The 72,089-nt window shown below is 33.5% G+C and overlaps 5 protein-coding genes across 6 annotated transcripts; all 5 read left to right on the top strand.

Moving 5' to 3' along the window:
* Positions 1–14,960: 14,960 nt before the first annotated feature.
* LOC128173130 (lysophosphatidic acid phosphatase type 6-like) lies at positions 14,961–24,416 on the top strand. The gene is made up of 11 exons (XM_052838850.1): positions 14,961–15,223; positions 16,487–16,621; positions 17,106–17,239; positions 18,270–18,370; positions 18,721–18,882; positions 19,132–19,202; positions 20,406–20,506; positions 20,808–20,897; positions 21,553–21,724; positions 22,707–22,869; positions 23,330–24,416. Exons 1-11 carry the CDS (start codon positions 14,993–14,995, stop codon positions 23,407–23,409), a joined length of 1,440 nt encoding a protein of 479 aa, XP_052694810.1. The 5' UTR covers positions 14,961–14,992; the 3' UTR covers positions 23,410–24,416.
* Positions 24,417–27,761: 3,345 nt separating this feature from the next.
* Positions 27,762–29,691, top strand: LOC128172878 (uncharacterized). The gene is made up of 4 exons (XM_052838590.1): positions 27,762–28,007; positions 28,225–28,794; positions 29,025–29,111; positions 29,502–29,691. Exons 1-4 carry the CDS (start codon positions 27,959–27,961, stop codon positions 29,660–29,662), a joined length of 867 nt encoding a protein of 288 aa, XP_052694550.1. The 5' UTR covers positions 27,762–27,958; the 3' UTR covers positions 29,663–29,691.
* Positions 29,692–34,910: 5,219 nt separating this feature from the next.
* On the top strand, positions 34,911–46,451 carry LOC128173476 (potassium voltage-gated channel protein Shaw-like). 2 transcript variants are annotated; one of them, XM_052839178.1, is made up of 5 exons: positions 34,911–35,071; positions 38,263–38,654; positions 41,269–41,349; positions 41,584–41,805; positions 44,218–46,451. In XM_052839178.1, the coding sequence occupies exons 2-5, from the start codon at positions 38,310–38,312 to the stop codon at positions 45,187–45,189; spliced, it is 1,620 nt and encodes a 539-aa protein (XP_052695138.1). In that variant the 5' UTR covers positions 34,911–35,071; positions 38,263–38,309; the 3' UTR covers positions 45,190–46,451. The 2 variants fall into 2 exon arrangements, with proteins under 2 accessions (XP_052695138.1, XP_052695139.1); XM_052839179.1 differs by lacking the exon at positions 34,911–35,071 and adding an exon at positions 35,779–35,917.
* Positions 46,452–51,370: 4,919 nt separating this feature from the next.
* LOC128172027 (uncharacterized) lies at positions 51,371–59,382 on the top strand. The gene is made up of 7 exons (XM_052837793.1): positions 51,371–51,564; positions 54,163–54,228; positions 54,603–54,864; positions 55,258–55,356; positions 57,260–57,301; positions 57,745–58,089; positions 58,467–59,382. The coding sequence occupies exons 1-7, from the start codon at positions 51,531–51,533 to the stop codon at positions 58,555–58,557; spliced, it is 939 nt and encodes a 312-aa protein (XP_052693753.1). The 5' UTR covers positions 51,371–51,530; the 3' UTR covers positions 58,558–59,382.
* Positions 59,383–60,470: 1,088 nt separating this feature from the next.
* Positions 60,471–69,153, top strand: LOC128173257 (uncharacterized). Its single transcript, XM_052838971.1, has 8 exons — positions 60,471–60,571; positions 65,699–65,908; positions 66,207–66,375; positions 66,986–67,033; positions 67,252–67,824; positions 68,265–68,306; positions 68,593–68,637; positions 68,780–69,153. The coding sequence occupies exons 1-8, from the start codon at positions 60,565–60,567 to the stop codon at positions 68,802–68,804; spliced, it is 1,119 nt and encodes a 372-aa protein (XP_052694931.1). The 5' UTR covers positions 60,471–60,564; the 3' UTR covers positions 68,805–69,153.
* The last annotated feature ends 2,936 nt before the right edge of the window (positions 69,154–72,089 follow it).

The raw sequence follows: 72,089 nt of genomic DNA, 5'->3' as shown, positions 1-72,089 counted from the left end.
TGATCAAAGTTTTGAACTTCTTGCCCCTTGAAACCCCTAATTACGTAACATATGACTTAAGTTTGATACTGTATAGATAAACAGCTGTACAATGAACATTTTTGCTTATATAATTAATAACAAATTATTGTTCAGTAAAGAGTTATTGTAAGAAGACTTTAGAGCCCCCTTGGCCCCTAATTTGAGGGGTCAGCCCCTTTTTCTTGATATCAAAGAAAAGCTCGTGGAAATTGAAACAACTTTTGCATTACATGTTTTAACAAATTATGTACACATCGAAAGGTATTACAGAAAATGTGCAAAAATTTCGTGGAAAAATTTGGTGCTAATTTTCAGGTTCAGGCGAGCTTCGAGGCCTTGAGTAATTTTCATAATTGGAAGCATGGGGGTACATCTACAGACATTCATCTACAACCCCTGAAAATTTTAAGCTTCTATCTTGATTAGTTTCGGAGGAGATGCGTGGACAAAATGACCCTTAAAAATTTACAAAATCGTCTATATCTGAAACCGGAAGTGACGTCATCATGCAAAAATTTTATAACATGTAGCGACGATGATGTTCTATCACTCTTAAAAAATTTTTGCAAATCGGTTGGGTAGTTTTTGAGAAATAACGCTCCAAAAAAGTCAGAAAAAGAAAAAAAAGAATAATAAGAACTAGAGCAAAGCTCGTTGCAAAGCAACGAGTGGGTCTTCCGTTAATGTCGGAAGTAAAGCTGGAAGTTCCTGTAAGAAGCAGAGCTCTTAAACCAATAACAAGAGTAACTAAAATAAAAAGATGGAAAAAATCGAATTATTCCTGGTACGACTTATTAAAATCCGAATGACTTTAAGTACGAATTAACAAAAACCTTTCTGATTTCAAGAACGACTTAACAAAAAAAATCCGAATGTGTTCAAGTACGACTTTACAATTATTTTTGGTACGAGTTAATTTTGCTTTTAACATTACGCTATTTTTTAAACAAAGGACGCGGAATCAAAATTTCCGGAAAAATCAATTTTTAAACCCCGATATCTCTGTAATGCATCGTCCGATTTAAAAACGGATTTCAGTTTTGAACTCAGCATGAAAAGTTCTGTAAGATACGTACGTAAAAGTTTTAAAATTGAAAAACATGAAAATTTAAAAAAAAATGTTTTGCTTCCGGTTTCGACCGGAAGTGTCCGAATTGAGTTTCCAGCCTTATGTCATAAGTAAAACGGTAGCTCTACCTACTCTGTAAATCTCATAGCTTTATCTAAAATCAAAAATGAGAAAAGCTCCGGACAAAATCACTTTTTAAAACGTGAAAAACGTCAATATCTGACGAATGTGATGACGTCATCAAATAATTTTTTCATATCATAGAGATCGTTTAATTACACATTAAACCTGTAAATTTAAAAACAATCGATGCAAGCGTTTTTGAAATATTTGAGTTGGAAAAAAAATAAAAAGAATAATAATAATAAGAATAAGAAAAAAAAGAAACCGTAGAAAAACAAAAGGGTCTTCCGTTGGAAACGGAAGACCCTAATGAAGAAAAAGAAACCGTAGAATAACAAGAAGACCCTAAAAAGAATCCGAAGAAAAACAATAGGGTCTTCCGTTTGCAACGGAAGACCCTAACAATAGGGTCTTCCATTGAAAACGGAAGACCCTAATAAAGAAAAAGAAACCGTAGAATAACAAGAGGGTCTTCCGTTGGAAACGGAAGACCCTAAAAAGAAACAAAGCAATAACAATAAGGTCTTCCGTTGGAAACGGAAGACCTTAATAAGAAAAGTGAAAAAGAAACAATAGAATAATAGAAGGGTCTTCCGCTGAAGACGGAAGACCCTAATGATAAGAATTTGGACTTTTGGCCCCTAAAAACCCCTAATTACTTAACACATGATAAACTCATTGCCTTTCTTCGATACATAACTTTAAGAGTAACATATTTGCTTCTATAACGTATCACAAAATATCCCTCAGTAAAGGGCTATAGATAAAAGAATTTAGAGCCCTCTGGTCCCCTAATTTAAGGGGCCAGCCCCTTCTTCTTGATATCAAATAAAAGGGCTTTTAATTCTGAACACATTTAGTCCAACAAGTGTTTAGAAATTCGTTACCGTTTTTGAGATATATGAGAATGAAGGTTTTAGGGGCCGATCCCTTATCCCTTTATAGGGGCCGTTTAACGAAATTTTGAAGGTTGCATATTGTTAAGAAAATTATTTTGAACAATTTTTCTTCTGTACTGCATTTCAAAATATTTTTCCATTCTGAGATATGGGTGATCAAAATTCTGGACTTTTGGCCCCTAAAAACCCTTAATTACGTAACACATGATAAAAGCATTGCATTGCTCAGATACATAACTGTGAGATAAACATATTTGCTTCTATAACATTTCACAAAATATCCCTCAGTAAAGGGATACAGATTAAAGACTTTAGAGCCCCTTGGTCCCCTAATTTTAGGGGCCAGCCCCTTTTTCTTGGTTTCAAATGAAAGGTCTTGTAAATATAAACTTTTTTTGCAATACATGTTTTAACAAAATATTTTTCAGAAAAGAGATAAACACAGAAAACCTAGAAAAATTTCGATGTTTTTTTAAACTTAATTTTCAGGTCCAGGCGAGCTTCGACGCCTTTTTAGTCAGACAAATTTGATTGACATCATACACATCTACAATCTTTTGTCTACAATCCCTGAAAATTTGAATTCAATATCTTTTATAGTTTATGAGTAGTTGCATGGACAAACTAAGCCTCCAAAAATCGCTATCACGTTAAAATATCGGAAACGGAAATGACGTCATCAATATAAAAAATTTCCAATAAGGTTCAGATCAATATCTATCAGATCTGAAAGTTTCACGAAAATCGGCTGAGCCATTTCCGAGAACTCGCGCGGACAAAATTTGTAAGAAAAAAAAGAAAAATAACTAGACACGATCTCGTTGCGAGCAACGAGGAGGTCTTCCGTCCGATTTTTAGAATAAGGAATGACCTTACTCTTGATCTTCGTCAACGAAACTTATCCGGAAAAGGAGGCGGAATCTATGAGTGTAATGGGTGAAAGACTATCTCTCCCTTTAGTGTCCCTTATTTGAGGGATCAGCTCCTTTTCATTCATTTTAGTTAAAAGGTATTTTTGTGTACCGCTAACAAGTGTTTCGAAATTGGTTACCGTTTTTGAGATATCTGGGAAAAATCGTTTTGATATCCGGTCCTATAACTCCTTTTATGGTCCAGATAACAAACAATATATGGTTGTACATTGTTAGGCACATTATTTTGAGCATCTTTTGTTAAATACTGCTTTCCAGAATTTTCCTCTATTTCGAGATATTGAAGATCAAAGTGTTGGACTTCTGGCCACTTCAAATCCCTAATTACATAACATAGGAGGAAATGATTACCATATATAGGTAAATAACCTTAGAATGAACTTAATTGTCTCTATAACGTATCACAAAATATTTCACAGTAAAAAGTTATCATTAAAAGACTTTACAGCCCCCTCAGCCCCTTATTTGAAGGGCCAGCCCTTTTTTCTTAATTTCATAAGAATGTTCTTGTCAATTCAAACGAATTTTGTTCAACAAGTGTTTACAAATTTTGTACCGTTCTCTAGATGTCTTGAGAGGGTCATTTTAGGGGCCAACCCTGTAACTCCTTTTGGGAACCGCATAACAAAGAAATTATGGTTGCAGATTCTAAGGCTCAATATTTTGAGCATCTTTTGTTCAATATTGCATTTCAAAATTTTGCTCTATTTTGAGATATTGAGCATCAAAGTTTTCGACTTCTGGCCCCTTAAATCCCCTAATTATTTAACATAAAAGTAAATGATTGCCATGTGTAGGTGAATGACGTTAGAATGAACATAATTGCTTCTATAACGTATCACAAAAGATTTAACGGTAAAAAGTTATCATTAAAAGACTTTAGAGCCCCCTCAGCCCCTTATTTCAAGGGCCAGCCCCTTTTTAATGATTTCAAATGAAAGCTCTAAGTATTTCAAACATTTTTTGTTCAACAAGTGTTTACAAATTTTGTGCCGTTCTCGAGATATCTTGAGAGGGTCGTTTTAGGGGCCGACCCTGTAACTCCTTTTAGGGACAGCATAACAAAGAAATTATGGTTGCAGACTGTTAAGCTTAATATTTTGATCATCTTTTGTTCAATATTGCATTTCAACATTTTGCTCTATTTTGAGATATCGAGCATCAAAGTTTTCAACTTCTGACCCCTTAAAACCCCTAATTACGTAACATAGGAGTAAATGTTTGCTATGTGTAGGTCGATAACGTTAGAATGAACATAATTGCTTCTATAACATATCACAAAATATTTCACAGTTAAAAGTTATCATTAAAAGACTTTAGAGCCCCCTCAGCCCCTTATTTCAAGGGCCAGCCCCTTTTTCTTGATGTCACATAAAAGCTCTAAGTATTTCAAACACTTTTTGTTCAACAAGTGTTTACAAATTTTGTACCGTTCTCGAGATATCTTGAGAGGGTCGTTTTAGGGGCCGACCCTGTAACTCCTTTTAGGGACCGCATAACAAAGAAATTATGGTTGCAGATTGTTAAGCTCAATATTTTGAGCATCTTTTGTTCAATATTGCTTTTCAAAACTTTCCTCCATTTTGAGATATTGAGCATCAAAGTTTTCGACTTCTGGCCCCTTAAAACCCCTAATTACGTAACATAGGAGTAAATGATTGCCATGTGTAGGTCGATAACGTTAGAATGAACATAATTGCTTCTATAACATATCACAAAATATTTCACAGTGAAAAGTTATCATTAAAAGAGTTTAGAGCCCCCTGAGCCCCTTATTTTAAGGGCCAGCCCCTTTTTCTTGATGTCACATAAAAGCTCTTGACTTTATAAAGATTTTTTGTTCTACATGTTATAACAAAATAAAATCGAGGAAAAAGATATTGAAAGAAAACCACGAAAAATCACGACGCTTTTTTAACTGTAATTTTCGAGCTCGGGCGAGCTTCGGCGCTTTTGGTCACAGGAAAATATATATACCACATGTCAGATCTACAACCTTTTGTCTACAACCCCTGAAATTTTGAACTCAATATCTTTATTCATTTAGGAGTTTACCCCTGGACAAGCCGACCCTCTGAAAATCGTTAAATTGTAAATAACTCAAAACCGGAAGTGACGTCATCATTAAAAAAAATTTCCAATAAGGTTCAGATCATTTTCTATCAGACCTGAAAGTCTCATGTAAATCGGTGGAGTAGTTTTAGAGAAATCGCGTACACAAAATTGGTTGGAAAAAAAACGAAAAAAAACTAGAGCAAAGCTCGTTGCAAAGCAACGAGTGGGTCTTCCGTTAATGTTGGAAGTAAAGCTGTAAGTTCCTGTAAGAAGCAGAGCTCTTATACCAATAGCAAGAAAAACTAAAATAAAAAGATGAAAAAAATCGAATTAGTCCTGGTACGACTTAACAGGATACGAATTATTTTAAGTACGACTTAACAAAAACCTTTCCGATTTCAAGAACGACTTAACAAAAAAAATCCGATTGTGTTTAAGTACGAATTAACAATTTCCGAATTATTTTAGGTACGAGTTAATTTATCTTTGAACACAACACTATTTCCTTAACCAAGAACGTGGAATCAATATTTCCGGAAAACTCAATTCCCAATATCCCAATATCCTAAATCCCAATATCTCTGTAATGCATCGTCCGATTTTAAAACGGATATCAGTTTAAATTAAGCTTTATGAAAGCCCCTTTGTTGCTTTATGATTTATATCAAATTATTGATCAGAAAAGAGTTATTATAAAAAGACTTAGTAGCCCTTCAGGCCCTTAATTTGAAGGGTCAGCCCCTTTTTCTTGATATCAAAAAAGGTCTTGCTAATATAAACATATTTTGTTCTAGAAGTGTTCATGAATTGTCAACCGTTCTCGAGATATCTAAACAACTGTATTTTAGGGGCCGACCCTTTAACCCCTTGCCGGGGCCACTAACAACAAAATGTTTGGTATCATATTGTTAAAAACATTATTTCTAACCACTTTTGTACTACATTGCTTTTCAAAATATTTCTCCTTTTTCAGATATTAATGATCAAAATATTGAATTATGGCCCCTTGAAACCCCTAATTACATAATTTAAAACTTAGGTATGGTACTGTATAGATGAAAAGATGTACAAACAACATTTTTGCTTCTATATTTAATAACAAATTATTGTTCAGTAAAGAGTTATTGTAAGAAGACATTAGAGCCCTCTTGGCCCCTAATTTGAGGGACCAGCCCCTTTTTCTTGATATCAAATGAAATGTCTTGCAAATACAAACATATTTTGTTCTACAAGTGTTCAAGAAATGTTAACCGTTCTTGAGATATATGTACAAATGTGTTTTAGGGGCCGACCCTTTAACTCCTAAATGGGGTCATAAACAAAAACATTTAAGGTAGCATACTGTACAAAACATTATTTTGAGCAACTTTTGTTCTACATTGTTTTTAAAAATATTTCTCCTTTTTCAGATATTAATGCTCAAATTTTTGAATTTCTGGCCCCTTGAAACCCCTAATTACGTAACATATGACTTAAGAATGGTACTGTATAGATAAACAGCCCAACAATGAACATTTTTGCTTCTATAATTAATAACAAATTATTATTCAGTAAAGAGTTATTGTAAGAAGACTTTACAGCCCTCTTGGCCCCTAATTTGAGGGGCAAGCCCCTTTTTCTTGATATTAAACGAAAGCCCGTGTAATTTGAAACAACTTTTGCATTACATGTTTTAACAAAATATTTATACATCAAAAGATATCACAGAAAATGTGCAAAAATTTCGTGAAAAAATTTGGTGCTAATTTTCAGGTTCAGGCGAGCTTTGAGGCCTTGAGCAATTTTCATCATTGGAAGCATGGGGGTACATCTACATACATTCATCTACAATCCCTGAAAATTTCAAGCTTCTATCTTGATTAGTTTCGGAGGAGATGCGTGGACAAAATGACCCTTAAAAATTTACAAAATCGTCAATATCTGAAACCGGAAGTGACGTCATCATTTAAAAATTTTATAATATGTAGTGCCGATCATGCTTTATCCGTCCTGAAAATTTTGTGCGAATCGGTTGGATAGTTTTTGAGAAATAGCACTCCAAAAAAGTCAGAAAAAGAAAAAAAAGAACTAGAGCAAAGCTCGTTGCAAAGCAACGAGTGGGTCTTCCGTTAATGTCAGAAGTAAAGCTGGAAGTTCCTGTAAGAAGCAGAGCTCTTAAACCAATAACAAGAGTAAAAAAAACTAGAGCAAAGCTCGTTGCAAAGCAACGAGTGGGTCTTCCGGTGGTGTCGAGAGTAAAGATAGAAGCTCCTGTAAGAAGCAGAGTTCTAAAACCAACTACAAAGAAAATAAAAAAAATTTTGTTAAAAAAAATTGAATAATTCTTAGTACGACTTAACAATGTCTGAATGATTTCAAGAACGAATTAACAAAAACCTTTACAATTTCTAGAACGACTTAATAAAAAAAGTCCCGAATGTCTTCAAGTACGAATTAACAATTTCCGAATTATTTTAGGTATGAGTTAATTTAACTTTTAAAATAACACTATTTTCTTAACCAAGAACGTGGAAACAAAATTTCCGGAAAACTCAATTTTTAAATCCCAATATTTTTGTAATGCATCGTCCGATTTTAAAACGGATTTCAGTTTTAAATTAAGCTTAATAAAAGCTCCTTTGTTGCTTTATGACTTTTATCAAATTGTTGGTCAGAAAAGAGTTATTATAAAAAGACTTAATAGCCCTTCTGGTCCCTAATTTGAGGGGTCAGCCCTTTTTTTATATCAAATAAAAGGTCTTGCTAATATAAACATATTTTGTTCTACAAATGTTAACGAATGGTTAACCGTTACCGAGATATCTAAACAACTGTATTTTAGGGGCCGACCCTTTAGCTCTTTACCGGGGCCACTAATAACAACATTTATGGTATCATATTGTTCAGAACATTATTTTGTTCTACATTGCTTTTAAAAAATATTTCTGCTTTTTCAGATATTTTAAAATGATCAAAGTTTTGAACTTCTGGCCCCTTGAAACCCCTAATTACGTAATATATGACTAAGGTATGATACTGTATAGATAAACAATTGTACAATGAACATTTTTGCTTCTATAATTAATTACAAATTATTGTTCAGTAAACAGTTCTTGTAAGAAGATTTAAGACCCCTCTTGACCCCTAATTGGAGGGGCCAGCCCCTTTTTCTTGATATCAAATGAAAGGTCTTGCAAATATAAACATATTTTGTTCAACAAGTGTTCACGAAATGTTAACCCTTCTTAGGATATCTTTACAAATGTGTTTTAGGGGCCGGCCCTTTATCTCCTAAATGGGGTCATGAACAAAAAAATTTAAGGTAGCATATTGTACAGAACATTATTTTAAGCAACGTTTGTTCTACAATGCTTTTCAAAATATTTCTCCTTTTTTCAGATATTAATGATCGAAATTTTGAAATTCTGGCCCCTTTAAACCCCTTATTACGTAACATATGACTTAGGTATGGTACTGTATAGATAAACAGCCGAACAATGAACATTTTTGCTTCTATAATTAATAACAAATTATTATTCAGTAAAGAGTTATTGTAAGAAGACTTTACAGCCCTCTTGGCCCCTAATTTGAGGGGCCAGTCCCTATTTCTTGATATCAAACGAAAGCCCGTGTAATTTGAAACAACTTTTGCATTACATCTTATAACAAAATATTTATACATCAAAAGATATCACAGAAAATGTGCAAAAATTTCGTGAAAAAATTTGGTGCCAATTTTCAGGTTCAGGCGAGCTTGGAGGCCTTTAGCAATTTTCATCATTGGAAGCATGGGGGTACATCTACATACATTCATCTACAATCCCTGAAAATTTCAAGCTTCTATCTTGATTAGTTTCGGAGGAGATGCGTGGACAAAATGACCCTAAAAAATTTACAAAATCGTCAATATCTGAAACCGGAAGTGACGTCATCATTTAAAATTTTTATTAAATGTAGCGCCGATCATGCTTTATTTTTCCTGAAAATTTTGTGCGAATCGGTTGGATAGTTTTTGAGAAATAGCGCTCCAAAAAAGTCAGAAAAAGAAAAAAAAGAATAATAAAGAAAAAGAAACCGTAGAATAACAAGAGGGTCTTCCGTTGGAAACGGAAGACCCTAATAATAAAGAAAAAGAAACCGTAGAATAACAAGAGGGTCTTCCGTTGAAAACGGAAGACCCTAATAATAACTAGAGCAAAGCTCGTTGCAAAGCAACGAGTGGGTCTTCCGTTAATGTCGGAAGTAAAGCTGGAAGTTCCTGTTAGAAGCAGTGCTCTTAAACCAATAACAAGAGTACCTTAAATAAAAAGATGAAAAAATCGAATTATTCCTGGTACGACTTAACAAAAACCGAATAATTTTACGTACGACTTAACAAAAACCTTTCCAATTTCAAGAACGACTTAACAAAAAAATCCGAATGTGTTACAGTACGACTTAACAATTAATTTTTAGGTACAAGTTAATTTAACCAAGAACTTGATACTAATTTCTTAACCAAAAACGCGGAATCAAAATTTCCGGAAAAATCATTTTTTTGAACTCGTATATCTCTGTAATGCATCGTCCGATTTTCAAACAGCTTTCAGTGTTAGATTCAGCTTAATAAGCTCTATAAAACACATATTCATTTTTGATTTGATCAGAAAATTCATTTTTTCGAAAAATTTGATACCCTTCCGGTTTCGACCGGAAGTGACAGATTTTCATTTCCAGCCTTATTACAGAGGTAAATCGATTAAATCATAACCATTGAAAATTTCAAGCCTCTATCTTGAAGCATTTTTGAGAAACGCCGCGGACAAAATGACTTTTTGAAAATTTTAAAAATGACGTAACGTAAAAACGGAAGTGACGTTTTCAAAGAAACTTCACAAACTTTGAGGTATTATAGTTGCACACAACCTCTGAAAATTTCATTAAAATCGGTTGTAAACTTTTTGAGTTATAAAGCCGAAAAGGAGTCAGAAAAAAAATAAAAAGAACTAGAGCAAAGCTCGTTGCAAAGCAACGAGTGGGTCTTCCGTTAATACCGGAAGTAAAGCTGGAAACTCCAGTAAGAAGCAGAGCTCTTAAACCAATAACAAGAGTAACTAAAATAAAAAGATGAAAAAAAATCGAATTATTCCTGGTACGACTTAACAAAATCCGAATGATTTTAAGTACGAATTAACAAAAACCTTTTTGATTTTAAGAACGACTTAACAAAAAAAAAATCCAAATGTGTTTAAGTACGACTTAACAATTATTTTTGGTACGAGTTAACTTTACTATTAACGTTATGCTATTTTTTAAACCAAGGACGCGGAATCAAAATTTCCGGAAAAATCGATTTTTAAATCCCAATATCTCTGTAATGCATCGTCCGATTTTAAAACGGCTTTCAGTGTTAGATTCAGTTTAATAAGCTCTACAAATCACATATTCGTTTTTGATTTGATCAGAAAATTCATTTTTTCGAAAAATTTGTTTCACTTCCGGTTTCGAGCGGAAGTGACAGATTTTCATTTCGAGCCTTATTACAAAGGTAAATCGATTAAATCATAACCATTGAAAATTTCAAGCCTCTATCTCAAAACGTTTTTGAGAAACGCCGCGGACAAAATGACTTTTTGAAAATTTTAAAAATGACGTTACGTCAAAACGGAATTGACGTTGTCAAGAAAACTTTTACATCTTTGAGGGATAATAGTTTCACATTATCACTGAAAGTTTCATTAAAATCGGTTGGAAACTTTTTGAGTTATAAAGCCGAGAAGGAGTCAGAAAAAAAAAGAAAAAGTATAATAATAACTAGAGCAAAGCTCGTTGCAAAGCAACGAGTGGGTCTTCCTTTAATGTCCGAAGTAAAGCTGAAAGTTCCTGTAAGAAGCAGAGCTCTTAAACCAATGACAAGAGTAACTAAAATAAAAAGATGAAAAAAAATCGAATTATTCCTGGTACGACTTAACAAATACGAATGATTCTAAGTACGACTTAACAAAAACCTTCCTGATTTCAAGAACGACTTAACAAAAAAAATCCGAATGTGTTCAAGTACGACTTAACAATTATTTTTTGGTACGAGTTAATTTTACTTTGAACATTACGCTATTTTTTAAACCAAGGACGCGGAATCAAAATTTCCGGAAAAATCAATTTTTAAACCCCGATATCTGTGTAATGCATCGTCCGATTTTAAAACGGCTTTCAGTGTTAGATTCAACTTGATGAGCTCTACAAAACACATATTCATTTTTGATTTGATCAGAAAATTCATTTTTTCGAAAAATTTGTTTCATTTCCGGTTTCGACCGGAAGTGACAGATTTTCATTTCGAGCCTTATTACAGAGGTAAATCGACCAAATCATAACCATTAAAAATTTTAAGCCTCTATCTTAAAGCGTGTTTGAGAAACGCCGCGGACAAAATGACTTTTTGAAAATTTTAAAAATGACGTAACGTAAAAACGGAAGTGACGTTTTCAAAAAAAGTTCAGAAACTTTGAGGTATTATAGTTGCACATAATCTCTGAAAGTTTCATTAAAATCGGTAAAAAACTTTTTGAGTTATAAAGCCGAAAAGGAGTCAGAAAAAAAAAGAAAAAGAATAATAATAATAATAGAAAGAAACCGAAGAATAACAAGAGGGTCTTCCGTTGAAAACGGAAGACCCTAATAATAGGGAAAAAGAAACCGAACGAAAACAATAAGGTCTTCCGTTGGAAAACGGAAGACCTTAATAATAGGGAAAAAGAAACAAAGCAAAAACAATAAGGTCTTCCGTTGGAAACGGAAGACCTTAATAAGAATAGGGAAAAAGAAACCGAAGAATAACAAGAAGGTCTTCCGTTGGAAACGGAAGACCTTAATGATAAATATATATGACAAATGCGAAAGACTACGTAAATATACCTTTCTCCTCCAATATGTTTTTTTGGAAACCATTTTAAGACGGGGTCAAGTGACCCCGTCTATTAGCTACTGTCAGCTGAAGTCTCAACCGGGATATCGCGCATGGAATCTACGCAAAAGAAAAAAAGTGCAGAAAGTTATCATATACTTCAGTAATTATAACATAAACATATACATGTATAAAGAATACGCAAATTAAATCTTCTTAGGTCATCTGTGTATAATTCAAATTCTATTTTAGAAAATATAAACAAATTGTTTTAATTGGTCAAAATATCCTTGCTCGGGTTAATGGGGGGGGGGGGGGGGGGTGGCGATTTGTGTACTGAGTTATGTGTCTGAAAGGACATAAATCTTGACCATTCAGTTGTCCGGACGAATTTATCGGTCGTTAGAGGGGTTAAAGGGTGATTCATAAATCTTGTCAACAACAATAAAGTTCACAAAGCATTCTGGTTTTCTTTTAATACATGTAAATTTTATTTCACCATGCGCGAACTTTGCATTTGAACGGGGTACACACAGCTGTCGAACACATTGAACAATTTCTTCATTTCTTTTCTCGAAATCTTGTAGTCTAATTGCAGTAGATAAGAAAACTGTTCATCTATATGAAGATAACGGTATTGTCCTTCCACAAATTCATTTAAAAATTAAATTTGTTATTTAATTTTTAAATGAATTTGTGGAAGGACAGTATTATGAAGATAATAGAAATTTTAAATATCAATTCGTCTGAATTTACCTTCTCGTTCATTCACTCTTTTGTTATTAAACTGATTCTAAATAGTTCAACAATAAATTTAAGCAAAGTTAGTATAGACCACGTTTGGGTTGATCAATACATCACACCATACACAATCATACAGATTGAAGAACCACGTTATATGTTAATGTTCATGTATTATAATATATATATAATGTTGGATAATATGAATGTGTAACTGTTTTAGATGTTATGACATGTCTGTATTTTATAAAAGAACTAGTCCTATAGATCTATAATTAATTTTAAAATAATTCCGTTATCAGTGTTATGTGATTCAGTAAAGTTTTCAGAAAAAAAATATCAGGCAAAATGCCAAACCTTAATAGAGAAGAAAATACTCAATTCAAACTTGAAGTTTTAGGGCATATCCGAAGAATTGTTGATAATAACTAATTCAAACTTTCAAAACTCCGTCTTTCAGTACTTTCGGTACTTTGAATATATTTTCACGTTGATTGGTATGCAATAAAATTATTCAGGATTCGGCATTGATTATCCAAAATCGGAACACACGCAGTGTAAGAAAACAGATGTGGGAAGGTAACATGCAGATTAGACGGAATCCAAGTGACATTACAATTGCCAAGAAATATATATTATAAAGACTCATTTCCAGGAAACAATATAATTTATAACAAGGTGTGGTTCGAGGCTGAGTTGCTCGTTCATAATCGGTTCTTTCTTGGAATTCGAAATGTCTGCTGAGAATATAATTAGATTTTGACATGTCAACATGCTTCTTCTGAAGGCGTGTGTCGTGTCTGCTCTTTAATTAGGTTACATGTACTTGTTAACAGCTAGCTAGTGGTGTCTGCATGATGTGCATACGTGTACAGATCGATGTATCCCATGCGCGGATCCAGGATTTTTTTTCCAGGGGGTCCGATCCAAAGGTTATTTGAGTTTGCCAAGGGGGGTTTGAGGCATATTTTTATAATAATGTAATTTAAAGAAATCGGAATTTTGCAGGGGGGGGGGGTCTACATTTTCAAAGTGCGCTCACATCTTTCGCTTTCCATTTCCAAATTTTGTTTAACTAATATAGAACCATTTTAACAAGACCTTGGATTTTCCTATTTTTCTTTTTTTTTTCTTGTATCAAAACAAGTTTAAAATGACGCTGGCTTCGAGTGAACTTATTGCTGATTTCAAAGAGCCATGGATGTGTGGCCAACAATGAAATACATGTAATGTAAATAAGGCGTACATCGCAATGCTGTTTGACACAACTATCCATAGTCTAAGTATCTGTTAAAGGGGCATGGTCACGATTTTGGTCAAAAATTATTTTTTCGATATCCTGATTATAATGCTTCAGAGAGGCATTTTTAATAGGCGTTTTTTTTTAATATAGAGTGTATATCTAAAAAAAGTAATAATTTTAGCATGCAGTTATAGGCCTTTATTGAAAACAGGGGCATGATTTTCATTTATACATGTAATTGTAGTAAATCTGTAAATTTTTAAAAAAAAATCAGCTCTCAATCTGTGTACAATTTATGTATATTTTATACGTTTATTTTAGATTAAGAATAGAAATGAAAATACACGTCATCTCAGACTGCGGGGATGATGATCATTAACACTGTCTACGTGTCCCTGTATGTAATTTGACGCATATATAGGTTTTATGGTATACACACCCTTTTACCAATTAAATTCATGAAAAGGACAACATTACTTAATTTCTGAATAAATATTTCATAACCGACCCGTCTGAGTTTGAAATTTGCGGTAAAAATTCTGTAATAATGTTCTTTGTATACAAGGATATACCGCGTTATAAAAATAGAAATAAACCTAGCTGCATATCTGACTGCATGCAGGGATGATTATATTTTTTTCATTTAATGCTCCCCTTTCTACGTGTACCTGTACATGCACTGATGTATGTCATTTGACGCACATATAGTGGCTTGTATTTCTTTCTCAAGCTTAGTAAGGTATTTACTTGGTCTTGAGCCCGAAATAAATATATCATTGTCGACCCGTTTGAGTTAGAAATTTCCGGTAAAATTCTGGGCCAGTCAGGCTGTTAAAAGGCAGTTTCATAAAGTAATGCAATTTTATGTAGTTGAGACTGTTATCAAATGTGAATGTCATCGTGGTGCTTTACCCTTCGGCACGAATTCAAAATGTGAAATTATTCTCGGAACTTATAATATGGTGGAAACACAAGTTATCCTTCCTTCTTAAAGCATCGGGCTCGGCGTACTGTGATTTATAAACTTGTTCGAAATAACTCTGTCTCATGTCTTCCTCAAGGAAGAAAGTATTGTATTTGACTGTGGGCGGTTTGTCCTTTGCAGGTGCATTGGGGGCATGGACTTATTTCAAAAGAAACGCCTACGACGATGACGACGTCAAGCCTGAAAAGGTGGCAACAAAAGTGAAGAAATCGGACCTGAGGCTGAAACAGGTGCAGATTATATTCCGCCATGGAGCCCGAACGCCCATACATCTCATCCCCAATGTCGAGGAGGTCTGTTTTTCTTGCATATGCTATGCTATATTGTTAATTATGTTTGTTTTTTTTTCTGGTATATCATTTTTACATCAAGTTTTTCGAGCTGCAGTCTCAATTAAAAAAAAGGTAAACCCGAGAGAAGTTGAAACCGGTTCTGTTCGGAATCTACTTAATTTCACTGGCAAAAAAAATATATTAAATAATATACTGTGTGTCAATATTTTGTTACATCTTTGTATTTAATAAACGTCATTTATACACATGTGATTTTTTTTTTCAAAATGTATAGATAGTGCCATTAGTCATGTTAGTGGCTTATCAATTTTCAGTCGTTGTTATGTGTAATAATAAAATCAAGTTGAAGTTAAATCTATATTTACTTAGAAATAATATAAAAATATTTGCAATTTTATCATTAGCTGTCAGACAGTCAGTTTTGAAATATTAAGTTAAAGTTAAACATATGTAACACACACCAAAAAAAAAAAAAAAAAAAACAAAAGAAAAAATTGCAACGTTCATTTTAATGAGCCTTGTTTACAGAATTGAAAGTTGTAACTGAATGGGGGAAAATAATAACAGATCAGATTGGGTATTGAGCACATGCCCCCGAATCTTTAGTCAGGTGCACTGCCAAATTAGTTCTCTGGTGCTGGCAATCAATCATGATAGTGTGACAGTCATATTCCTCCCACACAAATGAACTTTCACCCTCACAAATCAACACATGTCAGTCCCAGAGGCTGCAGGTCAAGGTACTATATAAATCTATTTATAGGTGGGAGAACTAATGGCAGTCAGGTGTTTCATGAACTGAGTTACCTTAAGTAGGGTAGCTATAATACAATCAAACCTCGTTATCTCGAACTACATGGGACTGGTTATTAAAAACTTTGAGATATCCAAGTATTCGAGATTTCAGGGGTAAAATACTTAAAGTTTAAAAGTTTGGGACTCACAAATCACTTCAACATATCCATTGTATTCGATACCAAAGTTCAACTGTAACTGAATACAGACATTTACTGTAGATTCCTAATTAAACACTAGGAATTGATATTTGATAAAATCGCGAGAACCACCTCTCGCAAATTTCAAAATCTCGCTTTAATATTTCGGACTGGTGTTAATTGAATAAAACTATGATAAAATTTCTGTGTTTGCAATTTTATATTCTCACGAATTGATGGAAAATGGTTAATAAATCACGATATTAAGTACTTGTGTGAAATAATGAATTTACAGTACTTATTGATAAATTGACCTTTTCTCTTATAGGCAACATATGACAGCAAGAAATGGAAGGCCATTTATCCCAACACTTTGTATGACTACGAGGTCTTAAATGTAGATGGGGGTCCACAACCGGAGTCTAAGTATCAGGCTCACTACGAGAAGTTAGGCTTACTGAAGGTAAATGGAATCAATGTGGTTCCTTAATGAAAGTCACTCTATTCCAAGAACATGATTGTCAGGGACAAATCTGGACATAACATTGTATTAATGGGTTTTTTTGTCTGCTAGCCCTCTCTCTCTCTCTCTCTCTCTCACATAACTCTTAGTTTTTTCTCCCCTCTCTCTTGCAATCTCTTTCTCTTCTCTTCTATCATGATTTCTCTCGCACACACTCCTGTTCTCTCTCTTTCTTCTCTCAAAATATTGCCATGTAGGCTCTGTATTAACCAAAGACCAAGAGAAATGTTATCTATTTACTGATAAGTGAGAATGAGAACCAAGGAATTATCTTTGATGGCCTAAGCTTTAGGATTTGAGTATTTTCCTATATTTTCATATACAGCTCTTTTTTTAAAGGAGATCGATTTAGTCTAAAAATGGTCATGACCATTGAGCCCTCTTAATATATAACAACTATACCTGCACATGTCTGTGATCACAGGGAGGCTGTCAGTATGGAATGTTGACCTATTTAGGACAGGAACAGACCCTTAACCTGGGGAAGCAACTAAGAAAGGCTTATATAGGCAAGAGTCCAGGGAAACTGATGTATGACTATGACCCTAACTTAGTATAGTAAGTATTTTACTGTACATACATATAAAGATTATAACTGCCAAGTTATTTTCAATTTTTATTTTGCCTCTATTCCACTACATGCTCAGTGGGAGGCTCTTTCAAATCCATGTACTATAGATTCCTTTTTTACGTGAGTACTTAATTCCGCGTTTCAATGATTTTCCAACAAATCGCGAGAACATGAAAATGCAAATGCCGGAATTTTTTCACAGTTTCATGTATTTTACATATGGCCTAAAATAAAAAGTGAGATTTTGAAATTCTCGAGATAGGCTTCTCGCGATTTTACCAAGATAACAATTTCTCGCATATAATTAGGAATTTACAGTAGTAGCTACACACAGTATAATGTAGAATATCTCTACAGTTTATGTATTTATATCAGATTTTACAAAGCAGCAATCCTTAATTTCCAATAGCCATTGGGGCAAATTAACCTCAAATAGTATGTCAGTATGTGAGTTGGTTGAACCTACAAAATCCATGAAAAATTTAACTGACCATGACTTTTTTATGATTCCACTGTGCATGGAGAGGAAAAAATAGAGCTAAAGAAGCTGGGTGAATGGTCATCCAAAAATCACTAGATCTGCCTTAAACTTTGACAAAGATTAATTTGGCTAACATGTAAGGTGTATTGTTTTGCTACTAGCTGCAATAATGTAATTATATCTGATGTTTACTGGAAATCGAGAGAGGGCTACATTATTGCAGCTAGTTTGCTACCTCCAGAACTGGTACAGGATTTTCTCCAGCGTCTACTTGCTATTTGGAAAGTAGACAGTGGAGATCTACCGGAGATCTCCATACTGCAAAGGAGCAAATTAGGATTACTCTTGCAGCTCTCCAATCGTCCGAATGAATACACCCTTATATAAATAAAAAATTCCAATATTTTAGCTTTTAAAATTTGATCATTTTCCTGTATCTTAATGCGGAGCTGTCACTCATTAGGAGGTAAATAAGGCCAAAAAATGACCATCCAGACCCCACCCCCCTTAACTGTATTTTTTTTTTTTTTTTACAGTTGTAGGACAACCAATATGAACAGAACCAAGGACTCACTACGTTGCGTTCTGGCCGGGGTGTTTGGGGCGGAGAAACTCAAAGAGTATACGACCAAAACAGGTACAGAATTATTTTAAATGTTTGAAGACCCTTTATACAGGGTAATAAAAGATGTTTTTTTTTCATCTTTTTCATCTCATAAAACGGTGAAATAACTTTTTAATTTTTTTATAATTAGTTTGAAAGTAGCTACTAGCTAGCATTGTATAAATCACTAACAAAGCACCCTAATGCATTATAGTTTCAACTAGCTTTTTTCAACTCAGTGTCCACCTAGGCAAAATTCTAGTTCATGCATTGATTTTACAGGACGTGCATTGATTTTATATGTCATGCATTAATTATGTAGGTCATGCACTGATTTTACAGGTCATTCACTGAGTTTGATATGTCATGCACAAATTTTATAGGTCAGAAGATCAAGTTCTACACTGCTACTCAGAGTGACGAGCACCTGTTTCCTAACCCACACACATGTCCGATGCTCCGACAGGTTAACAGGGCAGCCATTGTGGACGGGGTCAACATACCGGAACTGAAAGAGGACCGATTGGAGATAGAGAAAGCACTAGGTGTGCACTGACATCTCTTCTTTCTTTCTCTTATTTCTTTTCTTTCATTTGATCTTTCTTTCATTTATTTGTTATTTCTTTTTTGTTTAATTTTTTTTGTTGTCTTTTTCCTTTTCAATTATATTTGATTTTTTTTTCATTTGTGCTTCCTTATTTTGAAAGGACAAGGGCATACAAGGCGTTACATATCCCCCAATTAAAACAATGAAAGGGAATTAATGGCCTTTCTTTGATTTGTATATAATGCAGGTTTGTCAGGTTCAGAATGGAAAACCAAAATTCACTTCATCTCCGCCAGGGACGACATCATTGCTAGGAAGGTAAGCAGAACATTGCCCTACATATATTATGAAACACTGCACAGTTGCCTGTGCTTTGCTGATTACATGTACTGTAAACAAACTTTTATTAGTCGTGTAAACTGTATTGTTGCCTGTAAATGTAGATTATCTGAAAAATGATATACAATACTGGTTTGCAACAAGAAAAAGTTGGTTGACAGTATTATATTTTTGTTCTTAATGACAGACTGAAATACTAATTCTTTTTTTCAAAAAAAGATAGGAAAAAGAGTTTTTTTTGCATATACATGTACTGATGTACTGACTTGTTTGAAGTAAACTTAGATTATCTGGATAACAAGTATTCCTTTTAAAGGAATGATATCAAATCATATCATTGGTCATCTTCATGTTAATGTAATGCAAAAGCATTAATACAGGCAATAAACATGATAAATTGGATATCTTGCGCTGTTTTGTTAATTTCTGAAATAGCAAAGAATAAATAAACTTTACTTTACTCTTATGCATACATGTAAAGAAAAACGTGATTTGAATCATTGTGCAACTGTATAATTAATATTTTCATCTAATGGTAAACACCTTTAAGAATAACGTTTTTTCAGTAATCTATATGTCATATAAGATTTACACGATGCTACCACTGCATAAGTAAACAAAGTAGAGCAAGGCGCAATGCATGTGCAAATAGTAAAATTTTCAGGATGCCTCTTACCAAAACAATGTGAATTGCAAAAGCGGAATACAAAAAAAGGTTTAATGTTAGAGTTTTAAGATAATGAACGGTAAGTTTACAATGTTAAGATTGCTCCTAATTATATGAAATTGTTACTAGCTTGCTCCCTAAGGATAAAAAAAAGATGACATTTCAGAACCATTTTAACAAGAGCTCGGACATGAGTAGTTGTGTCAAACAAAATGAGACGTAGCCTGTCTATTGCTTTGTGGAAACTCAAACTTGAATCTTTGAAATCAACAAGATTTGTCTTACTTTTGAGCTACGACTACACAATCGATGAATATTTCGCTTGAAACCACATCATTTTTTTACTTGTTTTGACACAAGAAATAGATAACTATGTCCTTCTGAAAGTCCAAGGTCTCGTTAAAATGGTTCTATTTCGTTCATGGCATTGATTTTATAAGCTTAATTATTATATCTCTTTGTTTTTTTTTAAGGCTCATAAGCTTAATTATTACATCTCTTTGTTTTTTTTTAAGGCTCATGGACTTGAGATTCCAAAGATACTCGTACCCTATAAAGACAAAATCAGCCGCAATGCTGTGAAGATGTTTACTTATTCTTTTACAGGACAACATGAGTAAGATTTAGAATAAAATACAGAGCGATTTATTTTGTCTTTTGAGCAATGATATTGATCTAAAAGAGGGCTTGATGGCCGTGGCCATTTTTAAGACTGTATTGACCTCCTTTAAAAGAAGATCTAGAGCTCTTTAATATAGATATAGGAAAATACCTTTAATAGAGTTAATGAATGTGACATGACGCAGTGTGCCTTAATAATGTTTTTTTATTAAAACTTCTAACAATATTTTCATTTTGCTTATAAATATATTAAATGTTGTGGGTACTTTATCTGTAAAATTATTTTTTTTTTTTAGGCTACAAAATGACATTTGTCTCAAGTTATCAACTGGCAGGACGATAGCACATTTTAGGAATGCTATTCAAGACTTCCTCTCTAATAAAAGGTTAGGTGTATATATATATACTGTGAAATCATCATTATTCACCAATGTTCATGGGTATAACCCTTGCACACAAATTTACATCTTCATGAATGTATATACAAACATTTGATTAATTTAGTAAATATTTACCAATAAGAACTTGCTTCTGACAAAATAACGTCACCACAAGGAAAATTTTGACTACACATGAACATGGACCCTCGACGAAATTACTACAGAATCCCCACAAATCAAGAAAAGTTTGATTACCCACGAACTTTGACCCCCTTGAATAAAAATGATTCTTCAGTAATATGTGTTCATAATGATTTTAGCGATGGAAGAGTTATTGTTCTTGCTCTAGAGGTATTGTAAGAAGACTTTACACACTGTTTGCCAATCTTTATTCTGCTATTTGAATTCCAGCAGAGACACTCGCAAATCTTACAGTGTCAATTTAATTGGATTTTTTTTTTATTTGATTGTATCATGTGTATACATATTATGTTATAAAACTCAATTAGAATATGCATGTATCTTTGTAAATTATACATTAGTTGATAGATATGTACCCAGCATTCTCATTTCATTCTTTGAATGCTTTGACTTGTTTTGGAGTTGTACTTTCTATCTGTACTTTCTGTTTGTATTTTCACTTTCTCTTTATTTATTGCAGACCGGTGCGCCTGCACTTATATTCTGCCCATGATTCCTCCCTCATGGCTCTTCTACTTGCCTTTAAGCTGGATTCTAGAAAATGGCCGCCATTTGCCTCCAATCTTGTTATAGAATTATACGAGTGTAATGTAACTAAAAAGTATTACGTAATCGTCAGATATAATGGGCAGGTTAGTGGAATTTTTATTTTGTAATTATATAAGAACCATTTTACCAAGACCTTGGACTTTCGATTGGAAGTGGTTATCTATTTCTTGCGTCAAAACAAGTTGAAAATGACGCAGTTTCAAGCATAGTATGCAATGATTGCGTAGTCTTTGCTCAAAAGCCAGACAAATCTTGTTGATTTCAAAGAGCCATGGTTGAGTGGCCAGAAATGAAATAGACAGGCCTACCTCACATTGCTGTTTGACACAACTACCCAAAGTCCAAGCTTTTGTTAAAATGGTTCTTTTACATTCATTACATACATGTGTATGTTGCTGTTTGTAGAGCATGCAAAGGATTTTTTTTTTTTTTTTTTTAGAAAAGGTGATGATTCTTCCATAACATAATGCAAAAACTGATTAAAATCTTTATACCTAAGCAGTTCAATACTAGGAAGACCCTGAAATTTCAAGTTAAAATTCTAAGATACAGGTATACTGGCAAAGGGTAAAGATGCAGCTGGCCAAAAATTACCTGCTCAAATCAAGTTGGAGTAAAAACCTACTTCCTACCACACCTGAACATCTAACAAAAAAATTTAGATTTAGATTTATATGTTATAGAGCAAAATTATCCCCTTATTTCGAGGGTAGAATAGTATCACATTTGTTGTTAGTGAGAAAGTTCATGTGTGTAAAACAAAACTGTTGATTCCTTATTCTACTTAAGTATGTGGACTTTATTCTGCGATTCAATCATTTGCATTAAGTCACTAGAGTGTAAAATTGCCAAACTTTTATTATAGCTTCATTAACATTGAAAACCAGCCCGAAAAATAAATGTGAGGTTTTAGAATCAGCAAGATTTGCTTCTTGCGATTTTACGGGGATATTAATTATATGACTCATGTTTAGGTAACTACAGTAATTATCATTGCACTGAATGTCACATCCCTGCTACATGTATATTAATTTTTTCATGCTTTACTCTTCGTAACATGAACAGGCTGTGATCATCCCTAAACTGGTGGAGAAGTATGTCCACTTCTGGAAGGAGTCGGTCGTCCCGCTGGAGTACTTCATGAAGTACCTGAACGAGGAGAAGGTGATGGAGGCCAAGGAGTACAAACGAGTCTGCGAGTCCAACATACTAGAAATCATCTCCGAAGGTCAGCGCTTTGTTTCTTTATCCGGTTTTTATCTGTTTATCCAACATCCAACCTGTGTTTCCATATCCAATTTTTGTGTGTGTATGGAATATCCAATTTTCGTCTCTTTATCCAATTTTAATCTGTTCATCTAATATCCGTCATTCTGTCCTGTCATTTCATCATCGTTCACTTTATGATCTTTATCTCAATAACTTTTTCACATGTTCAACTTGAATTTGATATATGGATGTGAAATACAAATATAAAGATTGAGTTTGAGTTTGGTCCTGTTCCAATTATTTTTGACAGAGTTGTTCCTCTTGAACTTCGGGAAAAAATGAGAAATTCTTAGTTTCCGCTCTCCAACTTTTGGAGGGACGCATATATATAAAGCTGATTTTCCATATGTAGGTTATTAACAAAAAAACTTTGGAGCTCCTTTTCAGTATTCATCAAGTTTGTTGTCCTTGATTTGCAGAAATTGAGAAACGAGAAGAGGGTGTTGTCAAACTGGACGAAGAGGTGGAGGAGATGACAGACAACCCAGCTGGACTGTAGACAGGCGTGATTATTGTTATAAAATGGGTGTGGCATAAGAAAGTGGGCGTGGTTGAAGTATAAAAAGAGGCGTGGTTGCATGATGAGTGACATGGTTTGAAGAGAAAAAAATGGGACATGGTTCCAGCCAGTCAAGCATAGCTCAGTGATACAAAGAGTTCTTTGGAGAGATTAGCTCAGAGAGAACCTTTGTGGATATCAAACTTTATAATTTTTGTGTACTTTTTTTTTTTGGACAATCATAGTCTCACTAAAGCTTTTCTGAAATGCTTTTATCAATTTTGAATTGAAGATCCTAAATATGTTTACAAATATGGTACATATATTTTGAAAGAATTTTTTAATCTATTTTTGTTTTTTATTTTTTCTTCGTTTGTGACACATTAGTACTGAAATATTAATATCTAGTCGCTTTTCATCTTAATTTTGTTTTTTGGAATTATTGGTGCATTATATTCAGGTACTTTATCAAAGATGTTTGCTGCAAATTGTTATTTTGAATAGTATATAGGATAGCTGCAATAATGTAGCCCTCTCCTGATTTTTTTAAGGGATCAAATTATATATCGATCAGTCAATTTGATGAAGAAATATGTATAATTTCCTTATCTTGAATTTCAAAGATTTTCTAAAATTTTATTCTCTCACAAAAATGCATAGTAATTAGTTGTTAAAGGTATTTGAAATGTTGGCAGTCAGAAATTTTGTGTCCTTTCTATTTCGAAATAGAATGGACACAAAAAGCTGTGGCTTTTGACAATGTGGTATTAAAAGGGTAACTTTGTCTTTTCTAAAATATTTCATTCATTAATATGTAGTTTATATATTTAGCCCATTTATTTTTGTGCCAAGCAATTTTGTCATCTCTGCTTTACTTAAAATATTTAATACTGCATACAGGGTTTTGCACACAAACACATATACTTTGATTTAAGTTTACTTTTGTTATTGATTCTGAGGGTTGTTTTTTTTTTTTTCGGGGGGGGGGGGGGGGGTGGTTCTGGACAACATCTAATCTACCATGAAAACTGTTTAATTTGATTTTTCAAGCCATTAACTTAATTCATACTCAGTACATTAAAAATCGACTAGTTCTGGCTTTGAAATGTGATCATTCTTATTTGAATTTTATACAGGGATATAGTCATGGGTCCAAATGTTGAAATGTTGGAAGTCAGAAATTTTGTGTCCTTTCTATTTCGAAATAGAATGGACACAAAAAGCTGTGGCTTTTGACAATGTGGTATTAAAAGGGTAACTTTGTCTTTTCTAAAAATATTTCATTCATTAATATGTAGTTTATATATTTAGCCCATTTATTTTTGTGCCAAGCAATTTTGTCATCTCTGCTTTACTTAAAATATTTAATACTGCATACAGGGTTTTGCACACAAACACATATACTTTGATTTAAGTTTACTTTTGTTATTGATTCTGAGGGTTGTTTTTTTTTTTTTTTCGGGGGGGGGGGGGGGGGGGGGGGTGGTTCTGGACAACATCTAATCTACCATGAAAACTGTTTAATTTGATTTTTCAAGCCATTAACTTAATTCATACTCAGTACATTAAAAATCGACTAGTTCTGGCTTTGAAATGTGATCATTCTTATTTGAATTTTATACAGGGATATAGTCATGGGTCCAAATGATATAATTATGAGATAATTATGAGATATAAATAGCATTAAAGGGAAGACAACCAAGTAATGACAAGTACACAGGGTTGAAATTACATAATCAAATTTTAAACTTACAATGCTATTGTAGGTACATATATTCCTGTAGTTTTTTTTTTTAAAACGTGCTTGTAAAAATGTGCAATTTTTTTTTAACAAAAAATAAAAGATGACTGACTCATATATATGTTATCATTATGTGAAAAGTCATAAATGTACCATGATGCTTTGCAAATTTACGAAAGACTAATTGTACCTGTTGATGTTTGATGAAAAATATAACACTTGGGTGTGGTAGGTTTTTTTTTTTAAAAGGGGGGGGGGGGGGGGCTAAGGGAAGGGAGGGTTGAAAGGTGGGATGTGTTGTTGAATTATGATTTCAAAGGCTGATGTAGAGTGATGGTGCCAAATTAGTGATCATGTAAAACTACTTTCACTTTAGGTTATCTTTTGTGTATTTGACATAGAAGTATGAGATAGGTAGTCATTTTAAAAGCAGCACATGTGCTTTTATTTAATATTTGTTTTTCAACTTATCATGACTTTGAATCCGACAAAATTAAAAATGAAAAGAGATTGCAATTGTTTGGAAAGGGGAATAATTCGTTGCACAAATAGAAAAAAAAAATTTAAGTTTTGATAATATTATACTTCGTCTTATAATTTGTGTTTATTTAGGGGGCTAGATGAGCGTGGCCATTTTACACTGTTATAATCTCCTTTAAAAGAAGAGTTCTGTATTAAGATATAGGAAATGTTGTTGATGAAATAATAGTATATATAATAGTATATATACAGTCAAATTTCATTATCTCCAGCTATATGAGACAGTTTAAAAACTTTGAGATATCGGAGTATTCATGATATCGAGGTTTAAATACTTAAAAAATAAGTGGTTGGGATCACAAATCACTTTGACGTCGACATATCCATTGTTTCCAAGATATCAGTATTCAAGATATCAAAGTTCAACTATACATGTAGCAAAATGAATTGTATCAAAAATATTTTAAAGCAGATCTTAAAAAGTAAAATGTTGACCACCCAGTCTCCTTAAGAACCAGCAAGTGAACTTAAAAAAAAATCTTCTTTCTTGAAGTTTGTAGATGGACAGTCTATTTTTAATTCCAAGTTACATGTAGATTGCAAATTTGAGTTGTATTAGAATATTGGACATTTATATAACAATGTATATTGTTTTGATGCTTTTTTTTTGGTCCACATTTAAAAACATTGATGTAAGAATTGTTTACTCTCTTTTGCTTTGTACACGTACAATGTATAAATTGTATTGCCTTTGTTTTCTATAATAATTTATTTCAAAATCTCGACAGCCAAGTAATAAATATTTTAACTCATACAAATTAGTATTTATTAGTTCTTTATTTCCTGAAATGAATTTGAAAAAGGGGGGGGGGGGGGGTATTTTGCAAGATACATATCTCTGATTTTTTTCTCCATCTCATTTTTGTATATATATTTTTTTCCTGACAATTTTTCCTTAAATAAAAAATTGATATATAGATATTTTGATAAAGTCAATTGAGATAATCTTGGATTTTGTATATAGTACCATAATTATAGATCATGGTTTCTAGCTGAACTGTGTATATGTACGGTGTGCAAAACATATAACACCGTTTGTTAGTTACGCAATTTCAACTCTTATATTTTTTTGTAAGATTGCCATTAAAAAAGAAAAGGTTTCATTTCGCACAGTGCAGAAAGATTTACCGAGAACGGCACAAATATTCTGCATGCAATAAATAAGAGACTGCTTGATTGATACACAGTTCAGAATACTCTAAACCAACTAATCCGCCTACGAGAAATTTTAGCGAGAGCTTCTAGAGCTGTATGCGTCTAGTCGTTGCGAATATTTCTAGCCGCGAACCAGTGTTCATAGGTTTCTTTTAGAACCATTTTAATAAGAGCTTGGACTTTGGGTAGTCGTGTCAAACGGCAAAGTGACGTTGCTAGTCTATTTCATTGTTGGCAACTCAGTCGTGGCTTTTTGAAATCAACAAGATTTGTCTAAAGTATAGCTTTTGCGCTAAAACTACGCAATCGATATATATTTTGCATGAAACTGCGTCATGGATAACTTGTTTTGAAGCCAGAAATATATAGCTACGTCCAACTAAATTTGCAAATTATTATTAAAATGGTTCTATATTATTTTTTTCAGGTAGTCATCCTCTTGATCGCGGAAATTTGTCATGGCTAACAAGTAAATCTAAAGTATATCGTATTAAAATAAAGTCCTCGCGAACAAAAGTTGGTAAACAGTACGAACTACAATATGTATTATCGACTCTATTACGCGGAATCCGATTCGTTTTTGGAACCGACGAGTTTAGGTGGAAATTTTTTCTTTTAATTGCAGTGTTTGAAAACATGTATAATCTTTCTTTGTCTAGTTAACAACACTAGCCTTTCAACGGATTTAAAAAAGTATTTTTTCTCAAAGAAAAAAAAATATTTTCAACATCTCATGTGCAGCAACTTAAATTTAGAAAGTGTGATTGAAGGGCGTTATTTTGAATTATAAGAAATTGATTCAATATCTACATTGTACGTATACCGACTCTATACTTAGATAAAACGGGTTAACTAGTATATATACGCTAGAATGGTCAACTATCAGATAAGATAAGATATTTATAAGTTCGACATTACTTGTCCATTTTCGATTTTAACATTATTGCCGGATGTTTGTAGCGTGTTGCATCGCTTGACAAGAAGACAGGTGTCCGATAAGATGTTTAACATGAAGATAAAGGAAAAGGACTTCCAAATGAGGTAAATAAAGAAGTGCCCCGAATAAGCGGCAACCTTAACATAGCTAAAGTAGGAAATTTTCTGTCGATTTCAATGGGAATTTGGACTATTTATTTTCTCTTAGCGTATTCGTCGGCTTTTGGTGAGCTCATTTGGAATTCTTGATATTTTTTACTTATTAATAACTGACATTTCCATTAAATATAAAGTACATTGTACAATTTATAAAACTACATATATGTAAAATTTCTTTCGTATTTATTGTGACACTTTAAACATACAGTTAAAACACTCTTTTGAATAATGTATATAGAATCTAGTATGGTGTATTTTCATAATAACATTTCCATTAAATTTAGCTAACGGCCAACAAAAACAGTCACAATGCAATGTTATTCCAAGTATTTGTCCCCAAAACTGCATCATTACGCTCGGGGGCTGTTCTCATTGCGTCACTTCCTGTGCAACGATTTTAGGAGCACCTTTAAATAATCTCCAAAGTCAGTTGGGGGCAAATATCGGCGGAAGCAGTTCAATAACCGGAGGTAGTTCAATGACCGGAAGTGCAGGGTCTCAGAGCGCTTCGTTATCAATATCCGGAGGATCGTCATTTCTCTCACCAAGTTCAATTAATTCTCTTTCCGGTTTACTGAACTATAACCCCGGAAACCTTGGACCTCTAAATCCCTATCTTAGTTCCGGATACGGAAGCTTCGCTACCGGAACTAACTACAACCCGGCTAATCCGGCTCAGATTAGTTCCGGTAGTTCTTCCGGTACAAACACCGGAATGTTTGGGTATCAACCAAACGGGTACAGTGGTGGACAGCCATCGGGTCCCGGAAGTCAGATCTCAGGAAATCCAGCCAATCCGCTGTCTGTTCATACAACGGTAGCGCCATCTACTACAACGGCACTGAAAACAGCGGGTAAAATTGTATTCGTTTAGTCTTTCTTACAAAGAAAATTAAAAGAAAATAGTTTTTTCTAAAACATAACGAGAGCTATAGATTTGGTTTTGAACTTTGAAGTAATGTTTCTTTTTGCTTTATTTTATATATGCTGCATTGTTTCTAATGGAGCAAAATTCTTCAATATACAATAAATTATGTCAATCAATCAATCAATCAATCATTATTTTCTGTCTTTATCCATCAAGTGACAGGTGCCAGACACACCTGTCCACCAGTCACGTGTTCCGACATTAAATATCTTCACTTTATCAACGGATGTCCGGTTTGTTTAGGTGAGTAAAACTTAAAGATCAATCATCTTCTCCAGCCAATGGCTCACGATCCGCTTAAAAATTCATCTTAATTGTGGATTTATGACACGCACATCCTTCATTGCTGCAAAAAAAAAAAATCGTTCCTTTATATTTTATACATTGCATGCGCGGATCTAGAAGTGGGTTAGGGGGTTCCGCACCCCATGCAAATTCAAATTTCTTTACATTTACATTAAAAATTGCTAAAAATATGCATTACACCCCCCCCCCCCCCTTCCTCCTGAAAAACTCAAATCACAATTGGAACACCACCCCCCCCCCCCCCCGGGATTTTTTTCTGGATCCGTGCATGCATTGTATCAATCTGATTTGCTGCAAACTTATTTATGCCATTTCCGATGTTTTCAGTACCAACTTTCCCAGCGACTACAACAACTACAGCATCGAAACCAACTACACAAAAAGTGATGACGTCACCAGCTACCTGCGCCCCCTTGCGGTGTGTAGCACCGTGTGATAAAGGCATCGGAATAGGCCCCACTGGGTGTCCCATGTGTCTTTGTAAATAAAATGCAGAATAAAAACATCAATTCCTTAGTGTTGTAGATTGTGAGATATATTAATTGTTTACCGTCTATTAGCGTAAAGTATTCTTTGTACTATACTGGTTTCACTCTTATCTAAAAATGGCGTTTATTTTATGGAAATGAGGCTGAGATTAAACAAGGGTTGGGGCATCTAATATTTCGGAATGATGTACTTCCTACCTTTTATTGATGAAGGCAGGGAGTATTTAGTTTGTTTTTTTTTTGTTTTTTTGTTTTTTGTTTTTCTTTTTTCTTTTTGCAGGAAAGTTCAAAGTATATTGTATGGAATGCCATAGCTGCCTTAAAGTCAATTTCATATTATATGAACTGGTATTTTATGTATATGCAATAGTAATATCATTATATGCAGTGGTAACATCATTACATGCAGTGCTAACATCATTATATGCAGTGCTAACATCATTATATACTATTATTTCACCATTATATTCAGGGGTAAAATCTTTATATGAAGTGGTAACATCATTACGTTATGTCGTAAGATCATTATGTGCAGTAGTTTATTCATTATATGATATGAATAAATCTTTATATGATATGATAAACTCATTTTATACAGAGCTAAACTCATAATGAACTATTGTTCAATCGTTATGTTATATGGTACACTCTTCATGTGCAGTTGCAAAATCCTTTTATGAAGTGCAACTTCTTGACATTAGGTGATAAGTTCATTATATGCAGTACTAACATCATGTTATGGTGTATTAAAACCATTATGTATGGTGGTAAAACCTTTATGTATTGTGGTGAAAGCTTTACATGCAATTGTAAATCCTTTATATGATGTGACAATTTTATAATATGCCGTTGTTGAGTCATTATATTATGAGGTCAGTTCTTTACATGATGTGATCATTTCATTATATGGAGTGGTAACTTCTTTTTATGCAGTCGTAACTCTTTATGATGAGGTTGTAAACTGGTTCTCGCTGAAAAGTTTTAATGGGGAAGAGGTCCAGTTTTATTTTTAAAAAGATGCCGCGTTCGTTGTGACGATGCACAGAGTTTATCTGTCCTTTAACATCGATATCATAATATCAATCATTGAACCCATTTTGTGTGAAAAATCGAATGTATTATTAGTAGAGTATGCTTTTAATTTAAGAGTAAAAGAAATTACAAAAAATGAAGCAAGCGTTTTAAAATCAAAGCCGAAAGACCTTTGTTTCAATGTACCAGGTAGATGCTACCCCTCGCTGATCAATGCCTCCAACACAAAAGGAATAGACACATTTTTATTCATAGACATAAATAAAAATTATTTTTTATTTTTCTTAAAATTAATTTGATTTTTAAGAAATAATAAAGAAATTGGTTGGTCTTAACCTCTTTTTATGGTAGTTTCATCCACTGTATAAAATTTAAGCTCACCGGGCATGTATTTTTGTATTTTAAATCCTACAAAGAAGGTGTTGCAGTTCCTGTGCTATTTTCCATAAAGCTGTTGCAGATATCTTCATATCATTTTTATAGGACCATTTTATACGCAGATCAATACAAAAATTTCAAGGTGGGGGGGGGGGGGGGGATGCGATGAATACTGAAGTTTGCCAAAGGGGTGGGGGGAGGTGGGTCCGAGGCAAATTTTTGGTAATTTCATGGAAATTTTAAGAAATTTTAATTTTTCTGGGGCGGGGTCCTCCCCGCGACCCATCCCCACCCCCGTTCAAGACCCCCATGCATTAAACATATTGTAAAATGGTTTCACTGAAAAATGTGACTGGTTTCATGGCATATCCGATTTTTGTTTCAAAGAGGCATATTTTTAAAGATTAAACTTCGAAAAAAAACTCCGGAGTTAAAAAACGGTGTTTTAAATCTTAGCAAACTTCATCGTGTCTCGTATAGCCGAGTGGTTACGCAGGAAGTCCGAATAATCACCGAGACTAACTGCTTGGTATTTTTTAAATTAATTTTTGAAAAGGTAATACCCCTATTCCGATGGTTTTGAAAATAAATGATGTCGGGATAAATAAGTTTCAAAACGCTTGTCATTGTAATATTTTTCATGTGTGCTGATTTTTTCAACGTTACTGACTTTGTTCACATTATAAACATTTGTAGCTGCAGATCTGTAGCTCTCTGGTTGAAAAAATTCGGATAGACAAATTGTCTATCCGAATTTTTTCAACCAGAGAGCTACAGATCTGCAGCTAAAACATTTGCTGCTGAACGAGGAAGTAACCAATTAATCGATAAAGTTAATGTATTTTTTTTTGTAAAATATATCGTTTTCAAAATATATATACATATTGTTCGACATCGTTAAAAGCAAGCCGTGCAATAATGTATGAATCAGCAAAATACGGATAAGTTTGTTCCAAGCACCACGGTTTATATGGATGCTATTAAAATTATTTTAAATAACAATCAAGAGCAAAGTAACTCCTCAATTTAAACGTTTTTGAAGAGACAGAATTAGATTTATTAATTCAAAAAGCTCCAAAGAATTACATACATATTTAAAACACGATAGCAAGTAGAAATCAAATTGTTCTATGTTAATATCAAGATACATAAAGTGATCTTCCCAACTGTATGCGCGGATCTAGAAGCAGAGGGGGGGGGGGGGGTATTAACTTTCTACAATGTACAATCATTTTTTGAAATTTATTTTACTTTTAAAATTACCGGGTAAACGCGTACTCTACTAAAAATTCTCTCTCTCTCTCTCTCTCTTCAAAACAAACGACAAGTTGACCAGGAAATGTGCATCGTCACAATGAACGCCGCGCGGCATCTTTTTCAAAATAAAACTGGACCTCCTCCCCATTAAAACTTTTCAGCGAGAACCAGTTTACAACCTCATCAATAAAGAGTTACGACTGCATAAAAAGAAGTTACCACTCCATATAATGAAATGATCACATCATGTAAAGAACTGACCTCATAATATAATGACTCAACAACGGCATATTATAAAATTGTCACATCATATAAAGGATTTACAATTGCATGTAAAGCTTTCACCACAATACATAAAGGTTTTACCACCATACATAATGGTTTTAATACACCATAACATGATGTTAGTACTGCATATAATGAACTTATCACCTAATGTCAAGAAGTTGCACTTCATAAAAGGATTTTGCAACTGCACATGAAGAGTGTACCATATAACATAACGATCGAACAATAGTTCATTATGAGTTTAGCTCTGTATGAAATGAGTTTATCATATCATAAAACGATTTATTCATAGCATATAATGAATAAACTACTGCACATAATGATCTTACGACATAACGTAATAATGTTACCACTTCATATAAAGATTTTACCCCTGAATATAATGGTGAAATAACAGTATATAATGATGTTAGCACTGCATATAATGATGTTAGCACTGCATATAATAATATTACTATTGCATATAAAAAATATACCAATTCATATAATATGAAATTGACCTTAAGGCAGCTATGGCATTCCATAATATTGCACCTGTTGAAAACATGTTCAGTAATCAATTTATAAACAGCTGGTCACAAGAGATTTAATTCGGTCAAAAACTGACCGAAGGGTTGAGAAGAACACATACCGTATAAATTTGGCCTCCCTTGACTAAATCAAAAGAAATAAAATCTCAGCTATAAATCGGTAAATGCACCTTTTGTTCAACGAGTTGGTTGAATGTTTATCTATCTGAAATGGATAGAGTGAAAATAATTTAACTATAAATCGCTTTTGATAAAACTGAATCGATAGTAAGTCGTGCATTCTTTATGAAAGTTTTCTGCCGTGGACATATGGGCTTCTTATTTTGTTATCATCTGTTTGTCAATGAGTTTTCTCTTAATTTCCAAATCTTGGAGTTTCAGGTAATTATTAATTTGAATTCCTTTGATGGTAATTAATTCTTTTTTCACCCCTACCCTAATTGGTCACCTCGTAGAATGGTTCTTTATTTCATATAATTAATTGTATAATTCATTATAATGCAGAAGCATTTCATGTATTTGAGAGAGAGAGAGAGAGAGAGAGAGAGAGAGAGAGAGAGAGAGAGAGAGAGAGAGAGAGAGAGAGAATTTCCCGTTGTGTATTTGTAAATTTAAAGTTGCATAGTATCAGCGGAATATCAGTATGTTATTGGCTTGCTGCAAATATGAAATTGGCTTTGAATATTAATGAATTAAATCAAATCAGTCCTGACGACGTCAAAGTATTTATTTTGACACTTTACATACAGTCATTAAACTATTCATTTCTAGTGGCTTCATAGGATAAACATGAATTTCCTTTGCATTTAATAGATTAATCAGTGTATTGTAAGACTAGTTTCTTTACGTCATTCCTGTAGGTTTATATTTCCTAAATCCTTCTTCATGCGATGTTTTAATTTCAAGTGTTAATTTTTGTTAAAAGTGATTTCAAAGGATTAGTGTAAACCATAGTTTATTATGAATACAACGTACAACATATATACAATGATGCATAATTAGGCAAGGATTCGGAAACAAGTAAACACTTATATTAATCCGTTTCCTTAAATATAATTTACAAATTATAAATCACTGAAGTGCCCAGGTTGGAATGTCTTTCAAAGGATTATTGTAGCTCCAAGAACTGTTTGATAACAGATTGAACGAAATAGATCGAGAAAATCGAAACAATCAAAAATAGATTTGTATTTTTCATTCAGTATATTTCATTTTTTTTTAAATATTATAAAAGATAAGTTGAATTTTTTGTTTTCTTTTTTTTAAATTAACAAAATTCACTAAGAGCTAGCAGGACCTTAAGAAGGGTATGAAAATTCACAAATACAATAAAAAACTCCGAATACTTTTCAGAACACGTTTAACTTAACTTTTATATTTTTTTAACCCCCCCCCCCTCCCCGAGAAAGAGAGAGAGAGAGAGAGAGAGAGAGAGAGAGAGAGAGAGAGAGAGAGAGAGAGAGAGAGAGAGAGATCAAAAGTTAGAGAGAGAGATCAAAAGATAGAGAGAGAGGTCAAAAATAGAGAGAGAGAGAGAGATCAAAAGATGGAGAGGGATAAAAAATAGAGAGAGAGAGATAAAAAAAAAAGATAGAGAGAAAGAGAGTCTTTTGAATAAACAATTTAAGAAGTTGAGTGGAGGGAATGAGAGATAGAAGAGAAAACAACTTAAACATGTTAACACCGGGAAGAACAAATAACGTTGATACTTCCTTGATACAAGAGAACTCAGGTCATGTCGTAAACATTGCAATGTTATGCACGGATTTCAGCTGTTTTAGGCCGCATAGAATTAAAACGCCGCCTTACTTGATGTATTAGGGAAGGCATTGAGTCATTATAATTTCATATACATAATCCAGTGAAAAATCAAATCGCGTTAAAACAAGGGAACGATCCACTGCAGCTACATTCTATTCAAAATGTAAGAAAATTTATTTTGTTTAATGTTTTAAAGTATTTAATTGTTCTTTGTATTAATTTTCGTATTTTTGCTCTGATAATTTGTTTTTACAAAGTATAATACCGGTATGTGTTTTTTAAATCTATTATATAAGTTAATATTTGTTATCCCGAGTGTGATTGTTTCTTTGTCGTAAATCATGGGTCACAGAGAAAGAGAGAGAGAGAGAGAAGGAGGGAGAAAGAGAGGGAGAGAAGGGAGGAGAGAGAGGGGAAGAGAGAGAGATTCCAACATGGTTTTATATTTTACCACTGTAAAATATAAATTGCATGATATGTTTAGAAAAGTTCACTTAGTTTAGATATGACATGTTTTTGATATATCTCACAGAGAGAGAGAGAGAGAGAGAGAGAGAGAGAGAGAGAGAGAGAGAGAGAGAGAGAGAGAGTGAGAGAGAGAGAGAAGAGATAGTTCAAGGTTAACTATTAAATTCTATCTGAATACATAAAACCACTTATATTCTTAAGGACATCAAAATAGGCCTGACGACAAAGCCTTTTTTATTATCAGCATCTCCCATTTTTTTTCCAAGCGAGTAATTTTAATTGCTGTTTTCATTCTATTTCGCATTTATCTTCTCTTTCTTATACCCCGTGTATTTACTAAAAATGTCATTCGTTTCCCGAGAAACCCTTTCTAACAGAGTAAATATTTCAAAAGAAAAACTTAATTGCCAGGTTATTCAACTTTTTAATGCTTACCGCAACGCGTTAAAAAATAAAAATTATTTCCTTGAAAACGACGAAAAAACTCCATACAGCATTTTTTTTCTCAATAATGTAATGCGGTTTCTACGCACACGAACAGGTAAGAACACTGTTTTCTTCTTTTTTTGGGGGTGGGGGAGGGGTGGGTAAGGAACAGCCGTGCGTTTATCTGTCCTTATTCTCTACGGACGTGGATTAGTTAATCTTACAAGGTCAATAAAACAATGGGTAGTTTAATCTTTCAACCACCGCTGGTAATTTTTTTCTACAACAAGGGATTCTTTTTTTAATGCGAGCTGATCAGGAGTTAATGCGCATCGGTTTGAACAGATAATCCCTGCATGACCTTCGGTTACTCAATGCAGACGTTATTCCAAAAGCACTGGGACCAACTTTGAATTAAAAGACAAAGTTAAAAAATCACTCGAACGGCTCGCAATTGCAATATATAGGATTTAACCACAGGTAACTTGACGTACGTCATACATATTTCCTAATTGCGAAAAAATTACACCCCCTTTGTGTTTCAAATTTAATAATAGTTAGGGGATATGATTAATTTTAATCTTTATTATGAGAAAAGTATATACAACGGTAGGTGCATGTGGATTCAACCCTTAATTATAATACACAGAGGCATGCAATTGTAAATGTAACTATTTTAATGTAATAACATGTAATTGAATTAATTTCAAAACATACACTGTAGCGCAATGTTAGATAACATGGATTACATGTAATTGCATTATAATGTAATCAATTGACGTGCAGCTTTGAAGCACACGTGTAAGTACCATGGTTATCTATGGAATATTACATAAAAGAGATAAACTATTTCAAATAACAATTTACAGGTTTCTGTTTATGAATTAAGATTTACCAAGGTAAAAGAATAGGCATAACGTTTTACTAGTATACTTTTTTTAAAAAGCAAATATATATACTTTCATCTTTTACATATTAAGTAATTCAAAAAGGTCTGCAATGTAGTCGAATTGAAAACAGGTCTTTCTGCGAAGTAATATTTCTCAAATTACCAAAACAAATGTTTCAGTTCCAACAATATCAAATGACGAAATCGTGGATTTATTTTTCTATACTTAATACACGTATATTCTAAAAATTGTTTTGGGCGTGCATTGGCGAGCTGCTTTTTATAATTAATGCAAAGCGAAATAGAAGTAAATGACAGAATTACTACTAAATTTGATGAATAATCGTTTCTCTTTTTGTTTACGACAATCTCAAGTAGGATCTGGCTTAAACAACCCCCATCCCCCCTTTTTTGCAAAATGAGTAATTTTCTCGTAGTAACGTGTTATATGCCTTAAATGCAAATGATAATTATTATTATTACAGTGAACTCTACGTATGAGAGAGAGAGAGAGAGAGAGAGAGAGAGAGAGAGAGAGAGAGAGAGAGAGAGAGAGAGAGAGAGAGAGAGAGAGAAGAAGGGAGAAAGATAGATAGAGAGAGAGATTCCAACATGGTTTCATTATATTTTTCCACTGTAAAATATAAATTGCATGATGTATTTAGAAAAGTTAACTTAGTTTAGATATGACATGATTTTGATATATCTCACAGAGAGAGATAGAGATAGACAGACAGACAAAGAGGCAGACAGAGACAGACAGACAGGGGGCAAACACAGAGAGAGAGAGAGAGAGAGAGAGAGAGAGAGAGAGAGAGAGATCTAATAGCCCACTACGTGAGAAATTAATGAACATAACTATAAGTTTTGGGGAGAGGTGTTACATGGTACAGCCTAAAAAAATAAAAGTACACAGAAGTCTATCAAGTTCAACATTCAACAACATCCATCCCCCACTCTTTTTTTTCTTTTATCAGATATAGAGTATTAAAAATGTGTCAATCATTCATTTATTTTATCATTGTGGTGACCCGGTAATGAACCAGACATTTTTTCCCGCTACTTTCCGTACAAGTACCAAGTAATTAAGTGAAATAAAGCGATCTTTTCTTTTTTTTGTGCACACAACGGATTTACGAACACTTAAGAAGCTAGGGGGAAACGCGTTTTTAAAAATGTCCACTTCATTTTCACAATAAACATTTCATACAATGCCGAAAATGGCGACATTGTTTACATACCATAAACTAATTGGTATTAGTTTACTTTCTAATGGAACACAGTATGTCAACATTTGTAGGTGGGGGGAAAAGCGAATCTGACGTTTTGTTTTCATTTAAAGCATTAAGAGAATGTGTCCCCGTTGCCAAATGTTTTCTATTACAATAAAAGTTTTTTTTGTAACAGTTAAACATGGCCCCAGCGTCAAAATTTTATGCACGCACTCGTCCATTTAAACAGAGGGTTGATCTTGCCGACTCAAAAGATGATGCGTTTTTAATGTCTTGTGTTATAAAGATGTTTTCCTCTATATACCACTCTTTCACATTTTTTCCCTTATTCTAACAAAGGGGTTCCCTCGATCTTAACCAGCGGGATTTAACAGGGCGGACGAGCAATGTCCACGATAAAAGTGCAAACTGGATCCTCTAGTGGCAAAGCGAAATTCTCTTCCACGAAAATGGCGTCCAAGAAAAAGGGCGGGTTGGCGAATCAGAATTTGCTGCACGCTCTGCTTCCGGGAGCGAAGCTGGATAAAAAGAATGGCGGAAAAATATCAGTGAAAGTAGGAATTTCAAATGATATCGTGATGTTCAATGTCGGAGGAACCAAGTTCGAAACCTACAGGTCCACGCTGTGCAGCCAACCAAACAGTCCGCTAGCAGACGACACTTTTATGAATAGGCATTACAACGAGGATCGGAAGGAGTATTTCTTTGACCGAGACCCGGATGTCTTCAAGGTAAAACGTCCGGATGTTGATGTAAAATCCTGCTGAGAGACAAGATATATCCAAGGTTGAGAATTTTTTTTTTAATTTAAACAACATTTTAGTATGCATGAAAATAAGTACATTTATTAAAAGAGTGGACAATAAATAGGCAGTGTATACATGTCCTCTCCATAAAGAATGACTTTTTAAAAAGATTTGCAATTGTCGGTTGAGAAATATGAATTCCGTAGGAAAAGTGTTAATTTTTGCATTTACAGTACCGGTATTTAGCCAAATCGAAATTTTAGATTGCTATCATCTGTAAACACTAACACTGAAGTTCGAGAATATTCGGGTAGACCTACGGTCTGTTAACCTAAACTCTGAAGTTCAAGAATATTCGGGTAGACCTACGGCCTTTTAACCTTAACTCCGAAGTTCAAGAATATTCGGGTAGACCTACGGTCTGTTAACACTAACACTGAAGTTCGGGAATATCCAGCTAGACCTACGGTCTGTTAACCTTAACTCTGAAGTTCAAGAATATCCAGGTAGACCAACGATCTGTTGACACTAATGTTCCCGTAGAGCTACAGATTTGCAGCTACTACATGTATTGACGCATATTATTCGAAATAAGCCATAAAATTTAGTATCCTCACATTAGTATTTTCGTTCACAATCTTGATGTGTAACAACGTAGCGCAATAGAGTGAAGCGCCATCAGTTAAATAAATCTGCACTCTAAAGGGTTTCTACCTAAACAAAAAACAAAACAAAACAACAAAACAGCATATATTCTATTGTCAAATATTGACAATTTGAAAAGTTTTAAAAGGGCGATTGTAGATCTAATATTGTGAACTTTAATTAACATTGGTATCTCACCTACATGTATTAAATGTTCATTTTAAAATCATTGTTCAACTAAAAGCAAGTAACAATTGGTAGCATTTTGTTGTAAATAATACTACCCCATCTTTCCTTCCTTAAAGACTATTTAGAACAAAAAAAACCGTCTAGGGTATTTCCTGTATACGGTATTGCTGAACAAGCAACAACAAAAAATGCTTTAAATTTTAATACCGGGTAATAGTAATTATTGATGCTTTCTTAAACTTTTTTAAGGAAGTTAAAAAAAGTCCAAAAAAAATGAAATGAATTGATGACTTTCGTATTTGCACTTTACCAGTATTACCGTACTCAAATGAATTTCCTGCAACAAAACAATGATTTATGCGCATTTTTAATGTTTGCACTTTTTTTATTTCTCTCTGAATTACATACACGCCCCTTTTCTAGTTTTTTTTGAGGAATGGGACTCTATAATACGTACAAATTGCGTAATAAGAACTTTTGCATAATATGCATAGGTCAAATCGTGACTTACGTACCAAAATAAATGCACATATATCTGCAATCTTGAGAATTAGTTTTGATCCATTAGTTCTGGAGTTAGTCAGAGAATGCCATTAAACCACACAAGGACCAGAAAAGCGCTCTGAAATGACCACGCCTTCTGCATGTCTTACTGCATGTGTCATTGCATTCTTACACGGAATTGCTTCAAATTGACTAATTTTTTTTCAATAATAATATAAACTAAAACCCAAGCAGATAAAGTTCAAATATAAATTAAAAATGTTTCATATTGTTATTAATCATGATTTATTTATTCTTTAAGCGAAAATTTAAACAAAAGAGAGAAAAACGGGTTACATTCAAAACCATGGCAAGCTCACATTTGACTATTTACTAATATTCGATCCATTTTTCTTGTAAGGAATAACCGGTGTATGTCAAAGTCAATTCAACATATTCCATCTCTATGCCCCTCCTTCCAGTTTAGCAATATATGCAAAAACAATCAAAGTCGAAGGACTTAAATTTTATTTCTATTAAATGTATCTTACTATTGTAATTTTTATGTACTTTATATCAGATACCATACAGAATTACTGTGGAATCATTACAATTCGTGTTGGCTCAATTTTCGTGGTGTTCGTGGGAAGCCCCTCCCCACGAATTTACATCCTCAACAAAAACAAATTTAGAAAGAGTTATCTTTGAAACTGAAACTGAAAACCTGCGCATCCACGAAATTACATACCAACGAATAAGCCAAAAACCCACAATCCACGAAAATTGGCTCCCACGAATTTAAGTGATTCCACAGTATCTGACAAGTTCTACGAGTCGTCGTGCCTTAGCTTGTGTACCACCATTATTCATGGCCGCCTTTATTTCATAAGACATCTTGATTTGTACACGATAAATGAGTACACGTGCACTTAGTCTAATGATTCATTAAATGTATCGACTGTGTCCTAGCATCATACATGTTTTTTTTATGTTAGAGTCACTCTTGTGTTACATGTATCTGATAAATAATGACTTTTTGTATATACTATTTCCAACTATTTTATATCTAATGATCCCCTCGCGCTACATGTAGCATCAGTGTCAACGACAGATATTTGGTGCAATATATATACTTATTTACCGGTATCAATTGTTGTAAAATAAGTCAAGTTCGACATGCAGTTTTCGGTTTGTTTTATCATTTAATGCACATGTACATGCTCATGTACTTCAAATTACAGACAATCTTTATACATATATGTACCTGTATATTAAATTTCAGGCCATATTGAATTACCTGCGGACCGGCGAGCTTCACCTGCCTTCTTTCATATGTGGTCCAGCGGCAAGGGAAGAACTATTGGTAATTCCATTAGACGTTTTTATTATTATAATCAACGTTCTGAAAGAACTGACGAGAGTTATTTTTGATTCAGGAAATAATAATTTCTGGTACAAGTAATCATTTATTGGTATTTACATGTACCTACTGCATAAATTGTTTGTACATGTATCATATCTCTGAATATTTTTGATATCACATTCCCACATCCAATCAAAGAATGTGGGCTAATGACTGCACACTTCTCCCTTTAAGTTCTGGGGCGTCAGCGATGACATCATACAGCGATGCTGCTGGTCGCACTACAACAGCTGGAACTCCACGCTAGAGGCGCTGATGCAGCTCGAAAAGGACCGGAAGGGCTCGATGGACGAGTACACGAGTTCAAAGGGCAGGTCAAAGGGTACCGCATGGGAGAAGTTGCAGACCAAGCTATGGAAGATACTGAACAAGCCAAACTCCAGCCGAACTGCCAAGGTGTGTTAACATATGTATACTTAGTAATGATTGGATAAAATTAAGAATCCTCGACACCCCGTGACTTTTACTTATTATGACAGTACGTAACAACATGGCGATTTAAACGCATTGTGAAACAGTTTATATTGCCAATATTCGTTGCCTATCTCTGTGGCGCAATGGGCCGTAGCTTCAATCTACCAATCTGCAGGTCCCGAGTTTGAATACCGCAGGGACTTATTGTCATGAAAAGTAGTACAATTTAACAAAATAATCCCCCCATATGATTTTTTTCTGTCATTTTCAAGTCAAACTCATGCTAGCAATCCATATTTTTAATATTCCTTGCACTGTAGAAAAGTGTAACAAATAGAAACTTACTGGATTCCAATAATGTGTAATTGCATTTCATAATGTTTTCATATGATGATTTAGATCATAATGAGAAGTCATTGATGCACGTGACTTTAAAATGCTGCACGAATGACCTGTGAAGAATGAGGAAAATTTTTATTTTTAAATATCGCGAAACATTTCTTTGAGCGCAACTATTCTTTTCTAAACGTGCATATTATCAAACTCTTTGCGATGTATCCTCCATTTGGCGGGCAGTGATATTGTCCCTTACAGGGAACAAATGAAATCCGATGATGTTCTGAACTTTAGATTTGAGGAAACCTACAATTTAGAGGAGCAAAAGTTCAGACCGTCAATAAAACTCAATAAGCAGCTGAGCGCTGAATGTCACATGACAAGTATAGAAGTTGGATTGTGAAATAAAACTTCAGGCTTTAACTACTACCCTGTATCACAACAATCTCTCTCTCTCTCTCTCTCTCTCTCTCTCTCTCTCTCTCTCTCTCTCTCTCTCTCTCTCTCTCTCTCTCTCTCTCTCTCTCTTGCTTTTGTAGAACGACCTTTTCAAATTTGATTTATAGCATATATTTGAGCAACAAACTACGTATACGATAAAATGTCCCCACCTCATCCGAGCCTTACCCCATAAACAGTTTTCGGTCAAATAATGTTCTAGTTTAATAGTCCTCGCCAAAATCTTATTACTGGTTTGGTCATATACGTGGTCATTTATCACGGATTTTGTTAAATCCGGGATAAAAATGTTTTTGTTACCTGTAAACATCTATACAGGCAGTAAAACTCTCTCTCTCTCTCTCTCTCTCTCTCTCTCTCTCTCTCTCTCTCTCTCTCTCTCTCTCTCTCTCTCTCTCGCTCGCTCTTGTTAGATCCCTGTGTTAATTGAATTCATCACAAGTCAAGGCCGCCATTAACATTTCTACATAACAACATATGTATAACTATTTTCCGCTGTCATTAACCACATACATGAATAAGAGACATTTTACTCTACAGTGAATAAACCCATTCATGAATGTATTTCATCGGCTCTCAAGAAAGAAGGATAACTCTGTAATGCTTGTCCAAATGTTTCGACGTATTGCCATATATACAAAGTGGGACGCAAGTGGATAATGTCGATAATGTCGAGTTCTTGACTCAAACGGATAATGTCGGGTTACCAAAGCCCAATTATTATACATAATGCAATGCGAAACTATAGACAATTAATAACAAACTAATCAAAATCTTTTCTGCCATCATAAAATAAAGGAAAAAATCTCGAGCCGTTCACCGTTATGCCGTTTTAACGTTGCCACCCGACGTCTGTCGTCATGACGCCATTATTGTCTAGATTTTAGGACATGGTGTTCTTCTACTCCCAGGCAAGGAACACCAAGTTACATGATAACTTATTTATGTTGAAAGGTGTCCATATATAATAGATGGATTGCATATTTTCATCGCATATTGGTAATGCTGGGAAAGACTGCATGTGTAGAATATCACATGAATTCCAAGTGAAACCTATTGATGTGAATACTCTTTTGATTCAAGTTCCGCGAGTTATTCAAAACAATTTATAACTGTTAAGGTATCTCACTCCTCATGTTTTGATTTCATTGCGCAGATGATCATTATATTGAAAATGAATATGATTTTCTTTATTTAATCATCACAGATAGATTATTATTTCATAATTACACAACATTCATAAAGAAAATCCATTTGAATTCAAGAAACAAACAAGTTTTTTGGGGAACTATTTTTTCGTGCGGAAGGTTTTTTAGACGAAAATGACAGAAACAAGCAATTTCATGAATTTTCAATATACTTTTCTTTTTATTATATTCTATTCGTTATTCACATTTTTAACATTTGATAGGTTTGTAACATATTTTATAGGTTCTGTGTGACATGTACACATATACTATTCAACCTTTAAAGTCATTCATTTTAGTTGTGCCGGATCTTCTTCATACTCAACACTACAACTCTGATCTGTTATATATATATATATATATATATTGCACATGCATGCATTAAGAACCATGATGGCGTCTTCTATTCCAGGCTTATGGATACATCTCCTTAATATTCGTCCTCATCTCCATTGCAAGCTTCGTCGTCGAAACGCATCCCGTTTTTGACAACAGAGTCAAGATTCTCAAACCAGGAACTTTCGACGCATCTCGAAACGTGACGTCATCATTTCCATACAACACATCCGCGTCGTTCAACGCAACTCTAAAAAATGCATCAATTCCAAAAGACACGGATTACGTCACAGTGAAAGTGACACACCCCGCCTTTTTGGCAATCGACATTTCCTGTCTGATCTATTTCACGATCGACTACATCGTACGACTGATATTTGCCCGGAAGAAGTTCCAGTACATGACGTCACTGATGGGCGTGGTCGACATCCTTGCGATCATTCCGGACTACGTCCAGTTCATTGTGTACGCGATCCACCCGGAAATGCGATACGACGGCAACATAAACTACATCGCGATTCTCCGTGTGGCGAGAGTTCTCCGGATTTTCCGGTTGATCCGGCACGTTCCGGGACTCTGGATCCTGTTCTACACCTTGAAATCCAGTTTCAAGGAACTACTCCTCATGATTGTCTTCCTCATCGTCGGCATGCTGATTTTCTCCTCATTGATCTACTTCGTGGACGACAGAGACACGTTCAAGAGTATCCCCCACAGCTTCTGGTGGAGCCTCATCACCATGACAACCGTGGGTTATGGCGACATGTACCCGGTGACGGAGCTTGGTTACATTGTCGGGTCGTTCACGGCGTTATCCGGGCTACTGATGATCGGATTCTCTGTCCCAGTGCTGGTCAATAATTTCATCATGTACTACAAGCATCTTGAGTTCGCGATCATTGACGAAGAAGCGAAGGAGAATAACGAGGACAGCGATGAAGACGACGATATGAGCGAAAAGCGCGTGGTATATAATAACAATTCTTCTTCTTCGCCTTCTCATGTTGAGGAGGTAAAACTGTGCAATGGAGATGAGGAAGCAACTTAAATCACAAGGAAAGTTGTATAAGCTGCGCGGGGGTTGGGGTTCGGGACGGTGGTGGAAAGGGAACTTTCCGATAGGATAGGCTCTGGTCCCAACCTTTTCAAATCACTCAAGTCTGTTCTAAACTCAAATCCTTATAAGACAAGTATATACTGTCTTTCCACAAATTTATTAAAAAATTAACAACAAATTTAATTTTTAAATAAATTTGTGGAAAGACAATACATTTAAGGTAAAACTCGATCAGACTTGAGGCTGAGTATTGACGAGGACCAGGAGTGTTTTCATAGACATAGAACGATTTTATAGGTGCATATATACATGTACATGTGCGTTACAACGAAATACTGTGTCACAAAAGGGAGAATCTTATAAACGTGCAGGAGTGAAGGGATCTACGAGATTGGCTATTGCTGCGTTTTAATGATTTTTTTATTGTTTAAAAATCCAACAAATATATGTTTATGTCTTTATATATTTTTATACACCAAATATTATGATTGAATGCACTTAAAATGATTACAAAATCGTGTGCGAGGTATATTTTTACGAAAAAAAAATATTAATTTGATTGATGAAAAACGGCACCTTTTTAAATTCACCATAGAGTATTTTATGTAAATAATACATGTAATTGATATAATCAGAAAATTCTAGGAAAAGTGTCATATACAGCTCCTTTCCAAATGGTGCTCAGGAAACTTATGTCATATGGTCTATGCATTTAACAACAACCATATGTGTCAAAGTTGTATACATTATTTTTTTTTATTATAAAATATATGCAAAGTTTTATTACAGAAAAAGAACGACAACTCTTGAAGCCTTACTTAAAATTGAACCACTATTAGAATAAAGCGCTTTTTAATTAAAAAGTATTAATTTTATGATGTACTTTTACATGTACAAAGTAAAATGCTTTGAACGCATATTGCAATGTTCATATTATATTCGGAATTTAATTATTTATCTAATTTAGCGCGAAGTCATGGACGGTAATTAAGGTCATCAACTAAGATTAATTTGAATTTGTTTATATATAGGCAACGCACTTTGTTTAGTTTTTGAAACACTTTGAAATTCTTTGTCTTCCATGAGTCTATATTCGTATACTTTTATATACATACTAATGTAGTTTACTTGCATAAATCAAATTGATGCATATTTATTGTTGTTGAAATGTCAACGTGTATTTACACAAGGAAAGATTGTATTTTATCTTTTACATAAATGTACATTCCAAAACTGTAGAGTGATGTGAAATAAAATACTTGTAAATTTTAACTTGTTTCCTTTTTAAAGCCTAGTATTTTTTACGTAAAAAAGATGAAACAAAAGCTAAGTTAAAAAATCGATGGCACCTGATAAAAGAGCAGGTTTGCGAAAACGCGGGGTTTAAATGAAAAACTTTAAAGAATTATTTATACAATTTGGTGACATTGAACCATGAAAATGTTTAACCTATTATAAAAATTGCATATTAATCATAATATATTGTACATGTACAATTATTTGATGCTTGAGCAGTCAATAGACCAGAATATTTTCCCCGAAGGTGCAGGAAACAACTCACTATAATCTAATTGCCGAGGAAAACGCTCAGTATGAGCTATTGGTCGAGGGCAATAGACTAGATCATACTGAGCTGTTCCCAGCATCAAATGAAAAAAAAGGGTCTATTGACTGTTCAGGCAATAAATAATTGTTTTATTGCCTAGTTCCTAATTAAGTTTTCAGTATTTAGGGTTAACAATTTGTATAACAATCGCACTGTGTATTTTGATGCTACTAATATTCTAGAAATCTCCCACAACTACACATGACGTCTCCTTCGACGTACTACAACTTTACGTGTACTGTCGACTACAACTACACGTGACACGGACTACAACTACACGTGACACGGACTACAACTACACGTGACACGGACTACAACTACACGTGACACGGACTACAACTACACGTGACACGGACTACAACTACACGTGACACGGACTACAACTACACGTGACACGGACTACAACTACACGTGACACGGACTACAGCTACACGTGACACCGACTACAGCTACAAGTGACACCGACTACAGCTACACGTGACACCGACTACAACTACACGTGACACCGACTACAACTACACGTGACACCGACTACAGCTACACGTGACACGGACTACAACTACACGTGACACGGACTACAACTACACGTGACACGGACTACAACTACACGTGACACGGACTACAACTACACGTGACACGGACTACAACTACACGTGACACGGACTACAACTACACGTGCCACGGACTACAACTACACGTGACACGGACTACAACTACACGTGACACGGACTACAACTACACGTGACACGGACTACAACTACACGTGACACGGACTACAGCTACACGTGACACCGACTACAGCTACAAGTGACACCGACTACAGCTACACGTGACACCGACTACAGCTACACGTGACACCGACTACAACTACACGTGACACCGACTACAGCTACAAGTGACACCGACTACAGCTACACGTGACACCAACTACAACTACACGTGACACCGACTACAACTACACGTGACACGGACTACAACTACACGTGACACGGACTACAACTACACGTGACACGGACTACAACTACACGTGACACGGACTACAACTACACGTGACACGGACTACAGCTACACGTGACACCGACTACAGCTACAAGTGACACCGACTACAGCTACACGTGACACCGACTACAGCTACAAGTGACACCGACTACAACTACACGTGACACCGACTACAGCTACAAGTGACACCGACTACAACTACACGTGACACGGACTACAACTACACGTGACACGGACTACAACTACACGTGACACGGACTACAACTACACGTGACACGGACTACAACTACACGTGACACGGACTACAGCTACACGTGACACGGACTACAACTACACGTGACACGGACTACAGCTACACGTGACACCGACTACAGCTACAAGTGACACCGACTACAGCTACACGTGACACCGACTACAACTACACGTGACACCGACTACAACTACACGTGACACCGACTACAGCTACAAGTGACACCGACTACAGCTTCACGTGACACCGACTACAACTACACGTGACACCGACTACAACTACACGTGACACCGACTATAACTACATGTGACACCGACTATACAGCTACACGTGACACTGACTTCAACTGAACGTGACACCCAACTTCAATTACCGCGTACTTGCGGCGTCGAATGTAACTTCACGCAAGGTCCAACGTGATGTTCATTTCAACTAAACCTGACTTCACCACTCCTCCTCTTTTAATCATACCCATCTCCAATTAGTACTTAATAACATATTTTAATATCTTACATAAAATGATTATCAGAGGTTTTTTTAATTGTGTGGGGGAGGGGGGTGTGCGTGAAAAAAATCCATGGGGTCTAGTTTTTTCCAGGTCTGGTGAAAACGCGAGAGTCCAGTCTTTTTTTCATTAAATTTATCGTGTTATTAATAAGTGACGACGACCTCTTCTTGATTTTACTTTCTACTAAGGTCAAAACACATCTGGCGTCCCCTGAACATTTCCATCAAACAATCAAAGAGATCTAGTGGAATCCTTACATCGTCTGCTTTTTTTTCACTTCTGCTAAAAATAAGATACGCGTATCGTAAAATTATAAACAGACATTAAATAACAATTGAACGAGATTTTCAAGCACGAAATAGTTTTTTTTCTAAAATTGCCTTTATGAAGAAAAAAAGAGATGATTAGAATTGATTGTTATGTACATTTTATTATCAATTAAAGTAGATGGTATGCTAAATGTGTTAACATCGATGTCAGAACAATTGTCCAGAGCTACCTGGTATTTGGTAGAATTATTTTCTGCATGGCACATAACCTAATAACCGAGAAAAAAAGTATTATATAAACTTGAAACTTAAAATAGAACATAAACGAATTCAAATTGATAGACATTATTGAGATGACAGGCATTTTTTGGAGGGAGTTGTGTATCTATGAATTGACATAAATACATGAAATATTGTGTGAATGAGTTATTATTACATCGAAAGTTATTTTGTGTGTTCATCGTTTCTGTATCATGCGTCATTTAATCCAGGCACGTGAATGTAGCTACAGGGGAGGGGACCCACTTTTTTCTCGCAGCACACAATTTTTCTTAAATTTTTATACAGAAAAGGAATCAACATAGAGCCCCCCCCCCCCCCCCATCTCACTTTTTTGGAGGATGTAAAAATGGAAAAGAAAGGAAGAAAATAATAGTAAAATTGAATTACACTACCCTTCCCCCTCCCCCAAATTTGTATTTTTATGATTTTAGAAAGTTTCCCTCCCCCTTTCTTTTTGATGCCCCCCCCCCACCCACACACACACACTCAGAAACAATGCTACGCGTGTGTAATCATTGCAAATTTAAAGGACGGTTTGATTGTCGAGATCATTTTTTAAACTATTTTATTTTTTTTTTGAGAAGAAGAGCTCTGTATGAAAGGAAAAGAAAATATTTAAATCTTATAGCTAAAATATTTTTTCTTTACTAATTTGACTAATTAATAGATTGTAGCTAACAAAACCATGTCTTTAAAACTAAAATAATGTATAATTTCATTAAAGGTGCATAGGTTGATTGCCATCGGTTTTAATATGATAATTTCATATATACATATTAAATTAAAATATGCATTTTTAAAGCATATTTGAGTGTCCATTTAAATTCAAACAAGCGGCTTCCCCTCGACCACAAGACAAATCGCTAGCTAGTGGCCTTTCCGATATATTTAAAATAGTCATGTTGTATATTCTATTTGATAAAATGAAATATATCGGAAAGGACACTAGGGTACATGAATGGAGGCACACTGTAGCATTAAAAGCCATTAAGACCAACAGATACAGTTCCTATATATCTTCTACATACAAAAATGATAATATCAATGTCAAATCTAACTAAATGTAGATTTATGTTGACCATACATTTTATTTTTTATGAGATCGAACACTTTAACTGGTCTGAACACACACACAGACAACAAAGAGGTGTCAGCTTTAATTAATACATGTATCAATCAACAGGTATGTGTCAAATGACAGGTGTGAACAGGTAAAGTCTTATACATCTTTATATAGAGACGCCCTATTTTTTTCTTTTTCACCTTTATTTACCTGTAGCGGTATATATAGTGTAAACGGTATCGGTCACTGAACAGACACGTGTTATAATTTTTTTTTTTGTTGATAATCAATTGACATGTACGTGTCTGTTCATAAAAGCTTTATATATACATAAACTTTAATAGACTGAGAACTGGTGTCGCAATTTGCAATAAAATGCACGTGAAACTGAAACAGCCATTCAAATTCTTACATGTGCATGAATGAACAAGTACATGTATTATGATCATGATAACATTAAATTAGATTAATTAATTAACTAATTAAATATTTTTGACACACTTTTAAAACTTACTTATCAGTTTAATCTGAATATATATATATTTCCCAAATATTATTTTTAAAGACTTTTCAGTTATATTTAACTTAAACATTTTTTTTAAATTTCTATTTAAAAAAAAAAAAGAAAAAAAAAAGAAAAGAAAAAAATTAATGAAATTTTACCACTATCGTTTGAAAACTACTATATTAATGAACTAATAGCATCTGTATATTAAGGAAAATAAGACCTTAATTAATTTGATACATATTACAAATATATACCCAGGAATATATACAATGTACATGTATGTACACAACTTATAAGGTGAACTTTCAAAGCGAAACAAAAGGAGAGTCTCATTAACTCGGGAGAAGAAAACCGTGGGTCAGATTTTAATCTTCTGGCAAAGGAACGTCTACCTGTGCCGTGAATCGAGCGTTAAATATTTCGTATGACCGGTGGGCAAGGTGGTATTCCCTTTATCTCGACTTGGATAGAGAATTATCGTGAAGTCACATGGGATGAGACATCAACGCGATTTCGCCCGAGGCATGCGCAGAGGAATATGAAAAACTAAAAAAAGGACAAATAAGAAATAATTTTTTCCGATTTTGCAAACTAACGATTTCATTTCCCTCATAACTGATTGAAACTATTGTCTAGAGCAAACGCTTGTTCAAAGCTTTTAATTTCATATTTTTGATTATCTTAAAAACGCCCGTGTTTGGTTGGCTACCCCTTCGTGGACCCCTGAATCTGGTAATGGTTGTATGTTTGCAATAAAACAATGTTTCGTCAGCTGACTACATTGCCGATGAGGACCTAAAACACATATTTCGATGTAACGCCATAGTGCAAACTTGTTAATTCCGAGATGAATTTTGACGGATCAAAAAGTTTTCTTGTCTGTGAGTATTTAGACTATTTCTTATTTAATTCTTCGATTAAAAAAATCTTTTGTTAGAAATTAAAGGATTTTAGTTTCAACATATCTGGGATTACTAGTAATATGTTGTTTACTTCTGTCTTATTAAATATTATTAGGTTAAGACTATCATGGATACTATTTTAAAAGGTGAATTTTCAGACAGAACCGGGCTAGAGTTATTTCATGTTTTCAAGTATTTCTGAACTATCTTATATTTTAAATTTAAACATCGACATATAAACTTAACGACAGCAAAAATAATCACTGCATCTATATCTTATATTTATAGTTTCTTTCATATAATCATTTATGACATAAAAAGAAATTAAAACACATCGGAAGCCCAATATTTTGTAGGCGACAATTATTGCTGCGAATGTTTGTTTGACAACTATTTTTGGGCACGGACTTAGTTTTTGACATATTTAACCTGTAGTGAGTATGTAGTGGGTTGAGAGAGAGAGAGGAAAGAGAGAGAGAGAGAGAGAGAGAGAGAGAGAGAGAGAGAGAGAGAGAGAGAGAGAGAGATGTCTTAATTATTTAAACCTATCTTCATAACAAGAAGCTGTAAACCGGTTCATTTAACATTAGTACACGTAAATAACGTTGATTGTGTCAGTGTAATTTCGACCTTTGATTAATATGTTTATCCAAGTAATGAGGTTGTCCAATAAAAAAAGAAAAAAAAAAGAAACCGTATTTTCAATGATGAAAGATCAAGGAAGTAATATCAAGTCTATTCATTTACTCTTGTTATTATGGTTATTGCGAAAAAAAAAATATACATGTCAACGAATTTCTAATATACTGTATCAACACAAGCAGACAAAAATATTAACTAATTTTATTAAAATTCTACAAATATTACAAGCATTACAAAATCAACAATTAAATAAAAACAGCAATTCTCAACACCCCCCTTTCCAACACCAGCGGAAACTAAATTATCAAAAACAAAGAGAGACTCTCCCTTAATAAAACACGCTCAAAAACTCTCACATGCCTTTCCGGTAAATTGAATTAATGAAATCCATATCTCCCGTGACACCTGCCCCCTTGTGTATCTGTCTCTTTCTCTCTCGCGGACCGGCCTCTCACCCCCGGGGGCCGATTTCGCTCCGCGATACACATCTGTTTTTGTGAGGCTAACGTTCGTCTGAATTTCTGTTAACGTGATCCCCGGGGGCTATTGTTTTTGGTGACAAAAGCAAGTGCACCGACGACTTGCAGTCGATGTAAAGACATGGCGTTTTAATTGTTTCATTAACAAACTTTCAGGATTTTTTTTTTACCTGTAATTAATGTCGTTTCAAGATCATAATTAAAATTTGTAGGGCGTAAGTATGGGACATTCTGTGTATCTATTGCTTTGTTTATACATGTATTTTTGCTGAGAAAGAATAATATTCAAAGGTACGATAAATCCAAAGGTTTAAAGGCACTATAACTATCCCAAACACATTAGCTTAAGTTTATTTATTCGGCTGTTTTGATTTAAGCAATTATAAAATTATGTTCTTGATACATTGTAAATTCGTATACAGAAGTAGACATTTTTCAGTTGACACCCCCCCCCCCCCTCAAAAAAAAAAAAACAAGAAAAAAAAGATATATTAAGAACATAAATTGCTAGAAAATATGTTAATCCTACTCTTAAAGTGCATTCGATGACAAAACTCATCATGCTTGCAAGCAAAGTATGTCAAATATCTATTTTTTAATGCATTCTGAAATTTAACTATTAAAGATGCTTTAATATCACATGCATTTCTCACACATAATCCTCATATTACGTGATGCCTACAATGTGAAAATGCATTCCCTTTTAACACCATTCGCGTTGACTAAAGTTTTGAAAATTAAAAAATACAATAATTATCGTAAATATTTCATTGACGGCTCATGTGACAGTCTTGAACCCGAATGAATACACTGTATCCTGAACTACTCCTCGCGGTGACCCTGGGTCTAATTTCAGCTTTTAGTCTCTAAAGTGCATTTTGGAAATGATATCTCTTTAAATAAAACACATATATAAAGTTAAAAGGTGAGAGACGCGATGGGTTACTAAGATATGTTTTAATAGTTTTCTAATGACCTACCCTTGGCATTAACAACATCAGGATCTACTATTTAGCGTCTTATCTTGCAGTGAATTTAATTTGAAATGTAACCCGAAAAATTAATGTATGTTTCACAAATGCATGTACATTCATTATTGCAGCCTAGATTGTGTACAAGGCTGGTGTCTAGATATGATTTTGTTGTTTGTGTGTGAAGGAGAGATTGCTGTTTGTGTGTGTAGGAGAGAGAGAGAGAGAGAGAGAGAGAGAGAGAGAGAGAGAGAGAGAGAGAGAGAGAGAGAGAGAGAGAGAGTAATTGAATCATTTATCTAATCATTTATTTGATTTATTGAATCATGCGTAAATTTATACTACAACTAACTTATGTCTATAAACCAACGAGTTATGAATATTGTAATACCTGAACTTACTGGGTATGAAATCAAAAAAATTACGGTATATGAAACTATAATTTACATGTAACGTTATGTAATAAACTTTGTTCCGTATTTCAGCGGACCTGTTTGACAACTATGCCGACCTCATGGCCGATCCGTCGTGTGTCTGCAGTGGAGGTTTTGGTGAGTAGAATTCAGTTGGAATATGACTTACATACTAGTATTTAAATAAGTTAACTATTTGGAATATTTCCAAATACGTTAATGTTAATTCTGTGCTAGTACTGTGTTAAAAGTCCAAATTTTTTGCATATCTTTTCTGAATTGTCATTAAAATTGTCTGTTACTAATGATTGACTAATGGTCAATTTAAAAACAAATATGAAAGGGCATTTTCTTACAAGATAAAAATGACATATAATATGAAGTACATTTAAATGGTAATTGTATTTTGCATTAACATATGCAAACACTTGTAATAGTTAAAAAGAAATTACTATCATTCTCATTCAAAAATAGTTATAATTTTGACCATAAAATTAATATATAATTTCCAGCCACTGTGGATAAAATTGACACAGTTCCCATCGTCCAAGCAACAGCCCCAGCGATTGGAGGATTAAGTCACGAGGACACTGCTATATTGGCGGGAATTTTGACCGGTTTAGCAACCTTTTTGTTCCTGGCGCTGCCCATTTTGTGTTGCTTGTGCCCACTTCCTTGTTGCCCATGTTGCGGCGGAGGAGCAGCCGGCAGTAAGCACAAGAAGACTGCTGGAGCAATAGGAGCGGCTAAGATGCGAGAAATGGAAACAGTTAGGTAAATGAAACTCCATATTTTACAAAGCCAATAATATTATGTTTATTACTTAACAGTTTTGTATATCATCTTAAGGACAATAACATTTGTCATATGCTCTATTATAAACCTTGAGTAATGCATGCCAAGTGTTGTGTATTTCTGTTTCGCAATTGGCTAGTTTTAATCTTGAGCTACATATTTTACGCTGTATACAATTCAATCAACTCTATATGTATTTAATCTTAAAATTTGATTGCCTCTTTGAAAAAACAAGATAGGAACTTCACATATTTATACAAAACTTGATTTAGTTTTTAAGCGTACAAAATTTACCTCTTCTATCGTAAGTTGTTTGATATGTCGTAAACCGGAACTATGACGGTTTTTGATTGTCGTTCTTCCTTTCACCAGCCACAGAAGTACAGACGTGGACTCGGTACACAGTTTCCGGACGTTTAACAAGGAGTGGGACAAACTGGACAAGTACGACTATGACAACCTGTACGAAGTGTAAGTAAAATTGATTGATTGATTGATGATTTACGCCCCGTCGAAATTATTTTCATATTTCATATTTTTATCTAGACCCAACGCGGCTCACCAAACAAACCATCGCTCACTTTTTATCATAATCTCAATTTATCACTATTTAACATACTTATATATTTAATTTATTAAATTTTAAAAGTGAGACTGAGAATTGAAAATTATTGAAGAGTAATGATCCAGATGTAAGATACTGGCAAAAAGTCCATATTTAAGTAAATGCATGTGAATCGTCACTAAAGCGTAACAGAGATGGCCTACAACTTAAATTCAACCTCTTCCTGACGCTCAGGGTTTTTGCATGCTGCAGGTTCTTGTTGTGTTGGCGACCATCATAACACAGCACCTCGGTTTGTTTATCCCAGTCAATGCAAATGATTTGCATTTTTTTAATCTGGGTCCAAGCGCTTAAGAAAGAAAAGAAAAAGACAATTAAATTTTCACAAGTGTATTATCAAAAGAAATAGAAAATATTTGTAAAAATGATTGTACAATGCATGTCACAAGTTTTAGTACACATTTCGTCTATTCAATTAGTTCATACAATGTACATACTGCATTTATCGATTTGATTACATGTATCTTTCATTCCATCATCAAAAATGAAGAAACGATGTTTTTGAAGTACTTAATGATGCACACACGTTTGCATGATCAAAGATTTAAAAATTTTTTTTTAAGTTTTATATGAAGACAATTAAATGACTAGTGAGCAGGTAATAATACATATTAAGCATGAATGATTAAACAAATGTTACTTTGCATTTATCTGTAGTCCTCTTCTCACGATCGCTATATTATGTATTACGAAAAAGCGTGGATTTTTGTTCTTCAAAGTGAATCAGTCGAAATAGCATTTAAATTACCACCCAACGACATAATTATTAGAACATGAAATATATTTGCATTTGTAAATTCAATTCTCCCTGCAATTTTTATATCTATCCATTATTCGTTTAGCCTGAATTCTATTGAATAGCATTCCGAAAGGCTGTGTGAAATTCTATTTTTTAAATGTTTTTCTTACTGTAGATTGGGGAAAACTAAGCTTAAATCGTAAAATCTCTTGAATTGGTTCCAAAATCTGTATAATCATGCAAATTCTTTTTTCTCTAGATTTTATAAAAGCCCAACTCATACATACGTTGAATCCTTTCCAACAAGTTTTTGCGTTACATTTTTCTATTTCGGGCCCCTTTCCCCCTCTAGTGTAGGATGTAGATGCATGAGATACCGTAGTTCTATGTGGGCTTGATAAATGACATAAACTGAGGGCAGCGCAAGCTTCCCTTCATTACTGTCTATGTATGAGGCTGAGTCACCAACTGAGTAAAAACGGCAGTTTTTACCCACTGATTAAACGGCTTTTCATATCTACACTGTAGCATTCTTACACTACGTGAAAAAAATGGCGTGCCTCCAGCTTACCTGGCACGTACAAAATGGCAGGTACCCTGGCAATTTTTATCCCCCCCCCCCCTAAATATTTTTTTTTTGTTAAGAAGAGTTTTTGCGTCAATGAAAAATCTAAATATACCTAAAAATTAGCATTCATGTACGCTTTATTAGACTAGCAGAAACTCTAAGATAGACAAACTATAACATTGACAAAAAGATAAGGCTTAAATATTTGTTTCCTTAAACAAAATACCACATTTAGGCAGGTAGGAATTTTTTTTATTGTTAGCAACGAAAAAAATTATACGGCTGTAAACAGCTTTTACAAATGTAGCATTCATAGTTAAAACATACCCAGTTTGATAAAATAATAAACCCACGCACGTTAAGATGTCGAATATGTTTCTAAATTAATATTGTTTGATTTGTTCAAAAAGACGTCATCAATATTGTTTTGTTTTCTTTGCAGGGATATGAAACTGCCGAGGGCCTGGGTGGAATCATTGCGAGGGTATGTATGCAACTATCATATCAACTATCATATTAACGTTCTTATCTTAGCATTTAAGGTGCCTATTTAACCTTCAAATAGGTTTTCAAATCAGCAGGATAGCGCGCGATGCGTAAGACGTATTTAGGTCAAATAGGCTACAATTTGGGATAAAAAAATCATAGTTTACAAACGCAATACAGTCAATATAAAAACATTTTATGCAGTTCAAAAGCCCGATTCTTTAACCACTAAGCTATGTTGATATTCAGACATATCTTTTGATACAAACAATTTAACAAAACATTTTAATCTTGTGACGTAAATGTAGGGTCTTAAAAGTATGATTCTAGGTACATGTATATTGAGGAATCTTAAAGCAAGTTAGCGTAGATCCATCCTCATTTGCTATCTCTAAATTTCTTAAGGTGCTAAATGGTAATTAAAATGACATTTTTCAACAGCGTTCCAAATGACCAGATAGACCGGAAGTTGCGTGAACTGGAAACCGACTGGGAGGGACAAGACGTCCGGAACTACGAACTTGAGGCTCTCCGCCATGAAAACATAATGAACATGGACGCCGGTTATCAGTCGGGATCGGGATCCATGGGCTACAGCAACGCTGCCTATCGGGGAGACGGCTATGCTGACGTCATGGGGGCCAATATGGGGTCAATGGGAACTATGGGAACTATGGGATCGATGGGTGGAGGAATTGAGATTGAGCGTACTCGTCAGATTAATATCACTACTGCCGCATCACAACTTCCGGAGCAGGAATACATTATGGAAAGAGAGTTCCGACAGTAAGTAAACATTGCTTTTATACAATCATAGATTTCAAAGGAATGTCAGAAAATAAATAGATATGAATTTGATGTTTAAAAATGCATATCCTATCTATGTTATAACCGCATAATTACTTTACAGATTATGCACAGTGTCGTAAATAAATTGCTGTACTAAAGTTGTATTTGAGGAAATATACATGTCTATACAAGCTGGGGTCAATTACCTAAATATGAACTATTCCAAGTGTTTGAATGTTCAAGCAAGAGTTCTTTTGGGAGAATCATTTCACTGTTAGTTACGGAATTATCAGTACGTAAACGATTTAGAGTTAATGATCTAGATACATCTTGCTACTTTTCCTAGCAATACGCCACCATCATTCTGTTTTTAGGGAGTTAAACGGATTGGACAACGACAACTTCGACAAGATCTACACCACCTACCGGCGGCTGCTAAATGACACAAAACAAACCTCCTTTTAAAAAGAGCGCACCTTCCACTGATGAAACGATTTTTTACAAATTGTGCTTTAATATTTTAAGTGCTTTTCTACGCAATGCAACCTGCATTTAACGTACGTGTTCCACATTGAGACATTTTTTGTTGTATATTGTTTCTATCTTGTTGTTCTTCCGTTAAACGTAAAAATCCTCTCCCGGAGCTAAAAGATAAAGAATTATATTTTTGAAAATGGCAGTTTTTGTTGAGAATTTTTACTTGAAAATAGAGTTTCAAATAGTTACAACATTACATTATATCCAATAACTTTTAAAATAATGATAGAAATAACAATATTCTGGGATGAATATTTTCGATTTACTTAAAAAAAGTATTATTGTCAACTTTTATCATAAAATTTAGATTACTCCGTCAAAGGTCTGCAATTTAATTTGATCTTTAAAACAAATTGCAAAATTTTATGTTCGAACAAACAATAGGTGAACCTATCATGCTTCATTTATCTTGTACACAAATATATTTTTTCATACACAAAATACTCTTTTTTATTTATTTTTATCAAAATATTTAATGTTGATGGCCAAGATATAAATTGAAAATAGCTTTTTTAATGCAGAATTTTATTTTATCTGAATGATTTTTTTTTTCAAATAATGTGATAATTGTCTAACGAAAAGAGTTCATAATTTCATTATCATTTGTAATGAAATATCATCTAATATAATGCAAGTTGGTATATGTCTTTTTTTTAAATTCCCGAAACTTTAACATGATTTTAAAATGAGTTTTTATTAGTACTACAAAAATGTATTTGATTTTGTTAACACTTTCCTGTACAATAAAAATACAATTGCTTCGACGAATGTTTAGTTGTTGTTTGTTTGTTTTTCAATTGTATGGCGATAATTTTTTTTAAAGTTAAGTTTTAACTTTAAATGCAAATTAAATGTCATATATCTTAAACACAGCAGTTTGTTTGATGCCTAAAATCTGTATAAAGAGGGGAATAATATTACAAAGAATATGCATATTTTTAGATTGTTAACAGTCTTAAACTTATGCGAGGCAGATAACATTTCTAAAATTTAATTTGAGAAGAGTATCGTGTACTTTTCCTTTTTCGGAAATATGTATTCCGTTGCAAATCTAAAATATTCTTTACAACGGATGACTTTTCCAGTCGTCGTTAATGTTAAAGTTTGTTGCTGTAAAATGTGATTTTGATAATAGTGCAGGTTGATAGGGCTTAGAAAAAAGTGTGGGAATTTCTAATATTGTATGAGGAAATTGCAAGTCAGAATGAAAATAGTAAAATCTGCCTTATATGAAACATATAAAGATATAACCATTTTTTTAAAATGTGGGTGATCCATTTAGGCCAGAAAACCTTGTCTATACGAAAATGAAAATAAATCATAGGGTAAAGAGGCCTTAAAAACTCTGAGGGCTTTCTGTGATGCTTTCACATCTAATGATTTGTGATTTGTGAATTTTTATACTTGACGCTAATTTTTTAACAAAAGATATTTGCATCATAAAAAGGCTCATCACCTTTTGATAGTCACCGTGCACTTTACAAAATATTTCTAATAACTCTTTTTTTTCAACTTCTTTCTTTCATTTCAATTTATCGCCCAAATAAAACATTTTTCTTTTCAAAAAATTCTACATTACTAAAAGGCCCCATCGACAATTATTTGCCGAAAAAGAAAATATATTTCATATTGCTTTCAATACACTCCGCCAAAAAATTAGGGTAGTTTCAAAAACTTTGTAGTGATTTTTATTGAATAATTATAAAACTCGTCACGGTTATAAATACTGGGGAAAAACGCTTCAACTTCAAAGCGTGTATTCGCGCCAATCGTTATCGGACCATCTAGAAAAATTTAAAATTCAAGAGCCAAAAGATTGCTATCAGTCTCACACCAAATACGTTTAAAGTAATACATTTAGACATATCTCTAAAAGCGAAAACGACATCTTTCTAGTGGATTATCTGGAATTTGTGGTTATCGAGAGAAAATAAAATGACGGGTAAGTCGACATACTTATGGTTAATTTATTTATTTTTTTCACGTTGATAATCAATAATTATCGATAGGAAAATATTCATCTACCTTTATATTTATTTTTTAAATCGATCTTAGCCAGTATTTTTATATCTTTTATTGAACGTGAAATTTTCTAAATCGGACATGCAGTAGATCAAACGTACACTATTTTTGCTATTAATTGATTGGAATGTCAACGTCTCAAAATTTAGATATTTTTTTGGTCAACAAATTAAACAACAAATCTTCTTTAAATCTGTGGAAAAATGTTCTAAACTATAAACTTTTATTTTGTAAAGAAAAAAAAAACCCCAAATCTATAACTTTTAAGATTTGAGTATTTTTCTATACCTTTAAATATAGGGTTTTTGGTAAGTTTGCATCAACGGAATAAAGTTTATAATTGTGTGTTGCTAATATTAACAGTCGAAGTTTATTTATTTGACGTTAAACGACTTAAAGGAAAAAAAAATGATTAAACAACATAAAAATACCACCGCCCCCGAAAAAAACCCAACACAAGCCCCCCCCCCCCAAAAAAAAAAAAAAAAAAAAAAAAAAAAAACAAAAAAAATAACAAAACCAAAAAACAAAACAAAAACAAAATAAAAGTGTGACATATGACAAATTCTGAATTCAGATAGAAAATTGAAGACAGCTGTTGGTAACTTAGTTCTTACGATATTACAAAACATCGATTATAATGTAACAAAACGAATAAAAAAACGTTTCAATGAAATAAAGCATTGTTATTACATGTATTTGTTAAGAAAAATAATATTTTTAAATAAACCTTTTGAAATGTTTCTTCATTTGATCTGACACAAACACGAAAGTAAGAGAAATACTTTTAAAAAAACCCAGACAGAAATGAATATCATATTCATAATTAACACCTTTAAAAAAAATAAGAGATAAACTTTAAAAAAAAATAGCATATAAAACATTCTTAACTGCCCGGGTCCAATTCTTTGGTACCAAAAAAGTTGGAAAGGGGTTGTACTAGTTTTTAAGTTATTACTGGTTTTATCTTGTGATTTAAAATCTTAACTGTTATCTGCATCTTCAAAAACTTCATGTGAATAATATTCACTTTATAATAAGGTTCGCTTTTTTAATCCCCTTAATACCCACATGAAAACATGACAACTGAAGTATACATTTACAACATTTCTCCTCATCTTACGATTTTATACTCACAATGATAATCTTTTAGGGTCAACGGTCGTTTAATCCCAAAAGAATTTACAGTTTATTTAACCGAAACGATTCTGGGGATTACTCCTTCAAGACGTTTTGCTCTTTTGTGGTCGGTGTAAAATTTCAGACTTCATTGGGATTAAAGCGTTGTCGGTTGCAGAATAAATTAGACATAACAGGGCGAAATGGCGTCAAGAATACTGCAGAGATGGACGTCGAATGGTTTGATGCATTTACTTAAATGTTAGGATGGTAGATGTACATGTATGGGAATAAATCAGATTGATTTAAATATGGTGTCATTCGAAACCTAAAACATAACGTTTTGACCCAGGCCTATATGATGAATGTATCATTTCAGAAATAATTTGAACTACAAGGTTTTCTGTTGGCAGAATACATTAGAGGTGCAGTTAACATGGGGGTCATAGGTATTGAAAATAAAATACGTTGTATATGTACATATATATATATGATTTGATGCAGTTGGTAGAGAGAAACTATGCTGGATAAAAATGAATAAATATAAACTTAATTTAAAAGGAGTACTTTCAAATTCGGGGAAAAATTAGAAAAGGTTTAAAATTCAAGATTTGGAAACAACTCCTTGTACATGTAAAAACCACAACAAGAGATATTTAACAATTTAAAAGACAGTTAAGGGGAATGTACGGTCCGGGTGTGCTTTTTTAAAGAACTTACCACAAAGTCATAAATTTAGTCGGACTCCTGGAGTGTTCCCCAACAAGAACAATTGATATTGAACACTTGTAGGCTTGGTAGTATGTTATACCTTTATTTAGTTAAAACCTGTAATAACTTATCAGCGATGAACCTTTTGGTCGCAAGTCGTAGGTTCTTTTCTAAAACAAAGCCATGTTCTGTATTCTACATCAATAAGAAATGAGCATCGTTCTGTCTATCTTTGAAGTAGAGATGCATATACCGGTATATTTTTTGCAAAATATTTCTTTTTCATTGGCTTTTCATTAACCACTAATACACCTTTGTTTTCTGTTTTATTCTAGTAATATCATACTTAAACATTGCTTTATAGGTTCTCATCTCGAATGCTTTTTTAGAAAAAAAGCGACTGAATGTTAGTACAATATTTACGTCCAAAATTACGATTAAGTTGTTCTTTGAATTTTAAGAACAGACAGAGAAATGGAATATTTTATGCTATTTGTTTGATAAAGTATAAGTCCGTCTGAATCCAATGATATCAAGTTAATATATCTCTGTAAATTTAATAAATAATAAGTTTTGTCGCCTAGGAGTTCAAAACATCGTCATTTATGAAACGATACATGAAAATTTACATTTTATTTACAATTGCCATAGTAAACATGAGTTGAATTTCAATATTGATTAAACATTTGACGAGTCAAATTGATCAACAAATAAAAACACCATTCGTTTACATCAATTTTAGATCAAACGTATCTTGCTTCATTAGATTTTAAGTCACGTCAACATACCGATATCTTTTTTCACATCAATTTGCAACGCCCATTTGTTAATCAGAATCCCGTAACGTGTAATTTTTTAACCTTATAAAAAAAATTGTATCTCTGTGCTTCTTCAAGTCATGATTTAATGGACGTTTTATATTAAAATTGCTAAAGCGTATTAGACATTTTGAATTTATATTCATATTCATTTTTAAATGCATTAAATCTAAAATAAAGCTTTAAGTTCTGTAATAAAAGATGAAGTAGCATGAGACATGAAAAGATAGCAAACAAGTTTGCAAGATTTCGGAATTTTTTTTTATCAACGTTTGATTTTTGGTTTACTGAAAGCTTCCAGATCAAAATATTTCTTTCACGTGTGGGTGTGGATAATTATTATTATTCTCGTATTTGAATTAAAAAAAACAACTCTTTCTCTTGCTTAAATTAAAATAAAAGATATTACACATGCGAAACTTAATAAGATAGCCAAAGACACGTGTTACCTCACCTTTGTCTGTACACAAATAATGAAAACCGTCTTGTCATGAGTCCTTCAAAAAAACAAAAAACAAAAACAAACTCAAAGGAAACAAGTTTTGTTATGACTTTTATCTACTACACCATAATCTCTCTTACTTTCATGAAGACAATCGCATTTTTTAAAATAAAAAAGAAATGTATATAGCATTAACACAAACCCAGTTCATAAGCTAAACGGTACATTACATGAATCATAACAACATTTTATTTACATTTGATCAACATCGTGTACTGTGCTTTAGAATGACTTAACTACTTTACTTTTATTACTGATAGGGAGCTAATGTGAACCTATGTCACGTTGTTAAGAATAAAAGAAAAAAAAACAGTATAGAAAAGGTGATATTGAACATTGCTTAAAGTTTTGTTTAACATACGCAACATAATAAAAAAAACCAAAACATTGGGAATGTTTTCGACTAGGTTGGGTTGGGTTGGGTTGGTTTATTCTTTACCTTATGTCAAAATCAACATCATCTATTTGTACCCTACGCCGCTTAAATATTAGATGTTTCATTTAAATAACCTGGGAAGGGTGAACTATAACACCAGAAAAAAAAAACAACTTTTGAAAAACAAGTGCTTATTAAAAAAAACTTCAATATTAAATGATGTTTGATTATGATAAGTAGCTAATACGTTCAGAAGGGTCTGGGAGTCTGGAAACGAATACGATGTTTCGAGAGATTATGCTGCTTTTTTGCGGAGTTGCTGTTTATTGAAATCGTTTTAATGCGATTGTAAATGCAAATTTCGCTCATATGAATAAGTCAATACGTTAAATCCCCATAACAGTCGATAAACTTGCACCTACAACTTCATTAAAATAGTACTGCAAAATAAATGTGTGCTTCTTCGGTACAAAGATACTCTTGATGGTTCATTGGAGCTTGTACTTGTATGTAAAATAAAAGTCTCGATGTCTAAAAGAAGTTATTAAAATTGGGTGTAAGTAATTAACAATTACGCACAATCAGCAATATACTGCAAATTGCATGAAAGGGCAATAGTCAGAAATGCATAGTTTCTGATAATATTACTCATAGTTTTGTACTCCGTGAAATACTTTTACTTAAAGAAAAAAAAAACCCTGAATGTAATTAAAACTCATTCAATGATAACATTTTTCTATATATTACAGAAGATCAATTGGGGTTGCATGTGATCAACGTAGTCTTACTTAACTACAACTTATAGCATTTGGCCTTTTAACTGAAGATTTCTCAAACATGCTCTCTACGATACCATTTCAAGTATGGTAACTGAAAAGTGCAGAGCATCTCGTTAAGATACCTGATCTTGTTATCTTCTGCATATCTAGAATTTTGACATAAAATTAAAGACAGATAAAAACATATTAAAAGGACATTCATTTCGAATCACCTTGACCTACTTTCCAATCCATTCTTTTGCAATGGTACAAAAGGCATAAATACTCCCATATGAAAGCAATTTCTTTACTTTGGATGTCAATGGTAGTGTGCTCTATCAATCTTTTATTCAATGAAAAAGAATCGGTTTTTGTTATCCATGTTGTTATGATTATGTTAAGAAAAATTCTTAAAATTTATTACCAGTGTAGGAAATATACGCCTGATATGAATATGTATTTCTGATTTAAAAAAATGTTCAAGAACATTTTAAACAGATTATTTTTAAAATACAGTTTATATACTCTATTTAGATATGAAAATCTTATTGTAAGTCGTATCAAGAATCAAACTTAATAAATTACCATTTAATCAATAAACCATTCGGAATACTTTTAATTAATTTCTTCGAAAATTAAAAAAAAAATCTTGAAAAAACTTATTCTTTTCGGTTTGTTTTTGATTATAAATTCTCTTTTAATTTTTTTATTTTTTTTTTTACAAAAGACTATAAAAATTATAAGCGCTATGATTATATTTCAGTTGTTTGTCCACGTTTAAACCCCTTTGCCTTGGATCCAATCGTAATTACGTCATTAAATCAGTACGAACTACGCCTTTCAACTTACGACAGAACACCAGGAACGGAAGTGACACTTACCTGCGTGGACGACCTTCAAATTCAAGGTCAAAGTGTTATCACGTGCCAAGATGATGGAAACTGGAATTTTGAATCACGGCCATATTGTGCAAGTAAGAATATGCCATGATAGATAACCTTTAAACAGAACAGCAATATTTATTTAAAAAATAATCATTTTGAGGAAAGAAGAATACCCATGTCTTGGATAGTTATTCATAAACACTATTTTTTTTAAATTAAAAATTCACGTAAATGAAAAAAAATAAAACCTATTTCAAATGTTTGAAAAAAAAACCAACAACATATATATCTCTTTTAAAAATTCTTGCTTCTCTTGAATTCTATCATCATTGAAAATTTTGTTTGTATAAAATGAACAAATTTGTTACAAAAAAGAATGATTTTCAGAGCCGTCAATGTACGAATACCCTACCGCTGATGACCCCGTAACCTCTGACCTTCCCGAGAACGCCAAGATTTTGATTGGTGTGCTGGTTGCTGTGACGTTCATTGTTACCATCATTCTCGTCTATTTCAGTTGCCTTATTCGCCGAAAGATGAAAGAGCTGCAAAAACAGTAAGCTAATGATAAGTCCAACTAAATTGTTGAATTAATGAATGATATACTGAAATTTAAGAAAAATTCCTCAGACCTAAAACAAAGCTACTATATATAAAGCTTGCTATTTGCCCATGTATGACTGAAAGTAATTTACCCACCGCTGCTTAAATGGATTTTAAATAAAATGACAAGTTACAAAGTTTTAGGTGGACACTGAAAACATCATAATTTTGAAACTAAATGTCTAAATTGTTATCTATTATTTAATTATACTAAAACATCGCATATACAAACACAGAATTTCCCAGACCTAAATTTTAAAAATCTGACAAAAAACCTGTTTATAAAAGGTTGCCAAACCTTATAATGTAACAAGTCGAAAAAAAGTATGTTCAGTGAAATGCAAGGTATTTGACCTCATAGACAGCCCTTTTAAAGAAATAGTTATAATCATTGCCAGATCAATGATCACATGAAGTGAAAGGACCAAACATTACGCATGCATTCATATAAAAACAAGGTTCTTATCAAACTTAACTGATTTATTTTAAGCACGAAAAACGATCAGCATTTTGAAACTTGAGTTCTCTTAAATATTAAATTTTTTTCTGATGTATTTCTAAAGTCAGCGGCTGAGGGAAGATTTTTCCCCTGCAGATCATGATAATAAAAGGTGAGTCTCATAACACTGTAACAAACTTATCAGTATCTTCATGATAAAAATGAACGGTCTGTTTGTTACCAAAAATATTTCTGAAGGTAAATCAATAAATTTATATCTTAACACTGCCGCATTGAACCTTTTAAAGACAATGTTCTAATGCATGGAAGATTATGTCTATGATAGCTCTTAACTATGCATTTGAGTTGAATGTAACAACCATCTTACAGAAATGGAGGATCACTTTTCATGAACAACATTGCCCGAGGCCAACAAGCTCTATATGACTACGATTACATGGACATAAGCGGCAACGATTCTTACGTCAACGACAACAGAAACAACTCCACTGCAAGATCACTCGCTTCAAGCTCCAAAAGAGATGCCACGACCCAAAGGTCCAACTCCAAAAGGGACACGAACACTCGCAACAGTCCGAAACCGAAAATCAAACTTACCAACAACAGACAGAAGGTGCGAAGACACAGCGAGATTCTCCGAACCAAAAACAACAACAGCAACCAGGACGGACAGACGACTCTTACCGACAAAGACAGAGACACCTCGAAGGTATTTTTGAATGTTAACTTAGGACTCCGTGGAGATTCTAAGCGTCTCAATGGTAAAAGACAGAGGAGTCTGAGCGAAGAAGGACGGAGAGACACTGAGTTGACAGTTCCTTCTGTCAGCCCGGATAACTCGAAAATCAACAAAGGTAGCAACCACACGAGCAGCATAGCCCCTATATTCGCCATTTCTGGAAGAACGAATGGTTCACTACATAGAGGATCAATATCACTCGGGTAAAACTTTACATGGAATATACATCTACTATAAAACGGGTCCTTTGATTTTGAAATAAAGAATAAATACAACTATTTTCTATAACATACTGTTGAATCATTAAAATTCGTGGTGGCCAATTTTTGTTGATTGCTGAAATTTAACAGGTTCGAGGGGACGTAATTTCGTGTATTTTCGTATACATACAAAAGGATTATGACTTTATAGCCCTAGTTTATTAGTTGGAGGGGGTGTATATTCGTCGATGAGAGGTAGCCACGGAAATTAAGCCACCACGAAATCTAATGATTCCACAGTATGATCTGTATTTTTCTTTCAATGTGAATTCCCTACATTTAAAATATATTTTGAAAGCTGAGAAATTTAAATTTTGAAGGTGACAGTGAATTTGTTTATATACAATATAAAATAACAATATATTGTTTTTTTTGGGATATAGAGAGGAAGACCACCGCCATACAGATCTGACAGAAATCAACACGTAAGTACAACACTTTTTTGATTGTACAGCATTTCTTCAAAATCACTGCTATCATTTAATTGTCTATTTCCGCTTTGTGTTTTTTTTTTATTACATACTATTTATTAAAGATAATCATTTTTCGACACATGTATATTTACTTAAATAAATCTAAAAAAAAAGATGTAATTAAAATAATATAAATATCAAAATTGATTTTCATTAAAAAAATATCAAGAGTTTAATTTAAACTTGTGACAGTGATATCAATAACCTTAAAAATGAAGTTGTCTTATCCATTGTTTAGGGACGCAATGAGCTATGGAAGAGATCCATTCTTGTGGAAATCAGTGTAAGATATTAGTTATAAATAATTATTGATGCAAAGAATGATAACTCATGTTCAAAAATTTCATGACAATGAGGTATTTTTTTTCTCGTTTGATAATTCACTAAAGTTGTTGACCAAAGTTTTTTTTATATTCTTTTTTCAGTCCACGTGACTGGAACTCCCATTAAAACAACACACACAGAAAGGTCGTCATCAAGCAGAGGACAATTTGTTTTTGGTTGTTGAATTTTACCATGCACGGTGACAATATAAATATCATTATTGTAAAGCATTGTGATATATTAATTGATTTTGTATACTTGTATTTAAAAGTCATGGCATAGATATCCATTTTTTGTGTAAAGTTGTATTTACATGCACATGTATCTAAATACTGATTTGTTCTACGATATTGGTTTTCTTATAATGGTAATCAATATTTATATTTATTTGTGATATATGTGGTTACACATGATTGAAATCATGTTTCTATCACCAGGAACTATGAATGCAGTTGCTGTTAAAAATGAAATTTAAATGCTGAATTATTGAATCTAAAACTTTTCTTTTTTAATTTCTTTATTATAGTATTTTCACTTCAAACAACTTTATCATTTATTTTTATAAAACATGAGACAAATAAAGGAAATTATGTAAAATAAAGATATAATTTTTATAAATTAAAAACCCTTGGAAACATACGTTTCGGTTCTATTATTTTTGATATGTTTTATGGTGCTGCCGTTCTGGCGAGCGCAACAAGAATTACACATACCTTGCATCATTGTCAACCTAGTGTTACTTAGGTATCAACGAATGTCAAAGAACGTTTGAGAGAGTATTACTGTACAATAAGTATGCCAAAGGTACTATATATTATGTAATTTTAATGGTTATGATACATATAGCGCAACCCCTACCCAGAGAGAGAGAGAGAGAGAGAGAGAGAGAGAGAGAGAGAGAGAGAGAGAGAGAGAGAGAGAGAGAGAGAGAGAGAGAGAGAGAGAGAGAGAGAGCCCCCGGTCCTTGTTTGTTGGTTGTGTAATTTCCCACTTTCAAATTTAATGGTTTGACTATAAGCAATATCTACATAAATTTTTTATTGTTTATTTCCTTTCTCCTCATATACCTATCTGCCTACTGTACATGCATGCACAATTAGCTTAAAAATGGATCGATATGACAGTAAAGTATGGCTCTTGCTAGTATATATTTATATAATCTCTATATAAAAAAATAAAAAACAAATCATATGTCAATGAGGCAGGTATCGCAGTCTATACTGAAATAGCTAGTACATTCATTACAGATGTTTGATCCACCTCTAAATTTATCGCGGGAAATATAGCGCGAGAGCACTGTGACGTCATACATGACTTTGTTCGTCTTATTTTACGTTCTCGACTCGATACGAAGGTATGGAAGCATATAACAAATCTTTTGAGTCTCGCCAAAGCTTATGCGGTACTCGAAACGTGTCTTCAAACTATTAGACGCCGTAAATTACGAGTTGAAAGTCGGCCATTTTTGGCATAGCACCACGGGTGAAAACATTAGAGAGCATTAAGGGACGTAGATAAAAACATTTGTTTGATGAACTGTAGGCTTAGCTCGTTCTTTTTCCCGCGCACACTGGTTTTTAGAGCTCGCTTCGCTTGCCGGCGCTGCGCTTGCTATTAATTATATAACAATACACATTGTTGCTTTAACATGAGAAACGAAAGTGAAAAAAGTAAAAGAAAAAAAAAACTGTCAAACAAACATAAATTAGGAGTATTTCTTATCTAATTTTAAAGGTATTAATAAGTCCAGCAAATTTGGCTATCTAGACCTTAAAAAAAAGATTGAAAAGCTTAACACACAAAATTATTCTTACACGTATCATGCCTATATTTACATAGCAACTGTAGATGGTCATTTGAAAATTTCAACCAAAAATTGAAATTAGAGATTTTTTGTTTTTAACAGCAAAGACATGTTTAGTGAAAAACATCTGAGAAAAGATCAGCAAGTATCAACTAGTAGAATTAAAAAAAAAATACAAATGCTATATTCTAGCAAAGGGTGAACGTTCTTAATTTTCATAATGCTTATTAGTTATATCAACAGCATGATTCACTTAATTTGTATATAAAATAATCTTTTATGCCCTTATGCAGACATTGAAATCAGGTTTGACAACATTTGTTGCTTGCTCTATAAATTTTTTTGTTTTCGGACTAACCGTGTAAGCCATTAAAGGTAAGTCTTTGCATGAATTCTGACACCTCTTTAACTCATCACGTAACAAAGACAAAGTATTCACGTCAATATGGATATTCTTATATAAACAAACCCATTTCATTTCGTTGTCATCATAGTTTGTTTTGGGGATTTTGCTTTGGTTTCTAAAATTATCTATGAGATGAATAAAAAAGAAATTCAAATATTTAAAATATCACAGCAATATTAATGTTGATATGTGTAGTATAAAAAATTTATAACACCGTTTTGTGTCTATTGAAGACAGGCCAAACTCGCGTGAAAAACTTTATTCTATCATAGTTGCTGTCTATTTGTTTTAAAGTCCTGAAATATTTATTTAGCAGATGTTCTCGCAAAACTGAATACCAAATATATTTTGTTAGCACTGCTGCTGGAAGAGCATGACTGAACTGTGAGAAACTTACAGTATTTATATTTATATATACGTTATCTCCCGAAATTTGGTGTATTTAATTTATCAATATTTGAAATATGATAAGGAATAATTTTCTTTCTCCAGCTACGTACGTGCTGTGTTTAAGAATCGAATAACAGTTCTATGGGGCATAGTAGCGAGCCAAACAAACATTTTTTTTTTTAATTTACGTTTTATTAATTGGTATAATATTGGTCAACCTGAAATTGAGTTCCAGTTTTCGAGATACATGTCTAAGCGATAAACAAAGCTCATTATTCTTTTTCCAGGAAACTTGTCCTTTTCAATTTTTTGACGTAATGTGAACTGAACGCAAAACAAATTAGAAGATGAAAAACAGCAGACACTGTTTATTTGTGATCACTACGAACAAATAAATACAGAAATTAAAAAAATAATAACAATATAAAAATGATATGAAAACTTGTATTATCATTTTCAAACAATATGAATAAAAATATGGCTTAAATATGTTTACATATCACACATTTGTGAGCGTGAGCTCTGTTACTCGCTTATAACTTGACAATGACATTTACCTATCGATCTCAGTCAAGAAATATCAATTAACCTTTGAATATATCAAAAAAATAAATAAATAAAAATAAAACAAACAAACAAACAAACAAACAAACAAAAGTAGAACAAAAGTAAAACAGAAAAGATACCCCCAAAAGATGAATTTAAAAATATCCTTTAAAACCACTACCTTCTTTATATACGAAAAGAAAAAAAATGAAGAAAAAGCTGATTTGATTGATATTAAAGAACGTCTCTATCATTATTAAGAAAT

The sequence above is a fragment of the Crassostrea angulata genome, chromosome 2 (assembly GCF_025612915.1).
Source record: "Crassostrea angulata isolate pt1a10 chromosome 2, ASM2561291v2, whole genome shotgun sequence".
In the NCBI taxonomy this organism is placed as follows: domain Eukaryota; kingdom Metazoa; phylum Mollusca; class Bivalvia; order Ostreida; family Ostreidae; genus Magallana; species Magallana angulata.
Note: the sequence above shows the minus strand (reverse complement) of the source record. Positions and strands in the feature narration are given on the sequence as shown.

Coding starts and splice junctions, on each gene's coding strand:
- LOC128173130 (XM_052838850.1), top strand. CDS start 14,993: ATGTCTTCCTCAAGGAAGAAAGTATTGTATTTGACTGTGGGCGGTTTG. Junction 20,507..20,807: donor TCTTTTACAGGACAACATGA/GTAAGATTTAGA, acceptor TTTTTTTTTTAG/GCTACAAAATGACATTTGTC. Junction 20,898..21,552: donor GACTTCCTCTCTAATAAAAG/GTTAGGTGTATA, acceptor TATTTATTGCAG/ACCGGTGCGCCTGCACTTAT.
- LOC128172878 (XM_052838590.1), top strand. CDS start 27,959: ATGGGAATTTGGACTATTTATTTTCTCTTAGCGTATTCGTCGGCTTTT. Junction 28,008..28,224: donor AGCGTATTCGTCGGCTTTTG/GTGAGCTCATTT, acceptor CATTAAATTTAG/CTAACGGCCAACAAAAACAG. Junction 29,112..29,501: donor CGGATGTCCGGTTTGTTTAG/GTGAGTAAAACT, acceptor CGATGTTTTCAG/TACCAACTTTCCCAGCGACT.
- LOC128173476 (XM_052839178.1), top strand. CDS start 38,310: ATGTCCACGATAAAAGTGCAAACTGGATCCTCTAGTGGCAAAGCGAAA. Junction 41,350..41,583: donor CGGCAAGGGAAGAACTATTG/GTAATTCCATTA, acceptor TCTCCCTTTAAG/TTCTGGGGCGTCAGCGATGA. Junction 41,806..44,217: donor ACTCCAGCCGAACTGCCAAG/GTGTGTTAACAT, acceptor CTTCTATTCCAG/GCTTATGGATACATCTCCTT.
- LOC128172027 (XM_052837793.1), top strand. CDS start 51,531: ATGAATTTTGACGGATCAAAAAGTTTTCTTGTCT. Junction 55,357..57,259: donor TATGACAACCTGTACGAAGT/GTAAGTAAAATT, acceptor TTTTCTTTGCAG/GGATATGAAACTGCCGAGGG. Junction 58,090..58,466: donor ATGGAAAGAGAGTTCCGACA/GTAAGTAAACAT, acceptor TTCTGTTTTTAG/GGAGTTAAACGGATTGGACA.
- LOC128173257 (XM_052838971.1), top strand. Junction 65,909..66,206: donor ATCACGGCCATATTGTGCAA/GTAAGAATATGC, acceptor AATGATTTTCAG/AGCCGTCAATGTACGAATAC. Junction 67,034..67,251: donor GCAGATCATGATAATAAAAG/GTGAGTCTCATA, acceptor ACCATCTTACAG/AAATGGAGGATCACTTTTCA.